The sequence below is a fragment of the Petromyzon marinus genome, unplaced genomic scaffold (genome assembly GCF_048934315.1).
Source record: "Petromyzon marinus isolate PM22_M1 ecotype Great Lakes invasive population unplaced genomic scaffold, UKy_Petmar_22M1.pri1.0 PM_G_Scaffold_121, whole genome shotgun sequence".
Lineage (NCBI taxonomy): Eukaryota > Metazoa > Chordata > Hyperoartia > Petromyzontiformes > Petromyzontidae > Petromyzon > Petromyzon marinus.
Window position 1 is genome coordinate 47,290 of NW_027422675.1, and position 72,089 is coordinate 119,378.

At 44.9% G+C, this 72,089-nt stretch overlaps 1 long non-coding RNA gene and 1 pseudogene across 1 annotated transcript; both read right to left on the minus strand.

Annotated features, from left to right (window-relative positions):
- Positions 1–3,601: 3,601 nt before the first annotated feature.
- On the minus strand, positions 3,602–21,885 carry LOC142909417 (heterogeneous nuclear ribonucleoprotein L-like; annotated as a pseudogene).
- A 38,648-nt stretch (positions 21,886–60,533) lies between these two features.
- LOC142909418 (uncharacterized) lies at positions 60,534–63,921 on the minus strand. Its single transcript, XR_012932328.1, has 2 exons — positions 63,036–63,921; positions 60,534–62,515 (listed from the first exon to the last, which is right to left on the minus strand). It is a non-coding gene; the product is annotated as an uncharacterized LOC142909418 (long non-coding RNA).
- Positions 63,922–72,089: the final 8,168 nt, after the last annotated feature.

Here is a 72,089-nt window from a genome sequence, read left to right on the forward strand (position 1 = left end):
CGCACTTTGCCCACGTCTGAGCTAGACACAACTCTTTCACCATACGGCAGGATTCCTCACGTTGGCTATTAGGCCACGTGACATCACGCACGTTATCTCTGTTCTTGGGGGAGCTTGGCTGTCATCTCGCTTTATCTCTTATCTCCAGCTATTTTAACAACAAAAAAAACACTCAGTGGGACACTCCAAGAGCATTTGACTTACAGCCCACCGGTTGCGCATTTACTTACCGTGACAATGTGTGTTTCCCTCAAGTTTAGTTCAAATAAATGTTTAACGAGGTGAGAACTCAAGGGACCAGGATAGTCTCATTATTTAAAATCGATCCCCCGAGTCCAAGGTTGACAAAAGAGTAAGCAACAAAGAAAGTACAGAAATTATCAAATAAAAAATCTGAAGAAAAACAACAACAGCCGCCATTCACCGCTCCGCCACTAACTGGTGGTAATGTCACCAAATAGCTTGCGCCTTTGAATCCATGGTGCCCGTTTCGAAGGCAAGAGGTCATTGGACAGGCCCAGATCATTGTGGGTTATCTGACCGAGGTAAATGGCAGATGCACGGCCTGTGATCCCCACTGTGCCAACTTGTGTGTTTTAGCCGCCCACTGCTCCACTCTTGAGCGTCGCTCCTCCACCCTACATTGATGCTTGCAGAGCGACTGCCTCCAACTGCCCAGTAGCATCGTTCATGAGCCTCCTCCACAGAGGCCGATCTTGACAACGCTGGTACCAATCCTTGGCAAGTCCAATCAGCTTTATATTCTCCTGTACCACAGCAGCCCCTGTGTTCTGTAGCTTGTACCATGACCATTCAGTCCCTTCTATCTGGCTAGACAGAAACTGATTGGGCATGCGGTGGCTGGGCATGTGGGCTATGTGACCCAGCTACACACAGTCTAGCCTCATTGAGGAAGTCACTGGTGTGACTTTGTCCAGATCTTTCAAGAACATGTGAGTTCCTCACAACACAGCCTGGTTAAACGCAGGGTGGATTGGAGGCAGGCCAGCCTGAATGTTTCAAACCGATGCAAAATGTTCCTTTAAATGTGTTCAGTTCCACGAAAACAAAACACGATCATATGAGGAATTGAAAACATTTCCCTCCATTATTGCTTGTAAAATTGCCCTTTCGCCCCCCCCTCCCCCCACTGTAGGTGTCTCAGGTGTGCGATGCTATCCGCTCCTCCATCATGTCACGTCACGAAGGCTACAATATCCGCTTGACCATGCAGTTTGGGGAAATGGCGACGGTGCTGCAACAAGCTCGACAACAAGAGGTAGCCCTCGCCACCTCGTGGCAAGCCCTGGACTCAATCATGCAGTTACAACAGAGTCCCTAGAGGGCGTCAGTAATGGTCGTGTCAGACATTAGCCCTGGGGTATTTATTTACAGAGAGAAAAAGCAACGTAGGAAGTTCACAACGCCCATGGTAGATTGACAACGGATTTGTTGGTAAAGTCACGTAAAATAGAAATAATAATAAAAGGAAATGAATAAAAATAAAACCTACGACGTTTCAATCGCAGCGCAAGCGGCGGTCGTCATCAGGGTTCATATTGGCCATGCCATGTTCTGACTGAGTTCGTACCGGATTGAGGCTTCACTTGAGCCTAACGAGGTGCAGAGTAATGGGAGAAAACTGGCAGAGGAAAAAAAACCCTATAGAGGAATCGAGCCGGAGGACTCCACCATTTGTGGAGGTGCAGATGTGCGTGTTTGGCAGGGGTCTTACACGAGACCAGCACTTAAAACATTCATATGCCAGGTTCCTAAACTTAAATACAAATTGTTGGCTAATCCTTCACTCACAACGCTCCTCCACACGTGGAATTATATCACATTTGTATAACATCTAAACATGATCCTGGCCCACTCAGTTTTTATAATTGTCAAGTCAAAGTTGATTTCCTGCTCAAATGTGCAATGGTGTTGTGTTTTTACGGCCCTTAACCAGTCTTATAAATGTCACATTTCAATGATGGGTGTGAGTCGACCCATAGGACAACCACTGTTTACTTCCCTACTAAGTGGTACTAATTGTATTGTCCCTGGAGGGCTCATAGGCTGAGTCAACCCCCAACCTTAGGATTTTATTGGTTTTTAATAAGCTATTAATTCCATAATTGGATGTTATAAATTTGAGCGCTTTTCAGTTTTGTTGCATAGATAGTATGAGTTTTCAGATTTTAGTTAGACCTTTTCGGCAATGTTAATTGTAAAATGTTGTGAAATGTATTCTAATATATTCTTAGCTGTTACTGCAACTGCTTTTAAAATTGCTTTGTACTTGCTGTGCTTTCGTGATGTTTCATGAGTGCTGACCCAGGGCTCACTGAAATAAAATACATCGAGACTCTGGGCTTACACTTGGTTATAAAGTTAATACTGGTAGGAACCTCCTGGTTATTACACCACCAGCCCACAGGGGATTATTGTTGGGTCCGTCCGTCGTGCATCCACAAATGGGAGGGGTGGGACTGGGTGGAGAGGGGAGGGTGGGGAGGGGCTGGGTGGGGAGGGGAGGGTGGGGAGGGGAGGGTGGGGAGGGGAGGGTGGGGCTGGGTGCGGTGGGTGGTGGAGGGGCTGAGTGGGGTGGGTGTGGCGGGGTGGGGAGGGGAGGGAGGGGAGGGAGGGGAGGGTGGGGCTGAGTGGGGATGGGTGGGGCTGGGTGGGGAGGGGCTGGTCACCCCGTGGTGCCCTTATAAAACTCAACGTGTAACCTACTCACGCCGGCTCATGCCCGCCCTCAAAGTCGAGCATATTTACGGAATACACCACGTGGTGGTGCCGCCGTTGACCCTGGCCATTGACCGAGCAGCCCAACGTTCCTACTACCAGCTCCCTCCGCAGGAGAATCTGTTATGTTATCTTATGGTTGTGCCTCTACGTGCCTTTGGCCTTGCTTTACATACCCTTTAACTCTCTAAACATTGGGCCTCGCTCTTTGGTCCTTTAGGTAAAGTCACGTAGTAGGTATAAAATAAATTAAATCCGCGACGTTTCGGGCGCAACACAAGCGTCCGCCGTGAGGTGGGACAACCACAGCAAGAAAACAATTGCTGAAGTGGGCAAAAGGGCTGCTGTGACAAGAGGCTATGTAGGTAAGAGAGGGGTTCAGGAGCCAGGGAGGAGAGAGTGGAGGGGGTGTGGAGTAGGGGCAGTGGAGTGCTGCAAGTGAGTCACATCTAGATTGGGTCTTGCGTTTCATTATCAAGTTACATTTTCCGAAAGCGCACCAACCTGCTCTCATCCGCTTATTTTGTAAGTTTGATCCCAGGCGGCCTTCAGTTGTATGCGTGCCTCTTATGGCAGCCAGGATGCGTTCTTGATAAACGGAAGACTTCGTGAAACAGCGCTGTAGGAGGTCATCATAACATGCTTCCAATGGAGATGCATTACCGAATGAGCATTGGTTTTCCTCTGACCAAATATGAGCACTTTATTGGGGTATCAGTACCCGCCTTAATTACGATACTGTACACATGATAAATGTTTAGAGTTTTTATATGTATTTAAAACAAGTTCAGTGGTTAAAGACGTAAGAGTTATGCCTGTACATGTGTAGTGGGTTCTTTAAGACAGCGTAGAGACGAATCGGTAGAGGCAATGCTTATTTATTACAAAGGTGCTTAACACAATACAATACAGCCTTCTACTTGAAGGGGTAACGGCCCCTTCACCCGCTGCTAGCTGAGGAGGTACGGCTTCGGTCTAACTCGCCCTATTCCTGGGCTAGGGTCTCGGGGTCCTCCGGCTAAGGGGGTCCTAGGGGAGGCTAGTCTGACCTGACCCAGCCAAGGTACAGGTCTCGACCACTGGCCACACGGGACCCGTCCCTGATAAGCCACCCACACAGACACACACTCACCTAGCCACCCACACACTCAGTCACTCACTCACCTAGCCACCCACACAGTCACTCACCTAGCCACCCACACACTCAGTCATTCACTCACCTAGCCACCCACACAGTCACTCACCTAGCCACCCACACACTCAGTCATTCACTCACCTAGCCGCACACACACACACACACAGTCACTCATTCACGCACTCACCTAGCCACCCACACACTCACTCACCTAGCCACCCACACAGACACACAGTCACTCACCTACCCACCCACACAGACACTGTCACTCATTCACTCACCTAGCCACCCACACAGTCACTCACTCACCTAGCCACCCACACACTCACCTAGCCACCCACACACTCAGTCACTCACTCACCTAGCCACCCACACACTCAGTCACTCACTCACCTAGCCACCCACACACTCAGTCACTCATTCACTCACTCACCTAGCCACCCACACACACTCATTCACACTCACCTAGCCACCCACACACTCAGTCACTCATTCACTCACTTAGCCACCCACACACTCATTCACTCAGTCACTCACCTAGCCACCCACAGTCACTCATTCACTCAGTGACTCATCTAGCCACCCACACAGTCACTCACCTAGCCACCAACACTCAGTCACTCACCTAGCCACCCACACACTCACTCATTCACTCAGTCACTCACTTAGCCACCCACACAGACACTTAGTCACTCATTCAGTCACTCACCTAGCCACCCACAGTCACTCACCTAGCCACCCACACAGTCACTCATTCACGCAGTCACTCACCTAGCCACCCACAGTCACTCATTCACTCACTCACCTAGCCACCCACACACTCAGTCACTCACCTAGCCACCCACACACTCAGTCACTCATTCACTCAGTCACTCACCTAGCCACCCACACACTCATTCACTCACCTAGCCACCCACACACTCAGTCACTCAGTCACTCACCTAGCCACCCACACACTCAGTCACTCACCTACCCTATGCCCAACTTCCTTCATGTCTCCACGCTCATGTTCAATCGATTCCAGTTCGATGTCAAACATGCATCTCTCCATACTTTTATTTTCAAACACTGTTCTATTTTCTCTTGGGGTTTATATTTGCAAGCGTATTAACCTGCTAAATACACGCACTGTACAGAATGCCAACCCATGTTTTTCAATGGGATTTTCAATGAGTCGGGGTATATTTTTACCAGCCCCCCCCAAAAGGGTCTCTTTGGCATTTATTTCAGAGCTCTCCGTTATGAAATTAAATGGGCAATATTAGTGCCATGGGCTACAGCAAGAAAGGAGCATCACTCGTGGTGGGAGCAAAAACTTTGGCTATGAGCAAGTTGAGAACCCCCCCAAATTGTAAATTAATTGGAGCCGCTAAAGTTACGGCACCCGAGGACTGCCAAGTGAAATCTGGTTTGGGGCTCATGGACAAAATAGCAATGCACACGGCAGACAAACTCGGCAGGTTAAGGAGACTAATCATAATTATTTTAATTTCAACATTCTTCATTTCCACTGCGACCTTTAAAATCTTTCGGTGCAGTCAATATAGAAATCTAAATTAATCCTCCAAAAAATGACAACTAAAATGTAAACGCGTCAATTGTACTTTCGACCTATACCCACGGTTAACTTTCAACAAGAGTGATGGGACATTCACAAATAGTACACAAAGTGACAATGATGTTGACACCGACGTTCAATACGGCATGAAACATGTTGAGTTGTCTTCTATGAAGGCTGGGCAGTGGAGAAGCACAGTTTGAGGGTGTAGAGGTATGGAACATCTGAGAAAATAAAAACAGGGGAGCCACATGACGTCTTCACTGGAGCACACAAAAACTTAAAACAATGAAGCAATTCTTAGGAGGGTCTTTGTCGATGTCAACAAACTCGTTCAGGGAGCTAAGATAACGTTGAGTTGTGATAAGTGAAAGTGCTTGGCTATGTCAACTTTCAATTCCATTCTGTATATGCAAACAACAACAACGAAATCCAAATCGCCCATAAATAACAACCTGTTAATATATAATACAACAATCTACAACTGCTTTTGCTTCCTGCAATTTCACCCAAGGCTGCTAGGCAGCCAGTGTACACAGATGGTGCTATGGTAATAACAAGCGCCCCCCCAAATCTGAACATTAGGTGCTCAACAGAGCGTACGACCAAAGATTTGCCGATAATACAGCACCGCTTCAATGTCATCGCACCAACACAAATGGCCAACACCCCACAACTTACTTGCGTTCTTCAGGGGGTGATGGTTAATGCACGCCAGAGCCTCCATGGCATCGTTCTTGGTCTCCCACTCCATCAGGCCGGACATGCTCCTATCGGCTGGACACGTGGACGGACCGTCGCTCATAGAGTCATTTGGGTCGTGTAAAACGCAACACCCTTCGCCATTTTGATTTAAAGCTTTCGTGACTGCAGGGATTCATATTCTTGGTTCTTTCGGTAAAGTCACCACCACGTAGAAGGGAAACAATAAAATAATAAAAATATAACATAAAATTCTCACGACGTTTCGACTGCAACACAAGCAATCATCATCAGGTGTGAAAACCACAGCAAGAAAATTTTAAAAAAGTGGCGGTTATTTTTAACGTTAGCACCACGGAGAGCGATTTGGCAGTTGTTCAGATGGACGAGTCCATCTATGTTCTGAAAAGAGGAGGGGGGAGACGAAAATAATGGATGCGGTCTGAAAGCCACCGTAAGCGTGAACAATCAATTAAGACCCGAAATGGTTTATCAAATCCTTCCAATGATTGCTAAGCCAGAATCAATCTTCTCGGTTGAAATGGTCTGTGTTTGTATATATTTATTATTTTGTTGTTTCCCTTCTACGTGACTTTACCTAAAGAAGCCGTGTTTAAAGGGTGGTGTCAGTCGTCGGTGAATTTCTGCAGCAGGAAGGCTTCAGTCCGATGCCTTGGCTACGCTAACACGCTTCAGTCAGCTTGGGCGCGAGTGAATAGCAAGGACTGCTCTCGGGAGAGAATTTCTCACAGGGTTTCTTGAGCATGGCCTCATAGCACACGTTGCAGATCATCTGGTGTCGTGCTGTAAATCAAGCGACGATTGCATGGAGAATACAGTACACGATTTATTCTGTGCCATGACACGTAAGATAAATAATAAACATACTTTGCGGGACTTACTTTTTCCAGAAAACACTTTGAAAGAGCGGGGCCTCGCAATCGACATTTCGTCGCACAGCTGCGGGGACAGAACGGGCGGCGTTCACGTTATAGTTGGTAACAGTTAACGTGCACCGGTAAAGCATTCGGGAGATGTCATTTTAATTGCGGGCACAAATCCCGTTGTCCATTTTTTAATTTACATTCGCCAGCTTTGGAGCAGTCTTTCAAAGTGCTCAGATTATTGTGAACACCAAGCATAGACTCAGGGGGAATGCAACCATTTGCAGAAACAATGTCCAAAGACTGAAATGTAAACCTTTCGAATACGAATATGAATCGTAATGTATTAAACAGGACAAATTAACGCGAGGTGTTGTCTAGTCTGTAACAAAAAAGTCCCTTTGGAACATCGACTGCATTATTTATACATCTTATGTTTTAACCGCTGAAAGGAAACTACATTACACCATTTTACATTTGTCCCGTCACAGGAAACGTGTCATTGGCCACCACAAACTCCACAACATCAATAGGCTCATCTTAAAAACCCACGATTGTTTCATGTGCAAAATTTGGACTTGAATATTTATAAAAGCTTCACCTGGGAAAACTTTTAAAGAAACCGAACGCGCTCCCCTTCTGCGCTGCTGGCAGCAGGCTGAAGGGGCGGCGGGGGCACGGACCTGCGCGAACATCTCGGCCGTGATGTCCGTGGGCGCGTTGAAGAAGTGCAGCACCGCGGTGGGACGCTGGTTGCGGTTCTTCGCCGCCTTCTCGCTGTCGGCGTAGCGGTGGTTGTGAGAACCTGCGTAGTCCCTGTAGCTGTCGGTGCCGTCCGGCAGCTCGAACGCCTGGCCCGGCACAATCGACCGCTGCCTCGACACGCTGCCGAGACGAGGGCGGAAGGGAGGGAATAGCGCGAAGAAACTGTTTTTAGTTTTTATTTTATCACGTTCCAAATTTCACGTGCTCTTTGGTTCGATTCGGTAAAGTCACGTGGGTAAAAAATAAAATAACAAAAAATCACGACGTTTCGGCCACAACACAAGTGGCCTTCATCAGGTGAAGGGACCGGACTGTCCAGAGGACAGCGTTGGAGTGAAGACAGCAAGCCCAGGTCGCGTCCTTTAAGCTTGTGATCGCGGCATCTTTTGAGGAAGGTCAGCGTCTCGATGAGCTTTGACTTCTTGTCCCGTTGTCTGTTGAAAGCTCTAACAGATAGGTGAAAGCCCTCCCCGTAGAGCTTCAAATCTAGAATCCAAATTTCACGTTCGCTATTTCAATAAAGGCCCTCCCCGTAAAGCTTCAAATCTAGAATCTAAATTTCATGTTCGCCACTTCAATAAAGGCTCTGGACAGCAAGTCACCGGGGTCCTCGTGAGCTGTGACGAGTGTTTCGTTCACGGTATTCATCAGCTCTCTTTTTCACCATCCTAAAATTTAGTCACTTGCACTAAATATTTACTAAAGTTGTCTTCTCTAAATGGAAAGCAGTATCCAATTACATTAACAGGATATGACGAGTTACATTTACCAATTTAACACGGGAACAAAAAGGCTCACCAGAGGTTGATTTTATTTCCAAAGATCTGAGACATATTGAGGTGAAAAACCGCCCTGTGCACGGCGTACTGATCTCCCATCTCGACCATGGCGGCTCCCGGCTTGCTCTTCAGGAACTTAACCTACAAAAATAACAACCCGTAAGACGGTTCAGCATCGCGCAATCTTGCACGAAAATATCTACAAGTTTCGTTGTAACGCATTGTTGAAATGTGAAGTGTTGGCCGAGGGGCCATTAGAAAACATGCACAAAGAACACTTCGCATTGGGTACATTTTTGTAAAGAAAATGACCAAATGTGTATGTTGTCAATCGGTGAACAAATTTGGTCGTGTGAATCTCCCACTTTATATAACACGATCAGCGCACGACGTGCACCACACGCGCGCGTACGCATTGCACCGCGGTTGAACCTTTGGAAGAAAAAAAACAGGGACTCATTTCAAAGCAGGTGCGCGCAACACCCAGCGAAGGCACCTTCTCCACGTCGCCGAAGAGGCAGAGGATGTTAAACACGCGGTCGCAGTTGAAGCGTTCGGCGTCCAAGTCGTACACAATGAGGACCTTGTTGTCGGCCTGCTGGTTCATCATGGCCTGCACGTGCTGGCCCTGGGTACCACCCTGGGGCCCAACCTGGTTGCCCATGCCTACTCCCATGCCCATTCCTCCCCCACCGCCCATGCCGTCGCGGCCAGATCCATAGTCGACGCCCGGTGGTGGTGGCTGCTGGTGGCCTGTGACGCAAACACACAAGAGGGGGAAACGCATAGTGAACTAGCTGAAACTCTCTAAACTTCTCTGAAAAACAGATTTATGACAACCATCATCTTACACACGTGTGCCCTTTCCTATAAGGTCAGGTAACCCAGGAATCACCACTCTACTCCTTGGAGACACTGGAAAACATTGGTCCAGAAGACTCAGTTGCCTAGGGAATAGACTAAACTAGTTTTTATTTTAGGTTGAGGGCCACCAAGCTAGAGCTCTTATTCAGCATAGCTTGTTTTAAATACCCAATACATCTGATAGCTATTGGAAATATCGTCTCTTAAAACACAAAGCAACTCATACGTTGCAATTGTTAATCGCAAAAAAAGGTTTTTAGGATGCACCTTAACACTAATTCCAAATAAGAAATGTTCTCAACAGGCAGCAGGTTCTTTCAATCTGACAGCAAGCTGAAGGAATCCGAAATTATAGCATTCGCAACAAGGGGATTACCTCCACAGTCGCCACCACCGCAAGCGTGTGCTTTGGGATGGTCGCCAAGGAGAGACGTTTGCTTCGCTGGCATCATTGCATTGTCCTCTGAAAACAACAAAAAAACGATCACCAAATTCACCCACGGGAAACATAAGCGCTCATTGCTGCACAAAATAAGGACAATCCAAAAAATGCATTCTGCACCCAGAACATTCACATGACCAACACATTAAGAAATTCCGGGCACACTCCACACGGGGGTGCGCTGCGTCTGTCGATAAAAACAATTGGCGGTATTTTTAAAATGCAGATTTCACATGGCGCAACATAAATAACGAGCACCATACAAAATACAGCGCGTAAAGAAACGCTCATCGCAAGAAGAAGAAAAAACAAAATTTATTGGAGGTGTACAGATGCACGCGACAAATTGTTCCGAGGTGCGGCGTCAGCGAGTGTCCGTGGTTGCCGCCTGCGATGCCCGCTCGTTTCTTACCCAGTCTACGCTTCGACGGGAACACAAAGTTGCCCAGAGTCGGGCGGCGGCTGACGACCCATCGCGAGGAGGATGCAACAGAAAGGCCGGCGCCTTCTTTCCTGCGCCAACAGCAGTCACGCTCGGCACAAATGGACCCCCCCGCGTTGTCCATGCCACCGCACCTCTCGCTCTCCGGCGACCCTTTTTGGTTTGGGGCTTAAAATTGGGACGCTTGAAGTGGGCGACGGGGCCTTACGAACCTTTAAAATGAAAAAGATCGCCGCTTATAAACCGATGCGAAATGCGTTGTGTCTGGCATCAGCAATGTCAAAAGCCTCGTTTGCAAACAAAACTTTAGCAAGGCAGTCTAAACGTACGAGCGTGGAGGTAAATTCTCACCAACGGAGCGATTTTAAGCCCCAAACGCATCGGCACGCGTTCCGTTCGGCTTATTTCCAAGTCCCGTTCGCGGTGAATGCGGGCTTTCGTCGCTCCCGGCTTCTTCGCGGCGGTTCCGGTGCTTTGCCGGTCTGTCAGCGCCGTGTCCCCCGGTGCCTGCGGCTGGACGCAGGTTATCCGATGGCCTCTGCCAAGCGGCACGTGGCGGTTGCGGTGCAGCGGACGCGGCGTGCTGCGCCGAGTGTTCCGTGACGTGGCGCTGCAGGCGTGGGGGGCGCGGGTCGGCCGTGCGTGTCACAGCGGCGGCGGCGTGTTGGTTGCTTGGTCCCCGGTGCCTCCCAAGTGCCGACGAGGATGTCGCCAATGTCGCCGTTCGTGTCGTCGCCGTTCACGTCGGTGGCTGTTGGCTGCCGGGCGCTTGATTGCTCGTGTGTTGCTTGCAAATTGCCTCGTGTGCTTGTGTGCGGCAATGCTCGCAGATGCTCCTTGTAGCGTTGATGTTGGGAGTGAGGAAAATACTCTTCGAAGCGTTTACGGAAATTTGGCGATTAAATCAAACCGCACCGTGTCCCTGAAGCTCCCTTGATAAAGTGGCGAGACTTACCTCTTCGGAAACTAATATCTGTGCGTACACACAATGTACTCGGGACAAAGATACCATTTTCCTGTTCAGGCTCAATCGTACCAAATTAAAAGGGTTACTTTATAATAAGTGATATTTTCAATCGTAAATATCGGCTTTTCTGACATCCTCTAAGCTTCTCCGCTTAGTATCCAGACACCACATAATGCAGTCAAGGTTTCTCAACCCTACAAAATATAAAAACGCAACGTGCAATGTCCACCTCAAATATGCCAGTGAAAGTTGGCACCTACTTCTGATCCAACAGACACACACCCTGGTAAATCTAAATATAAAAGTAAAACCTTGGATTGCGAGTAACTTGGTCTGCAAGTGTTTTGCAAGACGAGCTAAAATTGAAAATAAATATTAACTTGATAAACGAGCGAGGTCTTGCAATACGAGCAGTGTACGTGTAGACACACTTTGTACTGCCGTGAGTCACGTGATCACACAACTGATAGACGAGTGCTTTGATGTACGAGCGCTTTGGATTACAAACACGTTCCCGGAACGAATTATGCTCACAATGCAAGGTTTTACACTGTAGTGTAAAAATGCCCAGCCTTGATACACCCCGAACAACCGAGTACCCGCCTATGGGCCACATGCACTTGACGTTGGGAAAATCTTCAAAGCTGATCAAAATCTAAAACGCCACCAACTTAATGGCAATGTCTATCGCATGTCCAGTACCAGGGCAACAGCTTTAATGGTAACAAAAAAATTAATCCAATGGATTATTGAACACTCCAGCAGCCACATGCCTCCTTGTGAATCCTGTTCTTCACAACATTCACTTATACTGCCACATTGTTGTGAAGGGTAAACTAGAAAAACAAAGTACAAGGGCAGGAGTTTAAAACCAATCTGCCCAGAGTAAACTACGCAAGCTTAGCATGGGCTAAAAAAACACAAAGATTATTTAGTTATATGTTGCGCTAGCTGTTACTACCCGGCTTCGCCCGGGACTTGGATCCACCACGCCCGGCCGCCTTTGTCTCCCCAGTGGCGATGTTCACACACCACAGCAGTTACTCGTTTGAGGCTGAGTCGACCTAGGGGAGGCCCAGGACCGGTTAAAATAATCGTCACCGATGGTGGCGGTGAGCGGGAATCGAACTTGGGTCGCCGGGTTCGTAGCGCAGCGTAGCGCTAACCGCTACACTACGGGTCACGTGACAGATTTGACGTCACAGCTCACTTGCCGTGCAAAAAATAAATGCATTATCGAGCTCCCCCCCCCCCAAAAAACAAAAGTGTATTTGTGTAATGTTTGCACGGTGTACAGTCTGGAAAGTACCCACATGGCAAATTTCCAGTTTGTTGCATGTCGGGAAGTACGCTAAACATTTTGAACAGACACACATATTCACAACTTTGCCTTTTATATATATGGAGAAGATAGGTATAAACGAAAATAACCTTGACCAGCTCTACACAATTGCAGTGATTGCATGATTGATACAAAAGAGGGGAATGGCGTTTCAAATAACTTCCTGTGACAACGACCAAGTTCTGTAGATTGTAAACAGTACACCAATGTGCTTCAAGACAACCAAGTGTCTGCAGGTGTGACATTTTTCTGCAACCAAAATCTCAAGTGCAGAAGCTGCATTATCCTCTTGAGAACGCTCCAAACTTCCCCCTCTACTTGGCCACTGATCTTCAAGTATAACACGGCAAAGCCGGCCGCGTACAGAAAGTCAATGCCTGTTTCATCACGCCGTGCACACCCCCCAGCCCTTGCGTTAAAAACGTCACCCCCCACACACCCGAGGGCTCACCACCACCAGCTGTCGAGAGAGCGCGGCTCTGATATGCTCAATATTGGTCTTACCTTGCTTGAGGCCAGGGTTGGTGAAGTCCCAGGTATCAGAGTCATTTTTAAACACATTCAGACGCGTCGCCTGTAAAGAGGACACAGCAGGGGGAAAAGATAAACATTATTCGTGGCCAGCATATAGGGCATAGATGCTGGGAAAAAATTATATAACTTTAGAACCTTCTTTGGTTCTTTCGGTAAAGTCACCACGTAGAATGAGGATAAAATAATAAAATAAAACAATAAAATTCTCACGACGTTTCGGCCACAACACAAGTGGCCTTCTTCAGGTGAAAGGAACAAACCTGTCGTCCCGACCTTGTGTTGTGGCCGAAACGTCGTGATAATTTTATTGTTTTATTTTATTATTTTATTCTCATTCTACGTGGTGACTTTACCGAAAGAACCAAAGAAGATGAATCCTTGCAGTCACGAAAGCTTTAAATCGAAACTTTAGAACCATTTAAAATTTACAAGCATAATAATTATTAAGCGGTCATTACCCCCGAGACAATTACGGCACGCAACTTGCGGTAAAGCCGAGGTACTTAACGCAACCCTTAACCTCCTGGGAGATGAATGAATAAGAGCTGCCACACGTAGCAAGTCAACGATAAGCTAAACTTTCGCACCGTACGTAGCAAAAGCGTGCTTATCGGAGTTGTGGGAAAACAGTGGCCTTCTGCCACCAGTTTTTTTTTTAAGATCACGTGTTGATTATCCCTCTTCGTTGGAACAAGCTCCCTTCGTGTTTGCAGATAAAAATCGCTATCCCTCGGTGGCCTATTTAAATTCCAAACTTGTTTAATCGCACATAAGTTTGGCATGCTCTGCCTAACTCGGTATTATTTATTCGCAGTGTTCCTCGTGTACTGTAAAGCGTTAGCCTTGATCGTATACCTCAAAAATGTTGAAGTGCCATAACCCCGTTATGAAAATGATGCATTCGTTATTACTGTTCTGTAATTTTATTTCCTGCTAACAATGTAACATCTCCCCTCAGGTACTCTGCAGGTCTCGCAAAGCAGCCTATGGCTGAATGTTAATCACCCGTCACCAAATAAAATCGATTTGAAAACCAACTCTACCCTTCCCACTGGATGCGAATTTTCCATTAACTGGCTCAGGGCACTGGCTCAGATGAGAACCACCCTCACACGGTAATATCAATTGGGAAAAGTTTGACTTTAGACAACGGCAAGGATGCCCGTCATGCACAATGGGTTGTTGTAGGTTGTGGGGCTGTGTGGTGGGCAGCTGTAAAATCCATTGGGTGCATTGTATTTCTATGCTGCCACAATATATGCTACACTCCTTTACCCCGCACACAAGTAAAATAACCCCCACAACAGGCATCGAGTGCGGAAGCCCTCATCTAGCAATGAATTGCCGTGTGTATTCAGCATTATTTGCTCACCAAAGTGGTCAATTCATAATATTAAATGAAATCTTTGGTCTGCGGGTGAAAAAACCCAGGTTGTGGTGCACACACTTGTGAATGTACAAAGTATCGGTTGTACTTGCCCTTGCATAGTCCACTATGAGAGTACAGCAGCCCGAATAGATGTCCGCTCCATTCAGGGATGAGTTCGCTCTCTCGGCGCTCTCAACCGAAACAAACGTGGCCAAAAATTAAGGAAAACACGACCATTTCATTTTAAAAACAATACATTTAGCATCTCCAAAATAACATGTAAAATTACGTGAATGGCGGACATATCGTTACGGTTATGCATCTCGTTGAAAGGATATTCCACAAAGGCCTGCAGGCCATTCTTCCTGAAGATAACAATGCGTTGCAGAGGCCCAAATGGTTTGCAAATGTTGTAAAGCACATCCTGCAGGACCACATGGAGCACACAAACGCAGCGAGGTGATTTTGCACGCATTACCAAGTAAATTTGAAAAGCTTTTTTTCCAGTGAATTTTTAAGATCGAGCCATACAGGACATCAACGCTTTCCAAAATCAACATTAGGTCTATATATTGTTTTTTATTCAATGCCATTGGTGGACTTCAAAGCACAAACAAAAAACACGACTTCAATTGCCTCAAATGAACCAAAGGATCAATGTAATTTCGTTAGCAAAGCCATTCACTGTAATCCAAAACGGACATAATTTCACTCGTATAAATGAAACATGCGCGTGTGTGCGTGGCACACCCGACAAACTATTCACACATTAATGTCCAGCTGCTGTAAGTGTAACAATGCCCACCGTGGTGATGGGGTAGATGGGGTTGAGAATGGTGAAGAGCAGGATGTGGTTGCTGTTGCCGTTGTCCCCCGGGACGCCAGGGCGCCAAAGCTTCTAGCTGGTAGAGAAGTTAAAGTAGGCCGGCTGCCCGCACACGTAGACGGAGCCCTTGGACGAGTAGTCGACGCAGCTGCGGGAGCTCTCCGGGTCTTCAAACTCCACCAGCGCCTGCCGCGTCTTGGGTATCATCACCACGTAGCTGCACGGAGGGAGCGATTCAAACGAGTGCCGTTATTCAAAGATGTGGCCGACTTTAAAACGCATGCCTGTTGTTGTTAATGTTAAACACGAGGTTGGTCTGCTCCAAGTCACCTCATTTGATCTCAAGAAATGTTTCAATGCATGCAACGGAGTGGAGACTGGTTGGATGCAGGTTAGATGCCACGTCCCATTTCAGTTTGGCAGTGTAGTACGTTGGAATTGAATGTACTGTAAGAATATAATTATATTTAAAATACATCTTGAGGGTAATGTAGTCTTCTTCTGTCGATGTATCACCTGACAAACGAAGCCTCTTCAAACGTACATAAACAAGGTACGTGTGTGCACCATTTCAATACGAGATATTAATTTTTAACACGGTTACTAATCACAGTTGAACGTGTGCCGCTTTTGTCAGACGGCACAACAAAAGCAGCAGCGGCACTTTAATTCGGAGGGAATTCGTGACTTGGGGAAATTGAAAAACAAACGGTTTTTGTTTCCATTTAAAGCTTTCGTGACTGCAAGGATTCATCTTCTTTGGTTCTTTCGGTATAGTCGCGTAGAATGAGAATAAAATAATAAATTAATAAAAAAACACAATAAAATTCTCACGACGTTTCGGCCACAACACAAGTCGCCTTCATCAGGTGAAGGGACGAGACTGTCCCATTTCAGTTTGGCAGTCTCGTCCCTTCACCTGATGAAGGCCACTTGTGTTGTGGCCCGAAACGTCGTGAGAATTTTATCGCGTTATTTTTATTAATTTATTATTTTATTCTCATTCTACGCGGTGGTGACTTTACCGAAAGAACCCCAAAGAAGATGAAGTGGTTTTTGGTTGGTCACTTCAGGCTGGCAAGGCCCCGAGTAAGCCACGCACGGCGTCGCCGATCACGCCGTGACGTGGGCAACGCCGCGCCCTCTCGTCCACCGCCACACGCGGCCACGACTTTTTATTTACGGAAGTGGTTCTTGAGCTTTAACCTGCAGCCTTGCCACCCCCCCTTTGGTTCTCAATATTTTTTTTAAAACATACAATGTTTATTAATTTAGAGGTTTGATGGAACAAAGTAGCGGTGCGTACGTGCCCGTGCTCAATGTGTTTCGATGGATTTACCTTGTTAAAAAATAATCTGGCACGTCTTGCACCCCCAGAAAGGGCATCTTCCACCCCGTGCTTAAGAACCATCGAGTATTTTTGTGTTATGCAATTTCTTGAGTTATTGAACCGAAAATCGGTAATACTCGAATTTCCAAGGTCTACGTTCACTCCACGTCCGCAAACACCACCACCACAACAATAATAACAATAATAACACCAATAACAATAATAACTATAATAACAACAATAATCTTTGTTTTTTTTTCGGTAAAGTCACGTATAAATAAGAATTAATAAAATTACATAATAGCGTACGACGTTTCGGTTGCAACACAAGCAGCCATCATCAGGTACAGAAGAGCTAAATTTAAGAGAGAGGGGAAACACATAACCCCAGATGTATATACAAACACCCAAGTAGGGGGGAACTAACACCGACACAATAGGGGACATAGAGAGAGAAGCATACCAAACAGACAAGAGTTTAGCAGAATTTGGAAACCAAATAAAGCAACACAGACGGTCGGTCAAAACACAATTAACGCAAAGCCTGGTTGATTACGTTATTTCAAAGATTGCTAAATTGCAAGTTAAGTATGAAATTTAAGATACAGATGGCACACACACACATAGACATTCAAGTACAGCAGACCAGCACAGGTACAAGCACACAGTGAAGTCGCCTTAAATAGGCAGAGAAGGCAAGGCTGAGAGACAATGGGACATATTAGCATGAGAAGGCAAGGCTGAGAGACAATGGGACATTTTAGCATGAGAAGGCAAGGCTGAGAGACAATGGGACATTTTAGCATGAGGTATGCATAGAGCAAAGTGGAGCACGGCAGCAAACATTCGGAAGCACCAAGACCGACACACAGGCAGAGACAGCACAGAGAAACAAATCCAAGCACAGACACAAAGGCAGATACACAAGCAGAGACAACACAAGACAACACAAAGACAGACACAAAGATACAGACCTTATACCTCCCCGTAGAGGCGGTTTAAACTTGGTTCAAAGCTTTCGTGACTGCAGGAATTAATCTTTGGTGTTTTCGGTAAACAACAATAATAATACAGCTTTCTTCCCCATGCGGGCAACGGTCACCACCGACTGGTCACCTGACTAGGCCAAAGTACCGCACGGCCTCCACGAGGTCCGACTCGAGGGCTGTGTCCGAGAGTCCCCGCACGTGAACCACAGCCGACGGTGGGGGCTTGTGTGGGTCCTCAAACGTGTCCTGTGCACGTCGGCAAGGAAGCAAACTCAACACGACTATTGTGCAAAGCTGTTGTTTCCTCCTATACCGAGAAGACAGTTTTCAGTTTCATTTATTTGGTATAGCCCTGTGAGCCATTTGGCTCTTGAATCGGGTGCAACCGCAACAAACAAAAACATGAACAATAAAAACATCTTAAAGTGACTTTGTGTGACTGTGCAAACAAAAAATCCAGGAAAAAACAGCAAAATAATCCTTGAAATAGCACCGTACACCAACGCTGTGTGCAAAAATCCCAGTGGGATGCAAGTCAAACAACAACAACCACAAGACAACTAAGATTAAAGCCATCAGTCTAACTCCGTACTACAACAAAACAATCATGGCCAAACCATAAAACTTTTTCAAAATCACCAAAATAAAGCCAAGGCTAACATCGCCGGCAAGTGATATCGGAGCAGATGCAGACACTTGCATTAAAGGGCTTTTTAAATCTGCATCCGTTTGGCAAAAAATGGCCATAGCTCAGTGCCATCATTTCAGTAATCGCTAAGAACGTTCGCGAGTTTAACTTTAAATCTAAACGGCCCTCGAGTTACAAACTCTGGAACTCGCATCCCCCACCGCCAGGTGCGCTTTTGTAGACGCTGTAAAGTTTTATTCCGCAAAGTTTTTAATCACATTGGGGAGGGTCGAAGAGCTACCCCACGACGCTATCGCGTGGGACATTTAACATATCGGTATTTTAACTTAATTAGTATTTTAACTTTTGATTTAAAGCTTTCGTGACTGCAGGGATTAATATTCTTGGTTCTTCCGGAAAAGTCACCACGTAGAAGGGAAACAATAAAATAATAAAAATATAAAACAATACAATTCTCACGACGTTTTGACTGCAACACAAGAAGCAATCATCATCAGGTGTGAAAACCACAGCAAGAAAATTTGAATAAAAGTGGCATTTTTTTTAACGTCAGCACCACGGAGAGCGATTTGAGAGTTTGTTCAGATGGACCAGTCCATCTATGTTCTGAAAAGAGGAGGGGGGAGACGAAAATAATGGATGCGGTCTGAAAGCCACCGTAAGCGTGAACAATTAAGACCCGAAATGGTTTATCAAATCCTTCCAATGATTGTTAAGCCAGAATCCATCTTCTCGGTTGAAATTGTCTCTGTGCTTGTATATGTGGATAGCCTCATGAACGAATTTCTCCTGGTAGGCAATGTTTTTATTCGTGGTCCGCCAGGAAGTGTCTGTGTTGTTGGCCTGACTGGATGTGCTTCACATAATGTTGTTTCAGGTTTGTTGAATTCTCGTCTCTCATCTTTTGCTGTATTTACCTCCGTGATTTGTTCTTGACACCTGATGAAGATCGCTTGCGTTGTGATGGAAACGTCGTGATTGTTTTTTGTTTTAATATAATTTTATTGTATTTCTACATACGTGACTTTACCGAAAAAAACAATGAGTAATGTTTTTATTGTTTCATATTTTTTTATTATTTTAGTTCAGTGCAAAGAGAATACCCACCCTTAGAAGAGAAAACGCCGTATAAAAAAATTACACTGGAAATAGCCCAAAGTGTTAACGAACACGAAATCCACGTTTACCAAAACGCGTTTTACTGAACGTAAGCAGAGCCTAGCGATGCTGTGGTCCGCGTGGTCCATCCCCAACACCAACAACGAGAAGCTCTTCGCAACGGCACTGGAATCTGCGAGTTACAAAGCTAAACAATCACGTTAAATAATATAAACACGGCTGGTGGTGGTGGTGGCACGTCGCCTGAGTGAAGCCTCTGGCCCAGGCCTCACAACGAGGCTCTGGGCGAGGAGAAGTAAAAGAAACATCTTCTCGTTATAAAAACACCTCGTCAAGTCGCTCGTCACTGACGCTCACCATCGCGCCCGCCTGGACGCGGTCGTTGCCTTCGCCATTGACTCCCAGGCGCTTGGCCGCGTGCCGGGCGGCGGAGGTCAACATCGTCGTGATGGCGTGGAGCGCCGGAGGGAATCGATTCGCGATCCTGTCGCTAAAAAACTACGGCCGCGCGGATCGCCGAGCGTCAGCGGCAGCAGCGGGCGGCGGCGGCGGGGCGATTCCAACGCGTGACATCGATTCTCGGATCGATGTGTCCTCTGGCGATGTTCGCGCGGCTTGGTGTGACCCCACAGCCACTCGTCACGTGACGCCTCTCTCGGCCGACTGGGGCCGGCGACGGAGATCTGAAGCAGTCGTGGGCCTCCCCCTAGGTCGGACTCAGACTACAATTAAATTTGATTATATTTTTATAATATTAAATAAATAATAATAAAATGATAAAAATACTCAAATTTGATTATTGTAAAATCATTATAAATAAATAAAAATAAATTAAAAATAATCAAATTTGATTACTTTTAAATAAGAATAAATAAAAACCAAATTTGATTATTTTAAAAATAAGATTAAATAAGTAAAAATTTATAAATTAAAATAATAAAATTTGATTATTTTTTTAAATAATAAATGAATATCCATTATAAGTTAAAATAATCAAATTGGATTATTTTAAATAATAAATAATAAAATAATTGACCAATTACGATCACTTTAACATAATAAATCAAGGCAGAAATATTTAATTAATAATTTCGCCTTTCTTTATAACCAAATTTTATTATTTTATAATAATAATTAATAAAACTTACAAATAATCACATTTGATTATTTTAAATAATAAATAAATTTTCCTTTAGTATGTAACTAATCAAATTTGATTATTTTTAAATAAGAATAAATATATAAAAATAATCAAATCTGATTATTATATGAATTAAAAAAGAGGGATGACATTGTCATCCTCTCAGCCGACAAGGTCAATGCCACTGTCATCGTGGATAAAATACAATATAACAACAAAATTCAAGAATTACTCAACGATGGTAGCTATACAAAAATAAAAAGAGATCCCACCAACAGCCTCGTCATACAATCCAACAAAATCATTTCTGATTCAACCGCATTAATTGATCAAACCAAACAGTTCTCGTTGAAACCTTCTGCTACATGAAGTAGATACACCCCTTCGTCTCATCGTCTCTACTGCAGTGAGGGAAAAAAGTATTTGATCCCCTGCTGATTTTGTACGTTTGCCCACTGACTCAACACTGCCCATAGACTCAACACTGCACCATAGACTCAATACGTCACCATAGACTCAACACTACACCATAGACTCAACACTGCACCATAGACTCAATACTGCACCATAGACTCAACACGTCACCATAGACTCAACACTGCACCAAAGACTCAACACTGCACCATAGACTCAACACTGCTACCCATAGACTCAACACTGCCCGTAGACTCAACACTGCACCATAGACTCAACACTGCCCGTAGACTCAACACTGCACCATAGACTCAACACTGCACCATAGACTCAACACTGCAACATAGACTCAACACTGCCCATAGACTCAACACTGCCCACAGACTCAACACTGCCCATAGACTCAACACTGCCCACTGACTCAACACTGCCCATAGACTCAACACTGCACCATAGACTCAACACTGCACCATAGACTCAACACTACCCATAGACTCAGCACTGCACCATAGACTCAACACTGCACCATAGACTCAACACTGCACCATAGACTCAACACTGCCCATAGACTCAACAATGCACCATAGACTCAACACTGCACCATAGACTCAACACTACCCATAGACTCAACACTGCACCATAGACTCAACACTGCCCATAGGGGGATCCCTGCCTAGGGGTGTGAGGGGTCAAGGGGATCCCTGCCTAGGGGGTGTGAGGGGTCAAGGGGATCCCTGCCTAGGGGGTGTGAGGGGTCAAGGGGATCCCTGCCTAGGGGGTGTGAGGGGTTTTACCGGCACGAAGTTTTCGCCGAGGAGGCTTCGCGGTCCGCCCCTCTAGGCCGCTGTAACTTTATTGACACCACGTGGTGGCTGTAACTTTATTGACACCACGTGGTGGCTGTAAACTTTACTGACACCACGTGGTGGCTGTAAACTTTACTGACACCACGTGGTGGCTGTAACTTTATTGACACCACGTGGTGGCTGTAAACTTTACTGACACCACGTGGTGGCTGTAACTTTAGTGACACCACGCAGTTCCTGTAACTTTATTGACACCACGTGGTGTCTGTAACTTTATTGACACCACGTGTGTCACTGTGTGTCACTGTGTCGCTGTGTCACTGTTTGTGTACACTGTGTGTCACTGTGTTTGTGTACACTGTGTGTGTACACTGTGTGTGTGTACTGTGTGTCACTGTGTGTGTGTCGCTGTGTGTCACTGTGTGTGGGGAGCGATAGTGTAGCGGTTAGCGCGCTGCACTATGAACCTGGCGACCCGGGTTCGATTCCCGCTCACGGCCAACACCAGTGACGATTATCTGAACCGGTCCCGGGCTTCCCTTAGGTCGACTCAGCCTAAAATGAGTACCTGGTGCGGTGTGTAAACATTGCCACTAGGGAGACAAAGGCGGTCGGGCGTGGTGCTGGCCGCCCACCCCCTCGTGTACCGTTCAGGCCTTCATAGGTGCTCGCTAACAGGACTTGCCCCTACAGTCTAAGGCTATATGGGGGATCTTTGTATCTTTGTTTTTGTCACTGTGTGTCGCTGTGTCAGTTTGTGTACACTGTGTGTGTGTACACTGTTTGTGTACACTGTGTGTGTGTACACTGTGTGTGTACACTGTGTGTGTACACTGTTTGTGTACACTGTGTGTGTGTACACTGTGTGTGTACATTGTGTACACTGTTTGTGTCCGCATTGAACCGAACCCCCTGCAAGGCCATCTACTTAACGTTGAGAGAAAATTCACACGAAATGTCCTTTGCAATGAAGTCTTCCAGATGTAAATTGATACAAGCTTTTAATGAAGAAATAAAATCATTTAATTCAAAACACAACACAATTGAAAGATGTTTCATTTTAAAACTTCAAAACGGAGCATGGGGTACTTGCGTGAATGCGTCCTTCGTGTGCAAATGTTGTGACTTTCCTGGCCTGAAGGCCGTCAATGTGTTGGACCCTTAAATGGTGCACAGCGTCTCAACAACAGCAGTGGGGTTTGCTTCAACCGATAGGTTACGAACATCCAGACGTGAATCAGCAAGGAGCATTTCTAGTCCCAGTTAGACAAAATCTACGTCAACACGTAAGACAAAATTACAATTCGTGTTGTAGAGAATGTACCTCCTCCTATACGTGTAACTTTTAAGTGGTATGCCTTGTAACTGATAAATGATCCGAGCGTGCTACCTATTTCAAAGACAATGAGTTGCTCTAGATGCTTCATGAAACACAAAAGTACCCTTTGACCTGTATCACAAGAACAACAGGTCTCACCTGAGTTCTCTGTACAGGTTACTTTCAAACACACACACACACTTTGTCCTAACATCACTTATTCAATGTTTGACCCTTATAGATCAAATGTTACAAGTATGCACAAAACCAGACAAGTATACATTCTAAATTATTGACAGGCATATTAACAAAATTGGATTACTGCAGTGAAATATACTGCATCACGTTACATCGTATTAACAAGAAACTTTTTAAAAAGTTGCAGTCTGCTTCACAGTGTATGTAAAACATACTATTGTGTCATTCAAAACGAGTAGGCCATTGCATGCTGGCGTCGAAGTGAAAATGTAGCAAATTCTAAACATTACCTACAAACTACACAACTGAGATGACACATCAATCATCGCCCCCTACGGACAGGCTCTTGTCCACATGCAGGCCGGTGCAGGGCCACCACCTTGTGCGGCACAGGGGCAGCTGCTACTTGGGGATGCTCTTCGAGTGTTTCAGACGAGGTACGACACAAAACTCCGAGTTGCTGAGGCGGTTAAGCAAGCACCGTGTAAATGCAATTATGATAACATAGTGAATGCTTGGGAGCTTATTGTCTCTCGCTCCTGGTTAAAGATCTACCCAACCCATGGGCCCACAAAGTGTTCAACTTCACATTCTTCTCATTAAAGGCCTGTGACAAAGGTGCATCTATTGAAGCAACATCGTCTCTGGCTTACACATCTACCGGGTCTCCACTTGACTTTGTATTGTCTAGGAGCAAGTCCACCCACACCTCCACTTCCACAAACTGCTGGGAGTTGCCTCACTCTGCCTCAGTCAGAATTCTCCTCCTGCTTCACGATGTGAAGGTCCCATTTTGGATCATCTTCACATTTTACCTTCACTTCTTCGCTCATCACTTCTTCACATTTCACCATCACCTCTTCATATTTCACCTCGATACCTTCAAAAGTGTCCAAGCTGGGATTTTCTTCCGGTTCGTGTTTCATGAGGGATGGGCTCATTGCGGCACTTTGACTTTCACAAGCTGATTTCAGACTGCACTCCTTGTGGATTTTCTGATGCTTCTGTGCTCTCTGGTGTACTTGAAGATTTGATGAATCTGCAAACGGCTTCCCGCACAGAGTACACTTGAAGGGTTTCTCTCCCGTGTGTGTTCTCTGGTGTACTACAAGAGCAGATGAATGTGCAAACGCCTTCACGCACACACTGCACTTGAAGGGTTTCTCTCCTGTGTGTGTTCTCTGGTGTTTTACAAGATCAGATGAATGTGCAAACGCCTTCACGCACACACTGCACTTGAAGGGTTTCTCTCTCGTGTGTGTTCTCTGGTGTACTTCAAGATTTGATGAACGTGCAAACGCCTTCCCGCACAGAGTGCACCTGAAAGGTTTCTCTCCCGTGTGTGTTCTCTGGTGTTTTTTAAGAGCAGATGACTCTGCAAACGCCTTCCCACACACACTGCACTTGAAGGGTTTCTCTCCCGTGTGTGTTCTCTGGTGTTTTTTAAGAGCAGATGACCATGAAAATGCCTTCCCACAAACACTGCACTTGAAGGGTTTCTCTCCCGTGTGTGTTCTCTGGTGTTTTACAAGCGCAGATGACTGTGAAAATGCCTTCACGCACACACTGCCCTTGAAGGGTTTCTCTCCCGTGTGTGTTCTCTGGTGTTCTACAAGAGCAGATGACTGTGCAAATGCCTTCCCACAAACACTGCACTTGAAGGGTTTCTCTCCCGTGTGTGTTCTTTGGTGTGTTACAAGATGACATGAATATGAAAACGCCTTGCCGCACAGAGTACACTTGAAGGGTTTCTCTCCTGTGTGTTCTCTGGTGTTTTTTAAGAGCAGATGACCATGAAAATGCCTTCCCACACACACTGCACTTGAAGGGTGTTTCTCCCGTGTGTGTTCTCTGGTGTGTTTTAAGAACAAATGAACCTGAAAATGTCTTCCCACAAACACTGCACTTGAAGGGTTTCTCTCCCGTGTGTGTTCTCTGGTGTGTTACAAGATTACATGACTGTGTAAACGCCATCCCGCACATCGTGCACCTGAAGGGTTTCTCTCCCGTGTGTGTTCTCTGGTGGTTCTGAAAAACTGATGGCCATGCAAATGCCTTGTTACACACAGTACATTTGAAGGGTTTCTCTCCCGTGTGTGATCTTTGGTGTACTTGAAGATTTGATGAATCTGCAAACGCCTTCCCACACACACCGCACTTGAAGGGTTTCTCTCCCGTGTGTGTTCTCTGGTGTTTTTTTAACAACAGATGAACATGCAAACGCCTTCCCACACACAGTGCACTTGCAGGGTTTCTCTCCTGTGTCAGATTTCCAGTCCGGTCCGTGCTGTATGCACGCTGGTCGCATTGTTGACTTGTCGTACCGAGCTGCGCTGAGTGCCTTTGCTCCATCAGACCAAATCTGCAGAGGAAGCGTCAGCTGCAGACATAAAAAAAGAATATCCACACCATCTACACGTCAGGCACAGAGGAATGCACACGTGACTTACACGTCTATACTTATTAATATATTCATGATGTAGTGAAAAAGTTTCCCAAATTAATCAGATTTGATGAACGTGCAAACGCCTTCCCGCACAGAGTGCACCTGAAGGGTTTCTCTCCACGGGTTGTTATGGCACACAATGAGAGGGAAAATGTCATTAATATGCCTGTAAGCCTTCATATCATCAAGATGAATGGTAACCCAAAACTCTAAGCACACAATTTCGGCTGTCTGACTACAAAATGAATATTTATGAACGCTAAATTCAGCTGACATAGCAAAGGGTGTTGAAAACAATACTATTTGTGTTTTGCAGAAATGCATGAATTAATGTTCAATCGCAACTTAGAGGTGTGAATCCAGGCTCAGATGTCCTTGAATGCTGGGGATGAACAGTTCTGACTTCAGCTGAAGGTGTGTGCTGTGTTCACCTCCTGTTTTCATTCTTATAAAGAGTTCCAGAGGAAAACAAAAATAAACTATTGTTTTGATATAACCTCCACGTTCAACAGAGTTGATAGACTTTACTGCAAACACAAACTTGACACTGTCACACACTGCCATGAGTAAACAGGTGGCGGTGTGACCAGAACCATGCCTGGCCACCTTCATCTGCTCTGCATTAATTCTTCCTCACTCCACCAAGTAATGAATCGTCTCTCTCTCCCCGTGGTGAAGATGTTCCCCTCCACACATTCAGAGTCAACAGCGGCACGCGCTTAGCGTCTTTGACCGATAGATACATTGACACACGTATTGTTGGTTCTTTCAGTAAAGTCAGGTAGATAGAAAATAAAAATAACAGATTAAATTTAATAAGATAAAGACCACTCGTGTTGCGATCGAAACGTCGTGGGTTTTTTGCTTCATTTTCAATTTTTTTTTATTTTATTGTCATTTTATTTTCTATCTACGTGACTTTACCGAAAGAACCAAGAATATTAATTCCTGCAGTCACCAAAGTTTTAAGTCAAAACATTCACACAAGTTGACAAAGCCTCACCTTGTGTTGTTGTGGGCAGGTCGCTTCTGATAACAAGAGCGGTATAGCAGCTCAAGCGGGCTTGGCCTGGTAACAAAAGAAAATAAAAACTGCGTGAATATTTACAATAAAACAAAGTTACAAAGTGGCGAGCCGGGTGAAGACAAATTAAACTTAAGCGAGATAATTAAAGTAAACGCAATCAGGCGAGGGCAGGAGGCAAGGCCCCGCGTGGCTAGGCCCCGCGTTGTAAAGTTCCAACCTGGACATCGATTCCCATGCTCGCTGCTACTCAACTGACATCCCTACAGAGAGAGAGGCTCTACCTTGGTAAACAACAACAACAACCACCACCACAACGATGAGAATTTCTCACCTCGGATTTCAGTGCAAGCGCGCACACGGCAGCTTCCTGTTGCCTAGCGACAGCAGGAAGTAGTATGACGTCACTTCCCTCCCACGAGCGGCTCTGTAACCGAATAAATTATGTTAATGAGGCCGGCCCATATGTCAGCGATGGGGGCGTGGGCGCTGAACCCGTCGCAATAAACTCGCGACGGCTTTAACGAATACATTATGTTAATGAGCCACCAGTCACTGGGCGTAGTTTTGCCCAAATAAGGATTGCCACTGGAACGATATCGGCAGCGACCCAGGCGGAGGTGACGTCACGCTCAAGTGCGCGGTGGACTGAATACCTTGGTGACATGACGTCACTACGGAGGGAAACCTCCCCCTGGCGTTTCACGCCGATGAGGTAATGCAGAGTGGTGACGTCACAAAGGTGGAGTTTAAGTTGATTTAGATTCATTTTCCATTGCTCCCTCCCTTGGGTGTGTGAGCTCAGCTACAACACCGTGGACATTATTGTGTATACACTGTGTGTGTGTGCACTGTGTGTATGTACACTATGTGTATACAATGTGTGTGTCACTGTGTGTCGCTGTGTGTCACTGTGTGTCACTGTGTGTGTGTACACTGTGTATACCCTGTCTGTCTACACTGTGTGTCACTGTGTGTGTGTACACTGTGTGTGTATATATACACTGTGTGTGTACCGTGTGTGTACACTGTGTATATACTGTATGTACAATGTGTGTGTACACTGTGTGTGTACAATGTGTGTGTACATTGTGTACACACTGTATGTACACTGTGTGTGTGTACACTGTGTATACACTGTGTGTACACTGTGTGTGTGTACACTGTGTGTGTACACTGTGTATGTGTACACTGTGTGTATACACTGTGTGTGTACGCTGTGTGTACACTGTGTGTGTGTACACTGTGTGTGTGTACACTGTTTGTGTCCGCATTGAACCGAACCCCCAGCAAGGCCATCTACTTAATGACGAGAGAAAATTCACACGAAATGTCCTTTTCAATGAAGTCTTCCACATGTAAATTGATACAAGCTTTTAATGAAGAAATAAAATCATCTAATTCAAAACACAACACAATTCAAAGATGTTTCATTTTAAAGACTTCAAAACGGAGCATGGGGTACTTGCGTGAATGCGTCCTTCATGTGCAAATGTTGTGACTTTCCTGGCCTGAAGGCCGTCAATGTGTTGGACCCTTATTGGTGCACAGCGTCTCAACAACAGCAGTGGGGTTTGCTTCAACCGATAGGTACGAACATCCAGACGTGAATCAGCAAGGAGCATTTCTAGTCCCAGTTAGACAAAATCTACATCAACACATAAGACAAAACTACAATTCGTGTTGTAGAGAATGTACCTCCTCCTAAACGTGTAACTTTCAAGTGGTATGCCTTGTAACTGATGAATGATCCGAGCGTGCTCCCTATTTCAAAGACGATGAGTTGCTTCAGAGGCAGACGCTTCGTGAAACACAAAAGTACCCTTTGACCTGTATCACAAGAACAACGGGTCTCACCTGAGTTCTCTGCACAGGTTACTTCCAAACACACACACACACTTTGTCCTAACATCACTTATTCAATGTGTGACCCTCAGATAAAATGTTACATGTACGCGCACAATCAGACAAGTATTAATTCTAAATTATTGACGGGCATATTGACGGGCATATTAACATTGAATTACTGCAGCGAAATTGACTGCATCACGTTACATCGTATTAACAAGAAGCTATTTTACAAATACGCACCGTCTGCTTAACAGTGTATGTACAACGTACTATTGTTGCGTCATTCAAAACGAGTAGGCCATTGCATGCTGGCGTCTGGGTCAAAATGTAGCAAATTCTAAACATTACGCTACAAATAATAGATCACGGCGTTTCGATGGCAACACAAGCAATCGTCATCAGGTGGGACAAGCACAGCAGCAAGAAGAAGAAACTGCTGGAGTAGGCGCCTACTACTTCAGCAGTTTCTCTTGCTGTGGTTGTCCCACCTGATGACGATTGCTTGTGTTGTGATCTAAACGCCGTGATCTGTTATGTTTCTACCCACGTGGTGACTTTACCGAAAGAACTCAAGAGTGTGGATTCCTGCAGTTACGAAAGCTTCGAATCAAGATTGCCTACAAACTACACAACTGAGATGACGCATCAATCATCGCCCCCTACTGACAGGCTCTTGTCCACATGCAGGCCGGTGCAGGGCCACCACCTTGTGCCACACAGGGGCAGCTGGTACTTGGGGATGCTCTTCGAGTGTTTCAGACGAGGTACGACAGGAAACTTCGAGTTGCTGAGGCGGTTAAGCAAGCACCGTGTAAATGCAATTATTATAACATAGTGAATGCTTGGGGGCTTATTGTCTCTCGCTCCTGGTTAGAGATCTACCCAACCCACAGGTCCACAAAGACTGGCCGCTCGCCCTTACTCTGCAGATAGAACCTAGAAACTGAGTGTTCAACTTCACATTCTTGTCATTAAAGGCCTGTGACAAAGGTGCATCTATTGTAGCGACATCGTCTCAAGCTTACACATCTACCGGTTCTCCACTTGACTTTGTATTGTCTCGGAGGAAGTCCACCCACACCTCCACTTCCACAAACTGCTGGGAGTTGCCTCGCTCTGCCTCACAGTCAGAATTCTCCTCCTGCTTCACGTTGCCTCCATTGATGTGAAGGTCCCATTTTGGATTTGAATCTTCATCTTCACATTTCACCTTCACTTCTTCGCTCTTCACCATCACTTCTTCCCTCTTCACCATCACCTCTTCATATTTCACCTCGATACCTCTAAAAGTGTCCACGCTGGGATTTTCTTCCGGTTCGTGTTTCATGAGGGATGGGCTCATGGTGGCACTTTGACTTTCACAAGCTGATTTCAGACTGCACTCCTTGTGGATCTTCTGATGCTTCGGTGTTCTCTGGTGTACTTTAAGATGTGACTGTGCAAACGCCATCCCACACAGAGTGCACCTGAAGGGTTTCCCTCCTGTGTGTGTACTCCGGTGTCTTTGCAGATGTGATGACTGTGCAAACGCCTTCCCGCACATCGTGCACTTGAAGGGTTTCTCTCCCGTGTGTGTTCTCTGGTGTTTTTTAACAACAAATGACCGTGAAAACGCCTTCCAACACACAGTGCACTTGAAGGGTTTCTCTCCCGTGTGAGTTCTCTTGTGCCGTGTGAAATCTCCAGTCCGATCCGTGCTGTATGCACACCGGTCGCATTGGAGCCTTGTCCTACCGAGCTGCGCTGAGCGCATTTGCTCCATCAGACCAATTCTGCGGAGGAAGCGTCAGAGGAAGCGTCAGCTGCAGACAGAAAAAAATAATATCCACACCATCTACACGTCAGTATCGAGGCACAGAGGAATGCATATATAGTCACATGTGACTTACACGTCTACATTCATATATTCATGATGTAGTAAAAACGTTTCCCAAATTCATCACAGGGCTGTTATGGCACACAATGAGAGGGCAAATGGTCATAAACATGCCTGGAAGCCCTCGTATCTTCAAAATGAATGTTCACCAAAAACTCCAACCACACAATTTCAGCTGTCTGGCTTCAAAAGGAATATTTATGAGAGCTAAATTCAGCTGACACAGCAAAGGGTGTTGAAAACAATACTATTTGTGTTGTGCAGAAATTCATAAATTAACGTTCAATCGCAACTTAGAGGTGTGAATCCAGGCTCAGATGTCCTTAAATGCTGGGATGAACAGTTCCGACTTCAGCTGCATGTGTGCTGTGTTAACTTCCTGTTTCCATTCTTATAAAGAGTTCCAGAGGAAAACAAAAGTAAACTATTGTTATGATATAACCTCCGTGTTCAACAGAGTTAATAGACTTTACTGCAAACACAAACTGTACACTGTCACTGGGTAAACAGGCGGTGGCGTGTCTAGAATCATGCCTGGCCACCTTCATCTGCTTGGAATGAATGCTTCCTCACTCCACCAAGTAATTGAGGATCAACGAACATAGCCGAGGCTAACTGGAGTTTGCGTGTCTCTCGCCGTGGTGAGATGTTAACTACCTCACCTGGTATACAGGAAGTCGTGGGTTCGATCCCGACCCTGACGCCTGCTTATATTTGGAGTTTGCGCGTCACTCCGTTTAGCGTCTTTGACCGATAGACATTGACACACGTATTCTTGTTGATTTCGGTAAAGTTACGTAAATAGAAAATAAGAATAACAGATAATACAATTACATTAAATAAAGACCACTTGTGTTGCGATCAAAACGTGAGTTTTTTTGCTTTATTTACAATTTATTTTATTTATTTTTATTTTATTTTCTATCTACGTGACTTTACCGAAAGAACCAAGAATATTAATTCCTGCAGTCACCAAAGCTTTAAGTCAAAACATTCACACACGTTGACAAAGCCTCACCTTGTGTTGTTGTGGGCAGGTCGCTTCTGATAACAAGAGCGGTATAGCAGCTCAAGCGGGCTTGGCCTGCTAACAAAAGAAAATAAAAACTGCGTGAATATTTACAATAAAACAAAGTTACAAAGTGGCGAGCCGGGTGAAGACAAATTAAACTTAAGCGAGATAATTAAAGTGAATGCAATCAGGCGAGGGCAGGAGGCAAGGCCCCGCGTGGCTAGGCCCCACGCTGTAAAGTTCCAACCTGGACATCGATTCCCATGCTCGCTGCTACTCAACTGACATCCCTACGAGAGAGAGGCTCTACCTTGGTAAACAACAACAACCACCACCACAACGACCACCACCACAACGATGAGAATTTCTCACCTCGGATTTCAGTGCAAGCGCGCACACGGCAGCTTCCTGTTGCCTCGCAACTGCAGGAACTAGTATGACGTCACTTCCCTCCCAAGAGCGGCTGTTACTGTATAAATTATGTTAATGAGGCCGGCCCATATGTCGAGAGATGGGGGCGTGGGCGCTGAACCTGTCGCAATAAACTCGCGACGGCTTTAACGGACACATTATGTTAATGAGCCACCAGTCACTGGGCGCAGCTGTGCCCAAATAAGGATTGCCACTGGAACGATATCGGCAGTGACCTGAGCGGAGGTGACGTCACGCTCAAGTGCGCGGTGGACGGGGGAGGGCTGAATAACCTGGTGACATGACGTCACTAACGAGGTACACCTCACCCTGGCGTTTCACACCGATGAGGTAATGCAGAGTGGTGACGTCACAGAGTTGGAGTTTAAGTTGATTTAGATTGGGTGTGTGAGCTCAACAACAACGTGGACATTATTGTGTATACACTGTGTGTGTGTACACTGTGTGTGTGTACACTATGTGTATACACTGTGTCACTGTGTCGCTGTGTCACTGTGTGTGTACACTGTGTGTATATACTGTGTGTGTACTCTGTGTGTGTACACTGTGTATATACTATATGTACACTGTGTGTACACTGTGTGTACTATTTGTGTACACTGTGTATACACTGTGTGTTCAATGTGTGTGTACATTGTGTGTACACTGTGTATATACACTGTGTGTACACTGTGTGTATACACTGTGTATACTGTGTGTGTACACTGTTTGTGTACACTGTGTGTACATGTGTGTGTGTACTGTGTGTGTACACTGTGTGTGTACACTGTGTACAGTGTGTACACTGTGTACACTGTTTGTACAGTGTGTGTGTACACTGTGTGTACATTGTGGGTGTACACTGTGTGTACACTGTGTGTGTGTACATTGTGTGTGTACACTGTATGTACACTGTGTGTGTGTACACTGTTTGTGTCCGCATTGAACCGAACCCCCGGCAAGGCCATCTGCTTAATGACGAGAGAAAATTCACGCGAAATGTCCTTTTCAATGAAGTCTTCCAGATGTAAATTGATACAAGCTTTTAATGAAGAAATAAAATCATCTAATGCAAAACACAACACAATTCAAAGATGTTTCATTTTAAAACTTCAAAACGGAGCATGGAGTACTTGCGTGAATGCGTCCTTCGTGTGCAAATGTTGTGACTTTCCTGGCCTGAAGGCCGTAAATGTGTTGGACCCTTATTGGTGCACAGCGTCTCAACAACAGCAGTGGGGTTTGCTTCAACAGATAGGTAACGAACATCCAGACGTGAATCAGCAAGGAGCATTTCTAGTCCCAGTTAGACAAAATCTACGTCAACACGTAAGACAAAACTACAATTCGTGTTGTAGAGAATGTACCTCCTCCTATACGTGTAACTTTCAAGTGGTATGCCTTGTAACTGGTGAATGATCCGAGCGTGCTCCCTATTTCAAAGATAATGAGTTGCTCCAGAGGCAGACGCTTCGTGAAACACGAAAGTACCCTTTGACCTGTATCACAAGAACAACGGGTCTCACCTGAGTCCTCTGTACAGGTTACTTCCAAACACACACACACTTTGTCCTAACATCACTTATTCAATGTGTGACCCTCAGATAAAATGTTAAATGCACAATCAGACAAGTATTCATTATAAATCATTGACGGGCATATTAGCAACATTGAATTACTGCAGCGAAATTGACTGCATCACGTTACATCGTATTAACAAGAAGTTATTTTACAAATACGCACTGTCTTCTTAACCGTGTATGTACAACGTACTATTGTTGCGTCATTCAAAACGAGTAGGCCGTTGCATGCTGGCGTCTGGGTCAAAATGTATCAAATTCTAAACATTACGCTACAAATAATAGATCACGGCGTTTCGATGGCAACACAAGCAATCGTCATCAGGTGGGACAAGCACAGCAGCAATAAGAGGAAACTGCTGGAGTAGGCGCCTACTACTTCAGCAGTTTCTCTTGCTGTGGTTGTCCCACCTGATGACGATTGCTCGTGTTGTGATCTAAACGCCGTCATCTGTTATGTTTCTACCCACGTGGTGACTTTACCGAAATAACTCAAGAGTGTGGATTCCTGCAGTCAGGAAAGCTATGAATCAAGATTACCTACAAACTACACAACTGAAATTACGCATCAATCATCGCCCCCTGACAGGCTCTTGTCCACATGCAGGCTGGTGTAGGACCACCACCTTGTGCCACACAGGTGCAGCTGCTACTTGGGGATGCTCTTCGAGTGCTTCAGACGAGATACAAAACTCCGAGTTGCTGAGGCGGTTAAGCAAGCACCGTGTAACTGCAATTATTATAACATAGTGAATGCTTGGGGGCTTATTGTCTCTCGCTCCAGGTGAGAGATCTACCCAACCCACGGGCCCACAAAGACTGGCCGCTCTTACTCTGCAGGTTGAACCTAGGAACTGAGTGTCCAACTTCACGTTCTTGTCATTAAAGGCCTGTGACAAAGGTGCATCTATTGTAGCGACATCGTCTCTGGCTTACACATCTACCGGGTCTCCACTTGACTTTGTATTGTCTAGGAAGTCCACCCACACCTCCACTTCCACAAACTGCTGGGAGTTGCCTCGCTCTGCCTCAGTCAGAATTCTCCTCCTGCTTTACGATGTGAAGGTCCCATTTTGGAGTTGAATCTTCATCTTCACATTTTACCTTCACTTCTTCGCTCATCACTTCTTCCCTCTTCACCATCACTTCTTCACATTTCACCTTCACCTCTTCATATTTCACCTCGATACCTTTAAAAGTGTCCAAGCTGGGATATTCGTCCGGTTCGTGATTCACGAGGGATGGGTTCATTGCGGCACTTTGACTTTCACAAGCTGATTTCAGACTCCACTCCTTGTGGATCTTCTGATGCTTCTGTGTTCTCTGGTGTACTTGAAGATTTGATGAACGTGCAAATGCCTTCCCACACACACTGCACTTGAAGGATTTCTCTTCTGTATGTGTTCTCTGGTGTTTTAAAAGCAGATGAATCTGAAACTGTCTTCCCACACACACTGCACTTGAAGGGTTTCTCTTCTGTGTGTGTTCTCTGGTGTTTTTTAAGAGCAGATGACCGTGAAAATGCCTTCCCACAAACACTGCACTTGAAGGGTTTCTCTCCCGTGTGTGTTCTCTGGTGTAATACGAGATTATATGACTGTGTAAACGCCATCCCGCACATCGTGCACCTGAAGGGTTTCTCTCCCGTGTGTGTTCTCTGGTGTTTTACAAGATCAGATGACTGTGCAAATGCCTTCACGCACACACTGCACTTGAAGGGTTTCTCTCCTGTGTGTGTTCTCTGGTGTTTTTTAAGAGCAAATGACCGTGTAACCGCCATCCCGCACACACTGCACTTGAAGGGTTTCTCTCCCGTGTGTATTCTCTGGTGTTTTCTAAGAGTAGATAAATCTGAAAATGCCTTCCCACAAACACTGCACTTGAAGGGTTTCTCTCCCGTGTGTGTTCTCTGGTGGTTCTTAAAAACTGATGGCCATGCAAATGCCTTGTTACACACAGTACATTTGAAGGGTTTCTCTCCTGTGCGAGTTCTCTGGTGCCGTGTCAAATTTCCAGTCCGGTCCGTGCTGTATGCACGCTGGTCGCATTGTTGACTTGTCGTACCGAGCTGCGCTGAGTGCCTTTGCTCCATCAGACCAATTCTGCAGAAGAAGCGTCAGCTGCAGACAGAAAAAAAGAATATCCACACCATCTACACGTCAGGCACAGAGGAATGCACACGTGACTTACACGTCTATACTTATTAATATATTCATGATGTAGTGAAAAAGTTTCCCAAATTCATCAGATTTGATGAATCTGCAAACGCCTTCACGCACAGAGTGCACCTGAAGGGTTTCTCTCCACGGGCTGCTATGGCACACAATGAGAGGGAAAATGTCATTAATATGCCTGGAAGCCCTCATATCTTCCAGATGAATGTTAACTCAAAACTCTAAGCACACAATTTCGGCTGTCTGACTACAAAAGGAATATTTATGAAAGCTAAATTCAGCTGACATAGCAAAGGGTGTTGAAAACAATACTATTTGTGTTATGCAGAAATGCATAAATTAACGTTCAATCGCAACTTAGAGGTGTGAATCCAGGCTCGGATGTCCTTGAATGCTGGGATGAACAGTTCTGACTTCAGCTGCATGTGTGTGGTGTGTTCACCTCCTGTTTCCATTCTTATAAAGAGTTCCAGATGAAAACAAAAATAAACAATTTTTTTGATACAACCTCCGTGTTCAACAGAGTTAATAGACGTTACTGCAAACACAAACTTGACACTGTCACACACTGCCATGAGTAAACAGGTGGTGGTGTGACCAGAACAATGCCTGGCCACCTTCATCTGCTCAGCATTAATTCTTCCTCACTCCACCAAGTAATGAATCGAGGATCAATCAACATAGCCGAGGCTATCCGTGTCTCTGTCTCTCTCCCCGTGGTGAAGGTGTTCCCCTCCACACATTCAGAGTCAACAGCAGCACGAGCTTAGCGTCTTTGACCGATAGATACATTGACGCACGTATTGTTGGTTCTTTCAGAAAAGTCACATAGATAGAAAATAAAAATAACAGATTAAATTTAATAAGATAAAGACCACTTGTGTTGCGATCGAAACGTCGTGGGTTTTTTGCTTTATTTAAAAAATATATTTTTCATTTAATTTGATTGCTATTTTTATTTTATTTCATATCTACGTGACTTTACCGAAATAACCAAGAAAATTCATTCCTGCAGTCACCAAAGTTTAAAGTCAAAACATTCACACACGTTGACAAAGCCTCATCTTGTGTTGTTGTGGGCAGGTCGCTTCTGATAACAAGAGCGGTATAGCAGCTCAAGCGGGCTTGGCCTGGTGAAAACAAAAGAAAATAAAAACTGCGTGAATATTGACAATAAAACAAAGTTACAAAGTGGCGAGCCGAGTGAAGACAAATTAAACTTAAGCGAGATAATTAAAGTGAATGCAATCAGGCGAGGGCAGGAGGCAAGGCCCCGCGTGGCTAGGCCCTGCGTTGTAAAGTTCCAACCTGGACATCGATTCCCATGCTCGCTGCTACTCAACTGACATCCCTACGAGAGAGAGCTAGGCTCTACCTTGGTAAACAACAACCACCACCACCACAACAACAACCACCACCACCACAACGATGAGAATTTCTCACCTCGGATTTCAGTGCAAGCGCGCACACGGCAGCTTCCTGTTACCTCGCGACAGCAGGAAGTAGTATGACGTCACTTACCTCCCACGAGCGGCTCAGTAACTGAATAAATTATGTTAATGAGGCCGGCCCATATGTCGAGGAATGGGGGCGTGGGCGCTGAACCCGTCGCAATAAACTCGCGACGGCTTTAACGGACACATTATGTTAATGAGCCACCAGTCACTGGGCGTAGCTTTGCCCAAATAAGGATTGCCACTGGAACGATATAGGCAGTGACCCAAGCGGAGGTGACGTCACGCTCAAGAGCGCGGTGGACGGGGGAGGGATGAATACCGTGGTGACATGACGTCACTAGCGAGGTACACCTCCCGCTGGCGTTTCACGCCGATGAGGTAATGCAGAGTGGTGACGTCACAGAGTTGGAGTTTAAGTTGATTTAGGTTCATTTTCATTGCTCCCTCCCTTGGGTGTGTGAGCTCAGCAACAACAACGTGGACATTATTGTGTATACACTGTGTGTGTGTACACTGTGTGTGTGTAGACTCTGTGTGTGTACACTGTGTATGTACACTGTGTGTGTACAGTGTGTCTACACTGTGTGTGTGTGTACACTGTGTGTGTATGTACACTATGTGTATACACTGTGTACGTATATACACTGTGTGTGTGTACACTACCTTGGTATACACTGTCACTGTGTCGCTGTGTGTGTCACTGTGTGTGTGTCACTGTGCCTGGCACAAGCGTCGTGGTGACGTCACCCCCACTTAGTGGCGAATGGCGGTTGTTGTTGTGTCACTGTGTGTCTGTGTGTGTGTCACTGTGTGTACACTGTGTGTGTACACTGTGTGTGTGTACACTGTTTGTGTACAGTGTGTGTGTACACTGTGTGTGTGTACACTGTGTGTGTGTACACTGTGTGTGTACACTGTGTCCGCATTGAACCGAACCCCCGGCAAGGCCATCTACTTAATGACGAGAGAAAATTCACACGAAATGTCCCTTTCAATGAAGTCTTCCAGATGTAAATTGATACAAGCTTTTAATGAAGAAATAAAATAATCTAATTCAAAACACAACACAATTCAAAGATGTTTCATTTTAAAACTTCAAAACGGAGCATGGTGTACTTGCGTGAATGCGTCCTTCGTGTGCAAATGTTGTGACTTTCCTGGCCTGAAGGCCGTCAATGTGTTGAACCCTTATTGGTGCACAGCGTCTCAACAACAGCAGTGGGGTTTGCTTCAACCGATGGTTACGAACATCCAGACGTCAATCAGCAAGGAGCATTTCTAGTCCCAGTTAGACAAAATCTACGTCAACACGTAAGACAAAACTACAATTCGTGTTGTAGAGAATGTACCTCCTCCTATACGTGTAACTTTCAAGTGGTATGCCTTGTAACTAATGAATGATCCGAGCGTGCTCCTTATTTCAAAGACGATTAGTTGCTCCAGAGGCAGACGCTTCGTGAAACACAAAAGTACCCTTTGACCTGTATCACAAGAACAACGGGTCTGACCTGAGTTCTCTGTACAGGTTACTTCCAAACAGACACACTTTGTCCTAACATCACGTATTCAATGTTTGACCCTTACAGATCAAATGTTGCAAGTATGCACAAAATCAGACAAGTATTCATTCTAAATTATTGACAGGCATATTAACAAAATTGGATTACTTCAGTGAAATATCCTGCATCACGTTACATCGTATTAACAAGAAGCTTTTAAAAAAATGCAGTCTGCTTCACAGTGTATGTAAAACATACTATTGTGTCATTCAAAACGAGTAGGCCATTGCATGCTGGCGTCTGAGTGAAAATGTAGCAAATTCTAAACATTACCTACAAACTACACAACTGAGATTACACATCAATCATCGCCCCCTACGGATAGGCTCTTGTCCACATGCAGGCCGGTGCAGGGTCACCACCTTGTGCCACACAGGGGCAGCTGCTACTTGGAGATGCTCATTGAGTGTTTCAGGCGAGGTACGACACAAAACTCCGAGTTGCTGAGGCGATTAAGCAAGCACCATGTAAAAGCAATTATTATGATAACATAGTGAATGCTTGGGAGCTTATTGGCTCTTGCTCCTGGTTAGAGATCTACCCAACCCACGGGCCCACAAAGTGTTCAACTTCACATTCTTGTCATTAAAGGCCTGTGACAAAGATGCATCTATTGTAGCGACATCGTCTCTGGCTTACACATCTACCGGGTCTCCACTTGACTTTGTATTGTCTAGGAGCAAGTCCACCCACACCTCCACTTCCACAAACTGCTGGGAGTTGCCTCACTCTGACTCACAGTCAGAATTCTCCTCCTGCTTTACGATGTGAAGGTCCCATTTTGGAGTTGAATCTTCATCTTCACATTTCACCTTCACCTCTTCATATTTCACCTTGATACCTTTAAAAGTGTCCAAGCTGGGATTTTCGTCCGGTTCTTGTTTCATGAGGGATGGGCTCATTGCGGCACTTTGAATTTCACAAGCTGATTTCAGACTCCGACTCGGCTCCTTGTGATGCTTTTGTGTTCTCTGGTGTCTTAGAAGATTTGATGAATCTGCAAACGGCTTCCCGCACAGAGTACACTTGAAGGGTTTCTCTCCTGTGTGTGTTCTCTGGTGTTTTACAAGATCAGATGACTGTGCAAATGCCTTCACGCACACACTGCACTTGAAGGGTTTCTCTCCCGTGTGTGTTCTCTGGTGTTTTACAAGAGCAGATGACTGTGCAAATGCCTTCACGCAGACACTGCACTTGAAGGGTTTCTCTCCCGTGTGTGTTCTCTGGTGTACTTGAAGATGTGGTGACTGTGCAAACGCCATCCCGCACACAGTGCACTTGAAGGGTTTCTCTCCCGTGTGTGTTCTCTGGTGTGTTATAAGATGACATGAATCTGACAACGCCTTGCCGCACAGAGTACACTTGAAGGGTTTCTCTCCCGTGTGTGTTCTCTGGTGTTTTTTAAGAGCAGATGACCATGAAAATGCCTTCCCACAAACACTGCACTTGAAGGGTTTCTCTCCCGTGTGTGTTCTCTGGTGTATTACAAGATGACATGAATCTGAAAACGCCTTGCCGCACAGAGTACACTTGAAGGGGTTTTTTCCTGTGTGTGTTCTCTGGTGTTTTTTAAGAGCAGATGACCATGAAAATTCCTTCCCACAAACACTGCACTTGAAGGGTTTCTCTCCCGTGTGTGTTCTCTGGTGTGTTTTAAGAGCAAATGAACCTGAAAATGTCTTCCCACAAACACTGCACTTGAAGGGGTTCTCTCCCGTGTGTTTTCTCTGGTGTGTTTTAAGAGCAGATGACCATGAAAATGCCTTCCCACAAACACTGCACTTGAAGGGTTTCTCTCCTGTGTGTGTTCTCTGGTGTACTTTAAGATTTGAAGAATGTGCAAACGCCTTCCCGCACAGAGTGCACCTGAAGGGTTTCTCTCCCGTGTGTGTTCTCTGGTGTGTTACAAGATTATATGAATCTGAAAACGCCTTCCCGCACAGAGTACACTTGAATGGTTTCTCTCCTGTGTGTGAGTTCTCTGGTGCCGTGTTAAATTTCCAGTCCGGTCCGTGCTGTATGCACGCTGGTCGCATTGTTGACTTGTCGTACCGAGCTGTGCTGACTGCCTTTGCTCCATCAGACCAATTCTGCAGAGGAAGCGTCAGCTGCAGACAGAAAAAAATAATATCCACACCATCTACACGTCAGGCACAGAGGAATGCATACGTGACTTACACGTCTATACTTATTCATATATTCATGATGTAGTGAAAAAATTTCCCAAATTCATCAGATTTGATGAACGTGCAAATGCCTTCCCGCACAGAGTGCACCTGAAGGGTTTCTCTCCACGGGCTGTTAGGGCACACAATGAGAGGGAAAATGTCATTAATATGCCTGGAAGCCTTCATATCTTCCAAGATGAATGTTAACCCAAAACTCTAAGCACACAATTTCGGCTGTCTGACTACAAAATGAATATTTATGAAAGCTAAATTCAGCTGACATAGCAAAGGGTGTTGAAAACAATACTATTTGTGTTATGCAGAAATGCATAAATTGATGTTTAATCGCAACTCAGGTGTGAATCCAGGCTCAGATGTCCTTGAATGCTGGGATGAACAGTTCCGACTTCAGCTGAATGTGTGTGCTGTGTTCACCTCCAGTTTCCATTCTTATAAAAGTTCCAGAGGAAAACAAAAATAAACTATTGTTTTGATATAACCTCCGTGTTCAACAGAGTCAATAGACTTTACTTCAAACACAAACTTGACACTGTCACACACTGCCATGGGTAAACAGGTGGTGGTGTGACCAGAACCATGCCTGGCGACCTTCATCTGCTCAGCATTAATTCTTACTCACTCCACCAAGTAATGAATCGAGGATCAATCAACATAGCCGAGGCTATCCGTGTCTCTGTCTCTCTCTCCCCGTGGTGAAGGTGTTCCCCTCCACACATTCAGAGTCAACAGCGGCACGCGCTTAGCGTCTTTGACCGATAGACATTGACGCACGTATTGTTGGATCTTTCAGTAAAGTCACGTAGATAGAAAATAAAAATAACAGATTAAATTTAATAAGATAAAGACCACTTTTGTTGCGATTAAAACGTCGTGGGTTTATTGCTTTATTTTAAAAATTTTATTTTTCATTTTTTTATTATTTTATTTTCTATCTACGTGACTTTACCGAAAGAACCAAGAATATTAATTCCTGCAGTCACCAAAGTTTTAAGTCAAAACATTCACACACGTTGACAAAGCCTCACCTTGTGTTGTTGTGGGCAGGTCGCTTCTGATAACAAGAGCGGTATAGCAGCTCAAGCGGGCTTGGCCTGCTAACAAAAGAAAATAAAAACTGCGTGAATATTTACAATAAAACAAAGTTACAAAGTGGCGAGCCGGGTGAAGACAAATTAAACTTAAGCGAGATAATTAAAGTGAATGCAATCAGGCGAGGGCAGGAGGCAAGGCCCCGCGTGGCTAGGCCCCGCGCTGTAAAGTTCCAACCTGGACATCGATTCCCATGCTCGCTGCTACTCAACTGACATCCCTACGAGAGAGAGGCTCTACCTTGGTAAACAACAACAACCACCACCACAACGACCACCACCACAACGATGAGAATTTCTCACCTCGGATTTCAGTGCAAGCGCGCACACGGCAGCTTCCTGTTGCCTCGCAACTGCAGGAACTAGTATGACGTCACTTCCCTCCCAAGAGCGGCTGTTACTGTATAAATTATGTTAATGAGGCCGGCCCATATGTCGAGAGATGGGGGCGTGGGCGCTGAACCTGTCGCAATAAACTCGCGACGGCTTTAACGGACACATTATGTTAATGAGCCACCAGTCACTGGGCGCAGCTGTGCCCAAATAAGGATTGCCACTGGAACGATATCGGCAGTGACCTGAGCGGAGGTGACGTCACGCTCAAGTGCGCGGTGGACGGGGGAGGGCTGAATAACCTGGTGACATGACGTCACTAACGAGGTACACCTCACCCTGGCGTTTCACACCGATGAGGTAATGCAGAGTGGTGACGTCACAGAGTTGGAGTTTAAGTTGATTTAGATTGGGTGTGTGAGCTCAACAACAACGTGGACATTATTGTGTATACACTGTGTGTGTGTACACTGTGTGTGTGTACACTATGTGTATACACTGTGTCACTGTGTCGCTGTGTCACTGTGTGTGTACACTGTGTGTATATACTGTGTGTGTACTCTGTGTGTGTACACTGTGTATATACTATATGTACACTGTGTGTACACTGTGTGTACTATTTGTGTACACTGTGTATACACTGTGTGTTCAATGTGTGTGTACATTGTGTGTACACTGTGTATATACACTGTGTGTACACTGTGTGTATACACTGTGTATACTGTGTGTGTACACTGTTTGTGTACACTGTGTGTACATGTGTGTGTGTACTGTGTGTGTACACTGTGTGTGTACACTGTGTACAGTGTGTACACTGTGTACACTGTTTGTACAGTGTGTGTGTACACTGTGTGTACATTGTGGGTGTACACTGTGTGTACACTGTGTGTGTGTACATTGTGTGTGTACACTGTATGTACACTGTGTGTGTGTACACTGTTTGTGTCCGCATTGAACCGAACCCCCGGCAAGGCCATCTGCTTAATGACGAGAGAAAATTCACGCGAAATGTCCTTTTCAATGAAGTCTTCCAGATGTAAATTGATACAAGCTTTTAATGAAGAAATAAAATCATCTAATGCAAAACACAACACAATTCAAAGATGTTTCATTTTAAAACTTCAAAACGGAGCATGGAGTACTTGCGTGAATGCGTCCTTCGTGTGCAAATGTTGTGACTTTCCTGGCCTGAAGGCCGTAAATGTGTTGGACCCTTATTGGTGCACAGCGTCTCAACAACAGCAGTGGGGTTTGCTTCAACAGATAGGTAACGAACATCCAGACGTGAATCAGCAAGGAGCATTTCTAGTCCCAGTTAGACAAAATCTACGTCAACACGTAAGACAAAACTACAATTCGTGTTGTAGAGAATGTACCTCCTCCTATACGTGTAACTTTCAAGTGGTATGCCTTGTAACTGGTGAATGATCCGAGCGTGCTCCCTATTTCAAAGATAATGAGTTGCTCCAGAGGCAGACGCTTCGTGAAACACGAAAGTACCCTTTGACCTGTATCACAAGAACAACGGGTCTCACCTGAGTCCTCTGTACAGGTTACTTCCAAACACACACACACTTTGTCCTAACATCACTTATTCAATGTGTGACCCTCAGATAAAATGTTAAATGCACAATCAGACAAGTATTCATTATAAATCATTGACGGGCATATTAGCAACATTGAATTACTGCAGCGAAATTGACTGCATCACGTTACATCGTATTAACAAGAAGTTATTTTACAAATACGCACTGTCTTCTTAACCGTGTATGTACAACGTACTATTGTTGCGTCATTCAAAACGAGTAGGCCGTTGCATGCTGGCGTCTGGGTCAAAATGTATCAAATTCTAAACATTACGCTACAAATAATAGATCACGGCGTTTCGATGGCAACACAAGCAATCGTCATCAGGTGGGACAAGCACAGCAGCAATAAGAGGAAACTGCTGGAGTAGGCGCCTACTACTTCAGCAGTTTCTCTTGCTGTGGTTGTCCCACCTGATGACGATTGCTCGTGTTGTGATCTAAACGCCGTCATCTGTTATGTTTCTACCCACGTGGTGACTTTACCGAAATAACTCAAGAGTGTGGATTCCTGCAGTCAGGAAAGCTATGAATCAAGATTACCTACAAACTACACAACTGAAATTACGCATCAATCATCGCCCCCTGACAGGCTCTTGTCCACATGCAGGCTGGTGTAGGACCACCACCTTGTGCCACACAGGTGCAGCTGCTACTTGGGGATGCTCTTCGAGTGCTTCAGACGAGATACAAAACTCCGAGTTGCTGAGGCGGTTAAGCAAGCACCGTGTAACTGCAATTATTATAACATAGTGAATGCTTGGGGGCTTATTGTCTCTCGCTCCAGGTGAGAGATCTACCCAACCCACGGGCCCACAAAGACTGGCCGCTCTTACTCTGCAGGTTGAACCTAGGAACTGAGTGTCCAACTTCACGTTCTTGTCATTAAAGGCCTGTGACAAAGGTGCATCTATTGTAGCGACATCGTCTCTGGCTTACACATCTACCGGGTCTCCACTTGACTTTGTATTGTCTAGGAAGTCCACCCACACCTCCACTTCCACAAACTGCTGGGAGTTGCCTCGCTCTGCCTCAGTCAGAATTCTCCTCCTGCTTTACGATGTGAAGGTCCCATTTTGGAGTTGAATCTTCATCTTCACATTTTACCTTCACTTCTTCGCTCATCACTTCTTCCCTCTTCACCATCACTTCTTCACATTTCACCTTCACCTCTTCATATTTCACCTCGATACCTTTAAAAGTGTCCAAGCTGGGATATTCGTCCGGTTCGTGATTCACGAGGGATGGGTTCATTGCGGCACTTTGACTTTCACAAGCTGATTTCAGACTCCACTCCTTGTGGATCTTCTGATGCTTCTGTGTTCTCTGGTGTACTTGAAGATTTGATGAACGTGCAAATGCCTTCCCACACACACTGCACTTGAAGGATTTCTCTTCTGTATGTGTTCTCTGGTGTTTTAAAAGCAGATGAATCTGAAACTGTCTTCCCACACACACTGCACTTGAAGGGTTTCTCTTCTGTGTGTGTTCTCTGGTGTTTTTTAAGAGCAGATGACCGTGAAAATGCCTTCCCACAAACACTGCACTTGAAGGGTTTCTCTCCCGTGTGTGTTCTCTGGTGTAATACGAGATTATATGACTGTGTAAACGCCATCCCGCACATCGTGCACCTGAAGGGTTTCTCTCCCGTGTGTGTTCTCTGGTGTTTTACAAGATCAGATGACTGTGCAAATGCCTTCACGCACACACTGCACTTGAAGGGTTTCTCTCCTGTGTGTGTTCTCTGGTGTTTTTTAAGAGCAAATGACCGTGTAACCGCCATCCCGCACACACTGCACTTGAAGGGTTTCTCTCCCGTGTGTATTCTCTGGTGTTTTCTAAGAGTAGATAAATCTGAAAATGCCTTCCCACAAACACTGCACTTGAAGGGTTTCTCTCCCGTGTGTGTTCTCTGGTGGTTCTTAAAAACTGATGGCCATGCAAATGCCTTGTTACACACAGTACATTTGAAGGGTTTCTCTCCTGTGCGAGTTCTCTGGTGCCGTGTCAAATTTCCAGTCCGGTCCGTGCTGTATGCACGCTGGTCGCATTGTTGACTTGTCGTACCGAGCTGCGCTGAGTGCCTTTGCTCCATCAGACCAATTCTGCAGAAGAAGCGTCAGCTGCAGACAGAAAAAAAGAATATCCACACCATCTACACGTCAGGCACAGAGGAATGCACACGTGACTTACACGTCTATACTTATTAATATATTCATGATGTAGTGAAAAAGTTTCCCAAATTCATCAGATTTGATGAATCTGCAAACGCCTTCACGCACAGAGTGCACCTGAAGGGTTTCTCTCCACGGGCTGCTATGGCACACAATGAGAGGGAAAATGTCATTAATATGCCTGGAAGCCCTCATATCTTCCAGATGAATGTTAACTCAAAACTCTAAGCACACAATTTCGGCTGTCTGACTACAAAAGGAATATTTATGAAAGCTAAATTCAGCTGACATAGCAAAGGGTGTTGAAAACAATACTATTTGTGTTATGCAGAAATGCATAAATTAACGTTCAATCGCAACTTAGAGGTGTGAATCCAGGCTCGGATGTCCTTGAATGCTGGGATGAACAGTTCTGACTTCAGCTGCATGTGTGTGGTGTGTTCACCTCCTGTTTCCATTCTTATAAAGAGTTCCAGATGAAAACAAAAATAAACAATTTTTTTGATACAACCTCCGTGTTCAACAGAGTTAATAGACGTTACTGCAAACACAAACTTGACACTGTCACACACTGCCATGAGTAAACAGGTGGTGGTGTGACCAGAACAATGCCTGGCCACCTTCATCTGCTCAGCATTAATTCTTCCTCACTCCACCAAGTAATGAATCGAGGATCAATCAACATAGCCGAGGCTATCCGTGTCTCTGTCTCTCTCCCCGTGGTGAAGGTGTTCCCCTCCACACATTCAGAGTCAACAGCAGCACGAGCTTAGCGTCTTTGACCGATAGATACATTGACGCACGTATTGTTGGTTCTTTCAGAAAAGTCACATAGATAGAAAATAAAAATAACAGATTAAATTTAATAAGATAAAGACCACTTGTGTTGCGATCGAAACGTCGTGGGTTTTTTGCTTTATTTAAAAAATATATTTTTCATTTAATTTGATTGCTATTTTTATTTTATTTCATATCTACGTGACTTTACCGAAATAACCAAGAAAATTCATTCCTGCAGTCACCAAAGTTTAAAGTCAAAACATTCACACACGTTGACAAAGCCTCATCTTGTGTTGTTGTGGGCAGGTCGCTTCTGATAACAAGAGCGGTATAGCAGCTCAAGCGGGCTTGGCCTGGTGAAAACAAAAGAAAATAAAAACTGCGTGAATATTGACAATAAAACAAAGTTACAAAGTGGCGAGCCGAGTGAAGACAAATTAAACTTAAGCGAGATAATTAAAGTGAATGCAATCAGGCGAGGGCAGGAGGCAAGGCCCCGCGTGGCTAGGCCCTGCGTTGTAAAGTTCCAACCTGGACATCGATTCCCATGCTCGCTGCTACTCAACTGACATCCCTACGAGAGAGAGCTAGGCTCTACCTTGGTAAACAACAACCACCACCACCACAACAACAACCACCACCACCACAACGATGAGAATTTCTCACCTCGGATTTCAGTGCAAGCGCGCACACGGCAGCTTCCTGTTACCTCGCGACAGCAGGAAGTAGTATGACGTCACTTACCTCCCACGAGCGGCTCAGTAACTGAATAAATTATGTTAATGAGGCCGGCCCATATGTCGAGGAATGGGGGCGTGGGCGCTGAACCCGTCGCAATAAACTCGCGACGGCTTTAACGGACACATTATGTTAATGAGCCACCAGTCACTGGGCGTAGCTTTGCCCAAATAAGGATTGCCACTGGAACGATATAGGCAGTGACCCAAGCGGAGGTGACGTCACGCTCAAGAGCGCGGTGGACGGGGGAGGGATGAATACCGTGGTGACATGACGTCACTAGCGAGGTACACCTCCCGCTGGCGTTTCACGCCGATGAGGTAATGCAGAGTGGTGACGTCACAGAGTTGGAGTTTAAGTTGATTTAGGTTCATTTTCATTGCTCCCTCCCTTGGGTGTGTGAGCTCAGCAACAACAACGTGGACATTATTGTGTATACACTGTGTGTGTGTACACTGTGTGTGTGTAGACTCTGTGTGTGTACACTGTGTATGTACACTGTGTGTGTACAGTGTGTCTACACTGTGTGTGTGTGTACACTGTGTGTGTATGTACACTATGTGTATACACTGTGTACGTATATACACTGTGTGTGTGTACACTACCTTGGTATACACTGTCACTGTGTCGCTGTGTGTGTCACTGTGTGTGTGTCACTGTGCCTGGCACAAGCGTCGTGGTGACGTCACCCCCACTTAGTGGCGAATGGCGGTTGTTGTTGTGTCACTGTGTGTCTGTGTGTGTGTCACTGTGTGTACACTGTGTGTGTACACTGTGTGTGTGTACACTGTTTGTGTACAGTGTGTGTGTACACTGTGTGTGTGTACACTGTGTGTGTGTACACTGTGTGTGTACACTGTGTCCGCATTGAACCGAACCCCCGGCAAGGCCATCTACTTAATGACGAGAGAAAATTCACACGAAATGTCCCTTTCAATGAAGTCTTCCAGATGTAAATTGATACAAGCTTTTAATGAAGAAATAAAATAATCTAATTCAAAACACAACACAATTCAAAGATGTTTCATTTTAAAACTTCAAAACGGAGCATGGTGTACTTGCGTGAATGCGTCCTTCGTGTGCAAATGTTGTGACTTTCCTGGCCTGAAGGCCGTCAATGTGTTGAACCCTTATTGGTGCACAGCGTCTCAACAACAGCAGTGGGGTTTGCTTCAACCGATGGTTACGAACATCCAGACGTCAATCAGCAAGGAGCATTTCTAGTCCCAGTTAGACAAAATCTACGTCAACACGTAAGACAAAACTACAATTCGTGTTGTAGAGAATGTACCTCCTCCTATACGTGTAACTTTCAAGTGGTATGCCTTGTAACTAATGAATGATCCGAGCGTGCTCCTTATTTCAAAGACGATTAGTTGCTCCAGAGGCAGACGCTTCGTGAAACACAAAAGTACCCTTTGACCTGTATCACAAGAACAACGGGTCTGACCTGAGTTCTCTGTACAGGTTACTTCCAAACAGACACACTTTGTCCTAACATCACGTATTCAATGTTTGACCCTTACAGATCAAATGTTGCAAGTATGCACAAAATCAGACAAGTATTCATTCTAAATTATTGACAGGCATATTAACAAAATTGGATTACTTCAGTGAAATATCCTGCATCACGTTACATCGTATTAACAAGAAGCTTTTAAAAAAATGCAGTCTGCTTCACAGTGTATGTAAAACATACTATTGTGTCATTCAAAACGAGTAGGCCATTGCATGCTGGCGTCTGAGTGAAAATGTAGCAAATTCTAAACATTACCTACAAACTACACAACTGAGATTACACATCAATCATCGCCCCCTACGGATAGGCTCTTGTCCACATGCAGGCCGGTGCAGGGTCACCACCTTGTGCCACACAGGGGCAGCTGCTACTTGGAGATGCTCATTGAGTGTTTCAGGCGAGGTACGACACAAAACTCCGAGTTGCTGAGGCGATTAAGCAAGCACCATGTAAAAGCAATTATTATGATAACATAGTGAATGCTTGGGAGCTTATTGGCTCTTGCTCCTGGTTAGAGATCTACCCAACCCACGGGCCCACAAAGTGTTCAACTTCACATTCTTGTCATTAAAGGCCTGTGACAAAGATGCATCTATTGTAGCGACATCGTCTCTGGCTTACACATCTACCGGGTCTCCACTTGACTTTGTATTGTCTAGGAGCAAGTCCACCCACACCTCCACTTCCACAAACTGCTGGGAGTTGCCTCACTCTGACTCACAGTCAGAATTCTCCTCCTGCTTTACGATGTGAAGGTCCCATTTTGGAGTTGAATCTTCATCTTCACATTTCACCTTCACCTCTTCATATTTCACCTTGATACCTTTAAAAGTGTCCAAGCTGGGATTTTCGTCCGGTTCTTGTTTCATGAGGGATGGGCTCATTGCGGCACTTTGAATTTCACAAGCTGATTTCAGACTCCGACTCGGCTCCTTGTGATGCTTTTGTGTTCTCTGGTGTCTTAGAAGATTTGATGAATCTGCAAACGGCTTCCCGCACAGAGTACACTTGAAGGGTTTCTCTCCTGTGTGTGTTCTCTGGTGTTTTACAAGATCAGATGACTGTGCAAATGCCTTCACGCACACACTGCACTTGAAGGGTTTCTCTCCCGTGTGTGTTCTCTGGTGTTTTACAAGAGCAGATGACTGTGCAAATGCCTTCACGCAGACACTGCACTTGAAGGGTTTCTCTCCCGTGTGTGTTCTCTGGTGTACTTGAAGATGTGGTGACTGTGCAAACGCCATCCCGCACACAGTGCACTTGAAGGGTTTCTCTCCCGTGTGTGTTCTCTGGTGTGTTATAAGATGACATGAATCTGACAACGCCTTGCCGCACAGAGTACACTTGAAGGGTTTCTCTCCCGTGTGTGTTCTCTGGTGTTTTTTAAGAGCAGATGACCATGAAAATGCCTTCCCACAAACACTGCACTTGAAGGGTTTCTCTCCCGTGTGTGTTCTCTGGTGTATTACAAGATGACATGAATCTGAAAACGCCTTGCCGCACAGAGTACACTTGAAGGGGTTTTTTCCTGTGTGTGTTCTCTGGTGTTTTTTAAGAGCAGATGACCATGAAAATTCCTTCCCACAAACACTGCACTTGAAGGGTTTCTCTCCCGTGTGTGTTCTCTGGTGTGTTTTAAGAGCAAATGAACCTGAAAATGTCTTCCCACAAACACTGCACTTGAAGGGGTTCTCTCCCGTGTGTTTTCTCTGGTGTGTTTTAAGAGCAGATGACCATGAAAATGCCTTCCCACAAACACTGCACTTGAAGGGTTTCTCTCCTGTGTGTGTTCTCTGGTGTACTTTAAGATTTGAAGAATGTGCAAACGCCTTCCCGCACAGAGTGCACCTGAAGGGTTTCTCTCCCGTGTGTGTTCTCTGGTGTGTTACAAGATTATATGAATCTGAAAACGCCTTCCCGCACAGAGTACACTTGAATGGTTTCTCTCCTGTGTGTGAGTTCTCTGGTGCCGTGTTAAATTTCCAGTCCGGTCCGTGCTGTATGCACGCTGGTCGCATTGTTGACTTGTCGTACCGAGCTGTGCTGACTGCCTTTGCTCCATCAGACCAATTCTGCAGAGGAAGCGTCAGCTGCAGACAGAAAAAAATAATATCCACACCATCTACACGTCAGGCACAGAGGAATGCATACGTGACTTACACGTCTATACTTATTCATATATTCATGATGTAGTGAAAAAATTTCCCAAATTCATCAGATTTGATGAACGTGCAAATGCCTTCCCGCACAGAGTGCACCTGAAGGGTTTCTCTCCACGGGCTGTTAGGGCACACAATGAGAGGGAAAATGTCATTAATATGCCTGGAAGCCTTCATATCTTCCAAGATGAATGTTAACCCAAAACTCTAAGCACACAATTTCGGCTGTCTGACTACAAAATGAATATTTATGAAAGCTAAATTCAGCTGACATAGCAAAGGGTGTTGAAAACAATACTATTTGTGTTATGCAGAAATGCATAAATTGATGTTTAATCGCAACTCAGGTGTGAATCCAGGCTCAGATGTCCTTGAATGCTGGGATGAACAGTTCCGACTTCAGCTGAATGTGTGTGCTGTGTTCACCTCCAGTTTCCATTCTTATAAAAGTTCCAGAGGAAAACAAAAATAAACTATTGTTTTGATATAACCTCCGTGTTCAACAGAGTCAATAGACTTTACTTCAAACACAAACTTGACACTGTCACACACTGCCATGGGTAAACAGGTGGTGGTGTGACCAGAACCATGCCTGGCGACCTTCATCTGCTCAGCATTAATTCTTACTCACTCCACCAAGTAATGAATCGAGGATCAATCAACATAGCCGAGGCTATCCGTGTCTCTGTCTCTCTCTCCCCGTGGTGAAGGTGTTCCCCTCCACACATTCAGAGTCAACAGCGGCACGCGCTTAGCGTCTTTGACCGATAGACATTGACGCACGTATTGTTGGATCTTTCAGTAAAGTCACGTAGATAGAAAATAAAAATAACAGATTAAATTTAATAAGATAAAGACCACTTTTGTTGCGATTAAAACGTCGTGGGTTTATTGCTTTATTTTAAAAATTTTATTTTTCATTTTTTTATTATTTTATTTTCTATCTACGTGACTTTACCGAAAGAACCAAGAATATTAATTCCTGCAGTCACCAAAGTTTTAAGTCAAAACATTCACACACGTTGACAAAGCCTCACCTTGTGTTGTTGTGGGCAGGTCGCTTCTGATAACAAGAGCGGTATAGCAGCTCAAGCGGGCTTGGCCTGCTAACAAAAGAAAATAAAAACTGCGTGAATATTTACAATAAAACAAAGTTACAAAGTGGCGAGCCGGGTGAAGACAAATTAAACTTAAGCGAGATAATTAAAGTGAATGCAATCAGGCGAGGGCAGGAGGCAAGGCCCCGCGTGGCTAGGCCCCGCGCTGTAAAGTTCCAACCTGGACATCGATTCCCATGCTCGCTGCTACTCAACTGACATCCCTACGAGAGAGAGGCTCTACCTTGGTAAACAACAACAACCACCACCACAACGACCACCACCACAACGATGAGAATTTCTCACCTCGGATTTCAGTGCAAGCGCGCACACGGCAGCTTCCTGTTGCCTCGCAACTGCAGGAACTAGTATGACGTCACTTCCCTCCCAAGAGCGGCTGTTACTGTATAAATTATGTTAATGAGGCCGGCCCATATGTCGAGAGATGGGGGCGTGGGCGCTGAACCTGTCGCAATAAACTCGCGACGGCTTTAACGGACACATTATGTTAATGAGCCACCAGTCACTGGGCGCAGCTGTGCCCAAATAAGGATTGCCACTGGAACGATATCGGCAGTGACCTGAGCGGAGGTGACGTCACGCTCAAGTGCGCGGTGGACGGGGGAGGGCTGAATAACCTGGTGACATGACGTCACTAACGAGGTACACCTCACCCTGGCGTTTCACACCGATGAGGTAATGCAGAGTGGTGACGTCACAGAGTTGGAGTTTAAGTTGATTTAGATTGGGTGTGTGAGCTCAACAACAACGTGGACATTATTGTGTATACACTGTGTGTGTGTACACTGTGTGTGTGTACACTATGTGTATACACTGTGTCACTGTGTCGCTGTGTCACTGTGTGTGTACACTGTGTGTATATACTGTGTGTGTACTCTGTGTGTGTACACTGTGTATATACTATATGTACACTGTGTGTACACTGTGTGTACTATTTGTGTACACTGTGTATACACTGTGTGTTCAATGTGTGTGTACATTGTGTGTACACTGTGTATATACACTGTGTGTACACTGTGTGTATACACTGTGTATACTGTGTGTGTACACTGTTTGTGTACACTGTGTGTACATGTGTGTGTGTACTGTGTGTGTACACTGTGTGTGTACACTGTGTACAGTGTGTACACTGTGTACACTGTTTGTACAGTGTGTGTGTACACTGTGTGTACATTGTGGGTGTACACTGTGTGTACACTGTGTGTGTGTACATTGTGTGTGTACACTGTATGTACACTGTGTGTGTGTACACTGTTTGTGTCCGCATTGAACCGAACCCCCGGCAAGGCCATCTGCTTAATGACGAGAGAAAATTCACGCGAAATGTCCTTTTCAATGAAGTCTTCCAGATGTAAATTGATACAAGCTTTTAATGAAGAAATAAAATCATCTAATGCAAAACACAACACAATTCAAAGATGTTTCATTTTAAAACTTCAAAACGGAGCATGGAGTACTTGCGTGAATGCGTCCTTCGTGTGCAAATGTTGTGACTTTCCTGGCCTGAAGGCCGTAAATGTGTTGGACCCTTATTGGTGCACAGCGTCTCAACAACAGCAGTGGGGTTTGCTTCAACAGATAGGTAACGAACATCCAGACGTGAATCAGCAAGGAGCATTTCTAGTCCCAGTTAGACAAAATCTACGTCAACACGTAAGACAAAACTACAATTCGTGTTGTAGAGAATGTACCTCCTCCTATACGTGTAACTTTCAAGTGGTATGCCTTGTAACTGGTGAATGATCCGAGCGTGCTCCCTATTTCAAAGATAATGAGTTGCTCCAGAGGCAGACGCTTCGTGAAACACGAAAGTACCCTTTGACCTGTATCACAAGAACAACGGGTCTCACCTGAGTCCTCTGTACAGGTTACTTCCAAACACACACACACTTTGTCCTAACATCACTTATTCAATGTGTGACCCTCAGATAAAATGTTAAATGCACAATCAGACAAGTATTCATTATAAATCATTGACGGGCATATTAGCAACATTGAATTACTGCAGCGAAATTGACTGCATCACGTTACATCGTATTAACAAGAAGTTATTTTACAAATACGCACTGTCTTCTTAACCGTGTATGTACAACGTACTATTGTTGCGTCATTCAAAACGAGTAGGCCGTTGCATGCTGGCGTCTGGGTCAAAATGTATCAAATTCTAAACATTACGCTACAAATAATAGATCACGGCGTTTCGATGGCAACACAAGCAATCGTCATCAGGTGGGACAAGCACAGCAGCAATAAGAGGAAACTGCTGGAGTAGGCGCCTACTACTTCAGCAGTTTCTCTTGCTGTGGTTGTCCCACCTGATGACGATTGCTCGTGTTGTGATCTAAACGCCGTCATCTGTTATGTTTCTACCCACGTGGTGACTTTACCGAAATAACTCAAGAGTGTGGATTCCTGCAGTCAGGAAAGCTATGAATCAAGATTACCTACAAACTACACAACTGAAATTACGCATCAATCATCGCCCCCTGACAGGCTCTTGTCCACATGCAGGCTGGTGTAGGACCACCACCTTGTGCCACACAGGTGCAGCTGCTACTTGGGGATGCTCTTCGAGTGCTTCAGACGAGATACAAAACTCCGAGTTGCTGAGGCGGTTAAGCAAGCACCGTGTAACTGCAATTATTATAACATAGTGAATGCTTGGGGGCTTATTGTCTCTCGCTCCAGGTGAGAGATCTACCCAACCCACGGGCCCACAAAGACTGGCCGCTCTTACTCTGCAGGTTGAACCTAGGAACTGAGTGTCCAACTTCACGTTCTTGTCATTAAAGGCCTGTGACAAAGGTGCATCTATTGTAGCGACATCGTCTCTGGCTTACACATCTACCGGGTCTCCACTTGACTTTGTATTGTCTAGGAAGTCCACCCACACCTCCACTTCCACAAACTGCTGGGAGTTGCCTCGCTCTGCCTCAGTCAGAATTCTCCTCCTGCTTTACGATGTGAAGGTCCCATTTTGGAGTTGAATCTTCATCTTCACATTTTACCTTCACTTCTTCGCTCATCACTTCTTCCCTCTTCACCATCACTTCTTCACATTTCACCTTCACCTCTTCATATTTCACCTCGATACCTTTAAAAGTGTCCAAGCTGGGATATTCGTCCGGTTCGTGATTCACGAGGGATGGGTTCATTGCGGCACTTTGACTTTCACAAGCTGATTTCAGACTCCACTCCTTGTGGATCTTCTGATGCTTCTGTGTTCTCTGGTGTACTTGAAGATTTGATGAACGTGCAAATGCCTTCCCACACACACTGCACTTGAAGGATTTCTCTTCTGTATGTGTTCTCTGGTGTTTTAAAAGCAGATGAATCTGAAACTGTCTTCCCACACACACTGCACTTGAAGGGTTTCTCTTCTGTGTGTGTTCTCTGGTGTTTTTTAAGAGCAGATGACCGTGAAAATGCCTTCCCACAAACACTGCACTTGAAGGGTTTCTCTCCCGTGTGTGTTCTCTGGTGTAATACGAGATTATATGACTGTGTAAACGCCATCCCGCACATCGTGCACCTGAAGGGTTTCTCTCCCGTGTGTGTTCTCTGGTGTTTTACAAGATCAGATGACTGTGCAAATGCCTTCACGCACACACTGCACTTGAAGGGTTTCTCTCCTGTGTGTGTTCTCTGGTGTTTTTTAAGAGCAAATGACCGTGTAACCGCCATCCCGCACACACTGCACTTGAAGGGTTTCTCTCCCGTGTGTATTCTCTGGTGTTTTCTAAGAGTAGATAAATCTGAAAATGCCTTCCCACAAACACTGCACTTGAAGGGTTTCTCTCCCGTGTGTGTTCTCTGGTGGTTCTTAAAAACTGATGGCCATGCAAATGCCTTGTTACACACAGTACATTTGAAGGGTTTCTCTCCTGTGCGAGTTCTCTGGTGCCGTGTCAAATTTCCAGTCCGGTCCGTGCTGTATGCACGCTGGTCGCATTGTTGACTTGTCGTACCGAGCTGCGCTGAGTGCCTTTGCTCCATCAGACCAATTCTGCAGAAGAAGCGTCAGCTGCAGACAGAAAAAAAGAATATCCACACCATCTACACGTCAGGCACAGAGGAATGCACACGTGACTTACACGTCTATACTTATTAATATATTCATGATGTAGTGAAAAAGTTTCCCAAATTCATCAGATTTGATGAATCTGCAAACGCCTTCACGCACAGAGTGCACCTGAAGGGTTTCTCTCCACGGGCTGCTATGGCACACAATGAGAGGGAAAATGTCATTAATATGCCTGGAAGCCCTCATATCTTCCAGATGAATGTTAACTCAAAACTCTAAGCACACAATTTCGGCTGTCTGACTACAAAAGGAATATTTATGAAAGCTAAATTCAGCTGACATAGCAAAGGGTGTTGAAAACAATACTATTTGTGTTATGCAGAAATGCATAAATTAACGTTCAATCGCAACTTAGAGGTGTGAATCCAGGCTCGGATGTCCTTGAATGCTGGGATGAACAGTTCTGACTTCAGCTGCATGTGTGTGGTGTGTTCACCTCCTGTTTCCATTCTTATAAAGAGTTCCAGATGAAAACAAAAATAAACAATTTTTTTGATACAACCTCCGTGTTCAACAGAGTTAATAGACGTTACTGCAAACACAAACTTGACACTGTCACACACTGCCATGAGTAAACAGGTGGTGGTGTGACCAGAACAATGCCTGGCCACCTTCATCTGCTCAGCATTAATTCTTCCTCACTCCACCAAGTAATGAATCGAGGATCAATCAACATAGCCGAGGCTATCCGTGTCTCTGTCTCTCTCCCCGTGGTGAAGGTGTTCCCCTCCACACATTCAGAGTCAACAGCAGCACGAGCTTAGCGTCTTTGACCGATAGATACATTGACGCACGTATTGTTGGTTCTTTCAGAAAAGTCACATAGATAGAAAATAAAAATAACAGATTAAATTTAATAAGATAAAGACCACTTGTGTTGCGATCGAAACGTCGTGGGTTTTTTGCTTTATTTAAAAAATATATTTTTCATTTAATTTGATTGCTATTTTTATTTTATTTCATATCTACGTGACTTTACCGAAATAACCAAGAAAATTCATTCCTGCAGTCACCAAAGTTTAAAGTCAAAACATTCACACACGTTGACAAAGCCTCATCTTGTGTTGTTGTGGGCAGGTCGCTTCTGATAACAAGAGCGGTATAGCAGCTCAAGCGGGCTTGGCCTGGTGAAAACAAAAGAAAATAAAAACTGCGTGAATATTGACAATAAAACAAAGTTACAAAGTGGCGAGCCGAGTGAAGACAAATTAAACTTAAGCGAGATAATTAAAGTGAATGCAATCAGGCGAGGGCAGGAGGCAAGGCCCCGCGTGGCTAGGCCCTGCGTTGTAAAGTTCCAACCTGGACATCGATTCCCATGCTCGCTGCTACTCAACTGACATCCCTACGAGAGAGAGCGAGGCTCTACCTTGGTAAACAACAACAACCACCACCACGATGAGAATTTCTCACCTCGGATTTCAGTGCAAGCGCGGATTGGCAGCCTCCTGCTACCTCGCGACGTCACGCGGGAAAGCAGGTAACATGACGTCACTTCCAGGGTAAGAGACACGCCCCTCCCATAATAAGCGGCTCTGTAACTGAATAAATTATACTCTTTGGTTCTAATGGGTAAAGTCACGTAGGTAAAAAATAAAATAACAAAAATCACGACGTTTCGGCCACAACACAAGCGGCCTTCATCAGGTGAAGGGACGAGACTGTCTGGAGGACAGCGCACAGTACACGCACAGTACACACACACGGTACACACACACACACACGGTACACACACACAGTACACACACGTACGCACGGCACGCCCACACTCCTTCAGTCACGTGACTAAGGTTGACGCGCCGCCCCGTCTCCCGAGGTGACCTCTTGGCTCTCTCGTCTCTCCTCGACACGTAGATTTATTTCTTACTCTTACCTAGAAGCGTCATTGTATGTCTGTCTGTGTCTGTGGACGCAACTTGAAAGGAATTGTACTCACACCCTGTGGGGTTTACGTTTCAAATAAAGTGCCCAGATACCACGCGATAAGCCCCGTGGTGAGCCAGTGCTATTCCTATTTCCAATCCGTCAACGTGAAAGTAGTTAAATTAACAATTTATTACTAATCTCCATATATACCAAAGGCAAAGTTGTGAATGTGTGCGTCTGTTCAAAATGTTTAGTGTACTTCTCGACACGCACCAAACTGGAAATTTGCCATGTGGGTAATTTCCAGACTGTACACCGTGCAAACATAAAAATAGACTTTTGTATATTTTTTGGGGGGGGCGCGCAATAATGGATAAGCATGAAAACACCACGATACATAGGACTTACTTTGATTAGAGTCTTGGAATTGATTGTGTACATGTTGAAATTGTTAAATGAGCATTTTGAGCACACTATTTTAATAAATGTTCATGATTCTGAGAATATAAGTGTAATTCTGAGTATCATAATGACCACATTGGAATTGTCATCATGAATGGGGGGTACAATCATTTTTATAATAGGAATGCGGTTTTGAGCATGACTATTCATATTTCGGACTCATTTATGACAATAGATTCACGATTAAATTGCGATTTTGTTTTGCTCATCAATCAGGACACTGTTAATGATGCGCATGCCCATAAATTGTTTAAATTACTAGAACTGCAAGTTGTGTATACTCTCCAACCCCATTCCTCTACCTACCCATTCCCTTGACGAGCTCCGTGCCCACTTAAACCCATGACGATGGCGGTGACGATTCCACCTCTCGCTGTAACAATCAAAGCACCTCCAACTTCTGAATGCAAAGGTGCTGGTTGGTGCAACGCCAAAAAACATCGTCAACGCCGCTCCCAAGCCCGCCCTACGTCAGTTACATCGCTAGAATCAACAAAATAAAAAGTTCCACAGAGGAAACTAAAATGACATTACGCAATCCCCAAAGTGGCACGCGGTAGGCTACACGACTCGGAGAACAGCGTCAGACTTCAAGACTTGCATCGCCATCATCATCATTCTTCCTCTCCACAAGTCATCGCACGTCAATATTCAACAAGCTGCACACACGTGCAAGTAACCTCTAGACCCGCCACCTGCACAGTTAACGCGATCAGACCCGGGGGTCAAATTAAAATTGTGTCGTCTTTGGTGACGTATTACAATCGGTGTAATTTTAATGATGTACGTACAGCAACGGCTGTACGTACATCATTAACTGCATGCAACTGCTGTACGTACATCGAATTATATCATTGACAACGGGGTCCTTTTTGCGATATCTGCGTGCGGTCTTTTAATTATATATATACGTAGTCAGTTCATTAGTATGGGGTTCCTCTATAAGGAATTGTAATTGTAAAATGTATTACTTAATAATACGATTCCAGGCCACACTTAGCTTGTAGCAGTCAGAGCAGTTAAAATGACTGTACATGTGTAGGTATGAAATAAAATAAATTTAATTTAAATAAAATTAATTTTATTTATTAAAGCATTTCATTTAATTTAACGTAGGTATAAAATGAATGCAATTTAAATAAAATAAATTTAATTAATTTAAAATTTTTAAATAAAATAAATTTAATTTATTAAAAATGTAATTTAACGTAGGTATAAAATAAAATTAATTTAAATAAAGTAATGTAATATATTTTAAAAATTAAATTAAACGTAGGTATTAAATAAAATAAATGTAAAAAAAATATGATAATTTATCAAAAATTTCAATTTAATTTAACGTAGGTATGAAATAAAATAAATACAATTTAATTGATTACAATTTAAATAAAATTTAACGTAGGTATAAAATAAATTTAAATTAAATTATAAAACTCATTCATTTATAAAAAAAAATTACGTAGGTATAAAATACATTTTAATTAAATTAATTAAAATTTTAAATGAAATTTAACGTAGATATAAAATAAAATGTAATTAAATTAAATAATAAATACATTTTATTTTCTACCTCCGTGACTTTACCGAAAGCAAAGAGTGTGGACCCACGTGACATCAAGGCTGTCCTAGTCTAGGCAAGGGCTCAGGGTGTACCGGGCCTTTCACAACAACAGTCGCAGCAGCAGCAACAACGGTTCTCTTGAGAAAATGTTTTAAAAAAGAAAGTCAACGTAGCTTACCTTGACACTCGCGAACTTTAATGATTAAAATAATTAAAACAAAACTAAACACTCACACGCACATGGGCGCGCGGGGTTCAGCTTGCAGGGCATTATAAATGGTAGCGTCCTCCCGCGATCTGATTGGTCGCCGCGTGCCAAAGTGGGGAGGGGGGGGAAGGCCAGCGATCCGATTGGTCGAGAGGCAAACCTGGGAGCGTCTCCGGCGATGGTGCGCAGCGATTGGTCAACGGTTGTCCTATGCTAATTTTGGTATGCTAATTAGTTTTAATCTGTATGCTAATGTAGTTTATTTATCCATACTCATTAAGTTTAATGTTTATCCTAAATTAGTTACAAATTTATGCTCGTTTAGTTAACATTCTATGATAGTATCGTTATATTTTTTATGCTATAACAGCAGTGCATACTGGCTGTGGTGGTACCTGCTATGATTACAGCAGGCATACCGACTAGTGGTACCTGCTATAATTACATCAGGGCATACTGTGGTGGTACCTGCTATGATTACAGCAGGCATACTGCTTAAATGCTTTATCACGTGTCGTGAATGTGATAGTTTCATCCCAGAAATGGTGTCCTTGACCGGCCCAGAGCAGACATTTCACTTTGCCTTAGAACCTGAGGTGGCACAGCATTAGCAATTCCAAGTTCTTTATGTGACCAATAGCAACGAATAATGTGGCAAACATTTGAAATGAGTGGGTTATGACGTACTGTACTTCACTCTTATCGACCATTAACGTGAGTCTGTGTTACTGGCGTTGTGCTGCCTCGGCTGGTACCAACTTCTTCTTTGACCACGTGGACCATGCGGATGAATGGTCTACGCGGGTCGAGTGACCGATGGAGAAGACCTATGGGGGCACGCGGCGGGAGACTCTCAGGCGAAATCGTGGAAGTCGCGTGACAGAGGCCACGCGTGGAGGATAGATGCATGCTGGTGAGACGTCGTCTTCAGTTTAATTTAAGTTTCATGTGTCAGGTGCAGAGCCCTGTGAGCCGTGCGGCTCTTGACTCGGGTGCAACCGCAACAAAAGAAAAACGTGAACATATTCATGTTGTGGGTCACTGTTGACGATGTGGGTCCCTACTGACGAGGTGAGTGTCAATATTCATGTTGTGGGTCACTGTTGATGATATGGGTCCCGATTGATGATATGGGTCCGGATTAAAGAGATGAGCGTCGCTTTTGATGTGGGTCTCTATTGACGAGGCGAGCATCCCTGTTGACAATGTGGGTCCCTGATGACGATGTGGGTCCGTGTTAACGATGTTACCACTGAATTGGTCCTCGTCTAATAGCCTATATGTTCTACCATATGTAAAACCATACGACAATAAATGTTACAATACATAGCATGTATAGGAATTAAAATTCATGTCAACCACCACTCACCCTCCCCTCGACTCACTCCCACGCTCAGCCCTCCACTAGGGTACCCCCCCCCCCGCCCATACCGGTGGCAGAGGGCCTTGTTGGACCCAAGACATCTCTCCTTCTTTCCACAGAGCTACAAGACAATCAGAGTCTAGTCGTCCTACACATCATCAGCAAGACGGATGAGGTGAGCTACGTCTGGCTGTGTGTGGCGCCGAGCGTGAAGATTTTCTTCTCTTCTGCAGCGTGCGTCCACGTCAACTTTCACCATCAAGCGCGCCCAGACTCCTCCACGGCTCCGCTGCCTCTCCTGCCCTCGTGCTCCTGCTTCCGCTCCGTCCGATCGCCCCCCTCTCCTCCTGCCCCTTGCCGTCTCTCTTCACACGCGCACTCCGACCTCCCTCGCCTTCCATGTCAGGAGGTACGCCCGAGATCACTCGTCCTGCCTGCACCAGCGACTCACGCATCGTCTGACCGCGTCTCCGTTCATGCAGGTAAGGGCACCATCATGGCGTAGCGGTTAGCGGCGCTGCGCCATTCTCGCTCACGTCCAATACCAGCGACAATTAGGGGCCGTCCGTGAATGACGTCACGCACCTAGAGGGGGGGGGGGGGCGGGGTCAGACGTTTGTGACGATGTGTGACAAGGGGGGGGGGGGTTTGAGAAAAGTGACGTCACATCAAATTGCGCAACTTTAAATAAATATAAACGCGTTCTACTTAAATAAACTTTGTAATGTTTTCTACCTACATCAGAGTGCAGCGCCACATTTACAACGCACTACAATGACAACAATAGTTTAAAGCGATTTGAAGCATGTTTTATTTTTGGGGGGGGAGGGGGGCAGAACTTTGTGACGTCATAATTGAGGGGGAGGGGTCTGACTTTGTGTGACGTCGTGTGACGATGGGGGGGGTCAAAAATCCTCTAAAATCACGTGACGTCATTTAAGGTCGGCCCCTTACCTGAAGCAGTCCTGAGCGTCACTTAGGTGGACTCAGCCATAATTAAGGTGGTGAGGTGGGTGGGGGTGCTAACATCAGAATTTGAGAGACGAGCGGCCAGCCGTGGTTCTGTCCACACCAGCCCCTGGTGTTGTTCCATCGCGACCCTCACCGGTGCTCGCTAACAGCACACGCCCAGTGGGAGTCGATGAGTCCGTGGGTTTCTGTGCGAGTCCGTGGGTCCATTGTGCGTCTGTGGATGCGTCAGTCTACATTGGGGAGCCTTTGTCTTTGCAGTTTGGGGACTTGTGCAGCACTAGTGTGTAGTAGTGTATAGTGTAGTGTATAGTGTAGTAGTGTACTGTGTAGTAGTGTAGTGTATAGTAGTGTAGTGTATAGTGTGTAGTGTATAGTAGTGTATAGTGTAGTGTATAATAGTGTATTGCATAGTAGTGTATAGTGTAGTGTATAGTGTAGTGTATAGTAGTGTATAGTGGTGTATAGTGTAGTGTATAGTAGTGTAGTGTATAGTAGTGTATAATAGTGTAGTGTATAGTAGTGTATAGTGTAGTATATAGTGTAGTGTATAGTGTAGTGTATAGTAGTGTATAGTAGTGTATAGTGTAGTGTATAGTAGCGTAGTGTATAGTGTAGTGTATAAAAGTGTATAGTGTAGTGTATAGTAGTGTAGTGTATAGTAGTGTATAGTGTAGTGTATAGTGTAGTGTATAATAGTGTATAGTGCAGTGTATAGTTTAGTATAGTGTAGTGTATAGTGTAGTCTATAGTAGTGTATAGTGTAGTGTATAGTGTAGTGTATAGTTTACTATACTAGTTATCACGTGACTAGTGTAGCTAGCCAGGTGGTGACCACACTCGTGCGTGCATCTCCACCCGTCCGTGTTTGCAAGTAAGCGCTCGTGTGTGTATGTGCACCCGCGTGTTTGTTCGTGTCTGTATGTATGCACACTGTTGCACATGGTTCGCTCGTGTGGGTTCGTAGTGGAACGCACTGCTCATGAAAACGTTGCCTCGTTACGCGGTAAATGATGCGGCACGACAGGAGGGAACTGCAGGGATGAGGCTCTCCAGTCTTGGTGCTGTGAATGAAAACAGCGCCAGGGTGGAGCGTCCCATCCCTACAGCTCGTAGCTGTGACGGAGCGAGAGTGATCAGCGGACAGCCACCATGGTTGCCAGGTAAGGGGAGACTTCACCCGGAACTCTCCTCCACACGTGTTCCCCTTGAACATTGTCGCAATAAACGTACGATCAGGAATATTTAAAATATCCGACCTTTGTTGTTCCGCAAGAATATTAACGCTCAAACTCGTATCGAACTCTTCATGAATTCACTTGGTCAAACAGTTCAGGTACTCGGCAAACCATTTCACCACCCGGTATGCAACAGTTAAACAATCTACTCCAAATCAACACCGAAATGTCAAATTATCATCCACCATTGACTTCCACATCGATGGAAGCCATTTGCCATGACGTCCAAGCCATTAAACACCGGAACAACGAACGTGCCATTCAAGTACATCTTGAAACCCATTATCTGAAGTAGTTTGTATTAAACAATACCTAAATAATAGAAACACGTTTACAATATTGAGCGAAGTTAAAGTCACGGACTTTTTCCAACTTTAGCTCAACAGGACCACAAAAGCTCAGATATGTGGTTCATAATAAATGAATAAATCTGATTGAAATCATCAACTGGCCAAACACTTTCTGATTTCAACATCACCTTATAAAAGAAAAACATTTTAAATATAAGCGCGCAACTTTATTTATCTGTGATGAGCGCTGCACTTTCCGTTGTTTTCATGCAGGGGGCGCTGCAAACCTACGCACCCCCTGCATGGACGACGGAGGCGCAGGGACAGACGTTCGATTACGTTGGAATCGATCTGCAGACGGCGGTCTTCTCGCACGGCCAGCTCCGTGTCGCCTTATCTCGATCCCGCAATCCCAAACAGGTGAAAGTCCGCATCGAACCGAACCCCCGGCAAGGCCATCTACTTAATGACGAGAGAAAATTCACATGAAATGTCCTTTTCAATGAAGTCTTCCACAAGCTTTTAATGAAGAAATAAAATCATCTAATTCAAAACAACACAATTCAAAGATGCTTCATTTCAAAACTTCAAAACGGAGCATGGGGTATTTGCGTGAATGCGTCCTTTGTGTGCAAATGTTGTGAATTTCCTGGCCTGAAGGCCGTCAATGTCTTGGACCCTTATTGGTGCACAGCGTCTCAACAACAGCAGTGGGGTTTGCTTCAACCGATGGTTACGAACATCCAGACGTGAATCAGCAAGGAGCATTTCTAGTCCTAGCTAGACAAAATCTACGTCACCACGTAAGACAAAACTACAATTCGTGTTGTAGAGAATGTACCTCCTCCTATACGTGTAACTTTCAAGTGGTATGCATTGTAACTCATGAATGATCCGAGTGTGCTACCTATTTCAAAGACAATGAGTTGCTCGAGATGCTTCGTGGATCACAAAAACACCGTTTGACCTGTATCACAAGAACAACGGGTCTCACCTGAGTTCTCTGTACAGGTTACTTCCAAACAGACACACACACTTTGTCCTAACATCACTTATTCAATATTTGACCCTTATCGATCAAATGTTACAAGTATGCACAAAACCAGACAAGTATTCATTCTAAATTATTGACAGGCATATTGACAAAATTGGATTACTGCAATGAAATATACTGCATCACGTTACATCATATTAACAAGAAGCTTTTAAAAAAAAGTTGCAGTCTGCTTCACAGTGAATGTAAAACATACTATTGTGTCATTCAAAATGAGTAGGCCATTGCATGCTGGCGTCTGAGTGAAAATGTAGCAAATTCTAAACATTACCTACAAACTACACAACTGAGATGACACATCAATCATCGCCCCCTACTGATAGGCTCTTGTCCACATGCAGGCCGGTGCAGGGCCACCACCTTGTGCCACACAGGGGCAGCTGCTACTTGGGGATGCTCTTTGAGTGTTTCAGACGAGGTACGACACAAAACTCCGAGTTGCTGAGGCGATTAAGCAAGCACCGTGTAAAATAAATTATTATGATAACATAGTGAATGCTTGGGAGCTTATTGGCTCTTGCTCCTGGTTAGAGATCTACCCAACCCACGGGCCCACAAAGTGTTCAACTTCACATTCTTGTCATTAAAGGCCTGTGACAAAGGTGTATCTATTGTAGCAACATCGTCTCTGGCTTACACATCTACCAGGTCTCCACTTGACTTTGTATTGTCTAGGAGCAAGTCCACCCACACCTCCACTTCCACAAACTGCTGGGAGTTGCCTCACTCTGCCTCACAGTCAGAATTCTCCTCCTGCTTCACGATGTGAAGGTCCCATTTTGGAGTTGGATCTTCATCTTCACATTTTACCTTCACTTCTTCGCTCATCACTTCTTCACATTTCACCTCGATACCTTTAAAAGTGTCCAAGCTGGGATTTTCGTCCGGTTCTTGTTTCATGAGGGATGGGCTCATTGCGGCACTTTGACTTTCACAAGCTGATTTCAGACTCCGACTCCGCTCCTTGTGGATCTTCCGATGCTTTTGTGTTCTCTGGTGTCTTCGAAGATTTGATGAATCTGCAAACGGCTTCCTGCACAGAGTACACCTGAAGGGTTTCTCTCCCGTGTGTGTTCTCTGGTGTTTTACAAGAGAAGATGACCGTGCAAACGCCTTCACGCACACACTGCACTTGAAGGGTTTCTCTCCCGTGTGTGTTCTCTGGTGTTTTTTAAGAGCAGATGACTGTGAAAATGCCTTCCCACAAACACTGCACTTGAAGGGTTTCTCTCCCGTGTGTGTTCTCTGGTGTAATACGAGATCAGATGACCGTGAAAATGCCTTCACGCACACACTGCACTTGAAGGGTTTCTCTCCCGTGTGTGTTCTCTGGTGTGTTACAAGATTACTTGACTGTGTAAACGCCATCCTGCACATCGTGCACCTGAAGGGTTTCTCTCCCGTGTGTGTTCTCTGGTGTTTTACAAGATCAGATGAATCTGAAAATGCCTTCCCACACACCCTGCACTTGAAGGGTTTCTCTCCCGTGTGTGCTCTCTGGTGTGTTTTAAGAGCAAATGAATCTGAAAATGTCTTCCCACACACACTGCACTTGAAAGGTTTCTCTCCCGTGTGTGTTCTCTGGTGTTTTTTAAGAGCAGATGACTGTGAAAATGCCTTCCCACACACAATGCACTTGAAGGGTTTCTCTCCTGTGTGTGTTCTCTGGTGGGTCTCAAGAACTGATGGCCATGCAAATGCCTTGTCACACACAGTGCACTTGAAGGGTTTCCCTCCTGTGCGAGTTCTCTGGTGCTGTGTCAAATTTCCAGTCCGATCCGTGCTGTATGCACGCTGGTCGCATTGTTGACTTGTCGTACCGAGCTGCTGTGCTGAGTGCCTTTGCTCCATCAGACCAGCGTCAGCTGCAGACAGAAAATAAGAATATCCACATCATCTACACGTCAGTATCGAGGCACAGAGGAATGCATATATACAGTCACATGTGACTTACACGTCTATACTTATTCATATATTCATGATGTAGTGAAAAAGTTTCCCAAATTCATCACAGGGCTGTTATGGCACACAATGAGAGGGCAAATGGTCATAAACATGCCTGGAAGCCCACGTATCTGCAAAATGAATGTTCACCCAAAACTCTGAGTACACAATTTCAGCTGTCTGGCCACAAAAGGAATATTTATGAGAGCTAAATTCAGCTGACATAGCAAAGGGTGTTGAAAACAAAACTATTTGTGTTAGGCAGAAATGCATAAATTAATGTTCAATCGCAACTTAGAGGTGTGAATCCAGGCTCAGATGTCCTTGAATGCTGGGATGAACAGTTCCGACTTCAGCTGAATGTGTGTGCTGTGTTCACCTCCTGTTTCCATTATTATAAAGAGTTCCAGAGGAAAACAAAAGTAAATATTGTTACGCTATAACCTCCGTGTTCAACAGAGTTAATAGACGTTACTGCAAACACAAACTGTACAGTCACTGGGTAAACAGGCGGTGGCGTGTCTAGAATCACGCCTGGCCACCTTCATCTGCTTGGCATGAATGCTTCCTCACTCCACCAAGTAATTAATCGAGTATCAACGAACATATCCGAGGCTAACTGGAGTTTGCGTGTCTCTCTCCGTGGTGAGATGTTAACTACCTCACCTGGTATACAGGAAGTCGTGGGTTCGATCCCGACCCTGACGCCTGCTGTATATTTGGAGTTTGCGCGTCACTCCGTTTAGCGTCTTTGACCGATAGACATTGACACACGTATTCTTGTTGATTTCGGTAAAGTTACGTAGATAGAAAATAACAATAACAGATAATACAATTACATTAAATAAAGACCACTTGTGTTGCGATCAAAACGACGTGAGTTGTTTTGCTTTATTTACATTTATTTTTATTGTTATTTTCATTTAATTTTCTATCTACGTGACTTTACCGAAAGAACCAAGAATATAAATTCCTGCAGTCACCAAAGTTTTAAGTCAAAACATTCACACACGTTGACAAAGCCTCACCTTGTGTTGTTGTGGGCAGGTCGCTTCTGATGACAAGAGCGGTATAGCAGCTCAAGCGGGCTTGGCCTGCTAACAAAAAATGAAAATAAAAACTGCGTGAATATTGACAATAAAACAAAGTTACAAAGTGGCGAGCCGGGTGAAGACAAATTAAACTTAAGCGAGATAATTAAAGTAAACACAATCAGGCGAGGGCAGGAGGCAAGGCCCCGCGTTGCTAGGCCCCGCGTTGTAAAGTTCCAACCTGGACATCGATTCCCATGCTCGCTGCTACTCAACTGACATCCCTACGAGAGAGGCTCTACCTTGGTAAACAACAACAACCACCACAACCACCACCACAACAACCAGAATCGCAATGAGAATTTCTCACCTCGGATTTCAGTGAAGGAAGCGATAGCTTCCAGTTACCTCGTGACGTCACGCGGCAGCAGGTGACATGACGTCACTTCCGGAGTACGAGACACGCTCCTCCCACAATGAGCGGCTCCGTAACTAAATAAATTAGAGAATCTTCTTTGGTTCTTTCGGTAAAGTCACGTAGAATGATAATAAAATAATAAATTGATAAAATAAAATAACACAATAATATTCTCACGACGTTTCGGCCACAACACAAGCGGCCTTCATCAGGTGAAGGGGGCGAGACTGTCTGGTAGGACAGCGCTGGAGTGAAAGAGCCACGTTCAGATACGGCCTTTAAGCTGTGTGAGAGGAACAAAGCGCCTTGACAAAGGAATTAGCATATAATTTAGCATTGAAATTGCTGAATGATTAGCTTGTGACTGGTCACAGAAAGTGCTATGTTAAAAGTTAAAGCATACACACCCGCACAGGCACCCATTGTTAAAGGAATTAGCATAGAATTTAGCATTGAAATAGCTAAGTTAAGGCATACACATCTTGACAATGGAATTAGCATAGAATTTAGCATTGAGATAGCTGAGTGATTAACTTGTACCTGCTGCAGAAATTGAGCTTGTACCTGCTGCAGAAATAGCTACGTTAAAGTCAGAGCATACACATTCACCGAGGCCCTTAGTACAAATCAAACAGGAGAATTTAGCATTGAAATAACTAGGCGAATTCCAGCATTGAAACAACTGAGTGATTAGCTAGTGACTGGTCACAGAAATGACTACACATCTGAGCTATTGGTTCACTGTGTGTGTACACTGTGTGTGTGTACACTATGTGTATACACTGTGTGTCACTTTGTGTCGCTGTGTGTGTCACTGTGTGTGTGTCACTGTGCCTGGCACAAGCGTCGTGGTGACGTCACCGCCACTTAGTGGCGAATGGCGGTTGTTGTTGTGTCACTGTCACTGTGTGTCACTGAGTGTGTACACTGTGTGTGTGTACACACACAGTGTACACACACACAGTTTACACTTTGTGTGACAGTGTGACACAGTGTGTACACTGCGTGTGCACACTGTGTCACTGTGTGCCACTGTGTGTGTGTACACTGTGTACACTGTGTGTATACACTGTGTATGTACCCTGTTTGTGTCCACATTGAACCAAACCCCCGGCAAGGCCATCTACTTAATGACGAGAGAAAATTCACGCGAAATGTCCTTTTCGATGAAGTCTTCCAGATGTAAATTGAAACAAGCTTTTAATGAGGAAATTAAATCATCTAATTCAAAACACAACACAATTCAAAGATGTTTCATTTCAAAACTTCAAAAACGGAGCATGGGGTACTTGCGTGAATGCGTCCTTCGTGTGCAAATGTTGTGACTTTCCTGGCCTGAAGGCCGTCAATGTGTTGGACCCTTATTGGTGCACAGCGTCTCAACAACAGCAGTGGGGTTTGCTTCAACCGATGGTTACGAACATCCAGACGTCAATCAGCAAGGAGCATTTCTTGTCCCAGTTAGACAAAATCTACGTCAACACGTAAGACAAAACTACAATTCGTGTTGTAGAGAATGTACCTCCTCCTATACGTGTAACCTTTAAGTGGTATGCCTTGTAACTGATGAATGATCCGAGCGTGCTACCTATTTCAAAGACAATGAGTTGCTCCAGATGCTTCGTGGAACACAAAAACACCGTTTGACCTGTATCACAAGAACAACGGGTCTCACCTGAGTTCTCTGTACAGGTTACTTTCAAACACACACACACTTTGTCCTAACATCACTTAGTCAATGTTTGACCCTTATAGATCAAATGTTACAAGTATGCACAAAACCAGACAAGTATACATTCTAAATTATTGACAGGCATATTAACAAAATTGGATTACTGCAGTGAAATATACTGCATCACGTTACATCGTATTAACAAGAAGCTTTTAAAAAAGTGGCACAGTCTGCTTCACAGTGTATGTAAACATACTATTGTGTCATTCAAAACGAGTAGGCCATTGCATGCTGGCGTCTGAGTGAAAATGTAGCAAATTTTAAACATTACCTACAAACTACACAACTGAGATGACGCAACAATCATCGCCCCCTACTGACAGGCTCTTTTTTTCGATTTAAAGCTTTCGTGACTGCAAGGATTCATCTTCTTTGGTTCTTTCGGTAAAGTCACGTAGAATCTTAGCAGCGTTCATTGTAGCTCTGTCGTCCCGACAGGTTTGTTCCTTTCACCTGAAGGCCACTTGTGTTGTGGCCGAAACGTCGTGAGAATTTTATTGTTTTATTTCATTATTTTATTCTCATTCTACGTGACTTTACCGAAAGAACCAAAGAAGATGACAGGCTCTTGTCCACATGCAGGCCGGTGCAGGGACACCACCTTGTACCACACAGGGGCAGCTGCTACTTGGGGATGCTCTTCGAGCGTGAGATGAGATACAAAACTTTGAGTTGCTGAGGCGATTAAGCAAGCACCATGTAAAATCAATTATGATAACATAGTGAATGCTTGGGAGCTTATTGGCTCTTGCTCCTGGTTATAGATCTACCCAACCCACGGGCCCACAAAGTGTTCAACTTCACGTTCTTGTCATTAAAGGCCTATTGTAGCGACATCGTCTCTGGCTTACACATCTACCGGGTCTCCACTTGACTTTGTATTGTCTAGGAGCAAGTCCACCCACACCTCCACTTCCACAAACTGCTGGGAGTTGCCTCACTCTGACTCACAGTCAGAATTCTCCTCCTGCTTCACGATGTGAAGGTCCCATTTTGGAGTTGAATCTTCATCTTCACATTTTACCTTCACTTCTTCGCTGATCACTTCTTCACATTTCACCATCACCTCTTCATATTTCACCTTGATACCTTTAAAAGTGTCCAAGCTGGGATTTTCGTCCGGTTCTTGTTTCATGAGGGATGGGCTCATTGCGGCACTTTGACTTTCACAAGCTGATTTCAGACTCCGACTCTGCTCCTTGTGGATCTTCCGATGCTTTTGTGTTCTCTGGTGTCTTCGAAGAGTTGATGAATCTGCAAACGGCTTCCCGCACAGAGTACACTTGAAGGGTTTCTCTCCTGTGTGTGTTCTCTGGTGTTTTACAAGATCAGATGATTGTGCAAACGCCTTCACGCACACACTGCACTTGAAGGGTTTCTCTCCCGTGTGTGTTCTCTGGTGTATTACAAGATTACATGAATCTGAAAATGTCTTCCCACACACACTGCACTTGAAGGGTTTCTCTCACGTGTGTGTTCTCTG